Consider the following 72089-nt stretch of genomic DNA (forward strand, 5'->3'; position numbering starts at 1 on the left):
GTGTTTAGTGCTTAATACATACCAAACACTAAACTCAGCCATCATCCTACTTTCTCTGATTTAATCCACACAAAAATCCTTTTGAAGGGAACCCTCCTACACTGTCGATGGGAATGTAAATTTGTGCAGTCATGATGGAAAACAATATGGAGGTTCCTTAAAAAACTAAAAATAGAGTTACCAAATCATCCAGCAATCCTACTTCTTGGAATACATCCAGAAAATACAAAACTATAATTCAAAAAAAAAAAAAAGCATACACCTCAGTGTTTATGGAAGCACTATTTACAGCAGCCAAGACATGGAAGCAACCTAAGTGTCCATCTACAGATGGATGGGTAAAGAAGATGTGGTACATATATACAATGGAATACTACTCAACCATGAAAAAGAGTGAAATAATGCCATCTGCAGCAACTTGGATGGACCTAGAGATTATCATACTAAGTAAAATAAGTCAGACAGAGAAAGACAAATATCATAAGATATCACTTATATGTGGACTCTAGAAAAATGATGCAAATCAACTTATTTACAAAACAGAAATAGACTCATAGACATTGAAAATGAATTTATGATTACCAAAGGAGAAAGAGGAGGAGGGATAAATTAGAAGTTTGAGATGAACAGATACACACTACTATATATAAAATAAACAGGAAGTCCTATTACATAGCACAGGGAACTATATTCAATATCTCATAATAACCCATAAAGGAAAAGAATCTGAGAAAGAATATATATATCTTTTTCAGGTTTAAAGACTATATATATGTATACATATATATATATATATTCTTTCTCAGATTCATATATATATGGGCTTCCCAGATGGTGCTAGTGGTAAAGAATCTGCCTGCCAATACAGGAGATGCAAGAGATGCAGGTTTGATCCCTGGGTCAGGAAGATCCCCTGGAGTAAGAACTGGCACCCCTCTCCAGTATCCTTGCCTGGAAAATTCCATAGGTAGAGGAGCCTGGCAGGCTATAGGCCACGGGGCTACAGAGTTGGACATGACTGAGCAACTGAGCACACAGACACACACATATGTTTATGTGTGTGTGTGTGCACTCAGTAGTGTCCAAGTCTTTGTGACAAAATGGACTGTAGCCAGCCAGGCTCCTCTGTTCATGGAATTTTCCAGGCAAGGATACTGAAGTGGGTTGCCATTTCCTTATCCAGGAGATCTTCCTGATCCAGGGATTGAACCCACATCTGTTGCATCTCCTGTACTGACAGTCAGATTCTTTACCACTAGCACCATCTGGGAAGCCTATATATGTATACATATGTATATGTGTATATGTATATAGGTACGTATGTATAGTTGAATCACTTTGCTGTACACCTGAAACATTGTAAATTAACTATACTTCAATCTTTTTAAATAAACATTTTGAAGAAGATATTTATGTCCCTATTTTATAGATGGGGAAACGGGAGCTGAGAGTGAGAGGTAAAGTAACTCACCCAGCAGGAGAGCTAGCATATAAATCCAGATCTCCTCTTTCCAAAATCCATGCTTTTCACTACTACACCAGGCTTTTAGACAAGTAAATCAGTTAGCATTCTGCAGAGCATATTTAAGAGAACTATTTCTTTAGAACCCGATTTTCAAGTATTTTGGCTGAACTTTGAGCTTTTTGAGATATGATGAATAATAATTATAGACTCAACCTAGAAACAGAGAGAGGTGTAGACCTGGGCTGCATGAGGCTGAATTCTCTTCATTATAAACAAGGTTCTAATGCTCAGAGTTAGAAAGTCCAGGTAAGCAGCACATCTTCCTAAAGCCATCTTAGAAAGGTTTGTTCTCCCTGGGCACCAAACAGTATAGCAAAACACGTTCTCCTGAAATACAATACTCAAGGTTTCAAAAAATAAAAATGAGAAAAAGTCTGACAGTAGGAAAGAAGGCTAAGCAGCTTCTGTTTAGCCATCGCTCTGCCATGCAGAGATCCTACTTTATTCCATGGGCTTCAATTCTCCTTTAGCCCTATGACATTTCTCAAGGCTTTGAAACTTGAGATTTATAACTCTAAATCTTGAGCACTTTTGCCCTGGGAGAATTTTCTCTTCCATTTTATCATCCTTCTTCTTCTAAGCAGTGGTGATGTATTTGTGTAGAAGCCTGGTTCAAGTGATCAGGATATCCATAAACACAGATGCTGTAAGAAACATCAATGTGAGCCATTTTTATAAAAATCAGCCCTTTGTGAAAATAGCTGTGAAATTTTTTGTAATACCTAGTACTTAAAAAGCCAAATTCCCACACAAAATCATGGCAGAGTTTAGTTCTCATCACTTAAAGTATTTACTATTCTTGGTTCCAGCTGACTCTGACTTTCTTCTGGTCCCCAGATTAGAGGTTCCTCTGTCACCTGCTCCAAGGCTGTCATAGGCATCTCCTTCACAAGGGAAAGGTGGGTCTCTAGAGCTTGGCCAGCACTGCAGCAATGATCTTTATAACCATACTATGTATGATGATCAACCGGTAACTACCTATTTCCAGAATATGTCACTGAAAGTTTCTCAACACTTTCAGTTTTCTTCTCTTTAAAGTGAAAACCAAAAATGTTAACCAATGCGCCTAACCTGAAACATAAAGGGACAACTGCTTCTCATATGGGGTCAGCTTTTCTGTGCTGCAGTTCAACTACTGAGTCATAGACATCCATTCATTCAATAATGTCTGTTCATTCAGCTCCTGCCATGTGGGTGCTGTTTCTGGTGCTGAAAATGTAACAGAGAACAAAACCGAGTCTCTATCAGTGAGGAGATTACTTTCTAATAAAGGGACTAAAGAGCACACATATACCTTGTCAGACGATGATGCATACTATGAGGGAAAAATTAAGCAGGGTAAGAAGTCTAGGTAGTAGGGAAGGGGGATTGGTTGCTTTAAATGGGTGATCATAAAGACTTCATTGATGATGTAATATGGAGCAGAGACCTGAAGGAGCAGAGAACCTGAAGCACAGAGGGAGCACGCCTAACGACTAAGAGAAAGAGCACGGAGACCAGAATGGTCAAAGGAGTGAGCAAAAACCAACATGGTGGCAGGAGAGGTCCAGCAGGAAGTAGGGCTCTTGCCAGTCCTATACGATTGCAGAAATATTGAAAGAAAAGCAGTACAAATTTTGCTGACTTTTAAAGTTGAATTTGAATTGTAAGTACAATGATTAAAATTTGGCGACCAATCTATGAGGAAGAAAAGACCTCAAATGTTTAGATAATGTCTGAGAATCAAGAGATAAAGAGCTACATAGTACCTTTAGAGAAAAACTGGTTATGTTATAAATATCTTGATTAACAACCATTTATTAAGCACCTATTATGCGTCAGGTTCTGAGCCAACTGTCAAAAACAAACAAGTAAAAAATCCAATATTCGCCATGCTGCTTTCTTATACGGTCTAGAACTTCCTACCTGGAAAGTATTAAATTCATCAGGACTGATCCTTTACATTCTAAGGAAGATAACATATAATGAGCTAAGTGGTATAACAAAACCAAATGAGATTTTTAAACAACTTTGGTTTTAAACCCAGCTCTGAGATGTGTATAAAGTACTCAGTGAATGACAGACATATAACAGGTTCTCAACCCATAACAGTAATTTTCTTCTTATTATTTTAAGCGAGAGTGAAACATTTCCCATTCCAAATGCTTTTTTAGCTACTGGGTATATCAAATTTGAAATGTGCACACAAAGACTTCTATTAAACACTTCTTTCCAATTTTCACAATTTGAAAATTACCTCAGAAGAAAATCATGTGTGTTTCATATATCTATTGCTGCAAAGGAAACAACCCCAACACTTGGCGTTTTTAAATAATAATTTATTATCTCTCAGCTTCTATGTGCTAAATGGAGTTAACTGGGGCAGTCTCACCTGGAATCTCTTGTGCAGGTGCAGTCAGAGGGCAGCTGAGACTGGAGTCATCTGAAAGCTTGACTGGGGAGGAAACTCAAGGTGCTCACTCACAGGGTTGGCCACTGCTGCTGAATATCAGGTTGGAGCTCAGCTGTAGCTGCCAATTGCAGCTCCTACCTGTGGCCTCAGCATGCACATTCTGAAAGGGAGCTCCCCAAGATTGAGTGTTTTAAGAAATCCAAGAAGAAGCTGAAAGTCTGCTAATGAGTAGCTTCAGAAGTCCTTGTCACTTCTGCTACATTCTATTGGTCTCCAAAGTTACCAAGTCCAGCCCACATCAAGGAGAGGGGATCCATCTCATGATGTGTGAAGCAGAAAGCACATACAGGGAGAGAAGGAAGAGTCATAGCTGACATCTTGGAAGCCACATCCCACAGCACAATATGTGGAAATTGCAGTCTGAGCTGGTGTCCTTTATCATGGAACATTCTTGAATACCTCCTTTACGTAAAACTTTTGTTTAAATGACAGAGACCTTAGAATTTATGTGTAAAATCTTTGTCCAGAGTGTCCATCCAGAAGATAAGATTGTTGAATAGCATCACCAACTCAATGAACATGAGCTTGAGCAAACTCCAGGAGATAGTGAAGGACAAAGAAGCCTGGTGTGCTACAGTCCATGGGGTTGCAAAGAGTCAGACATGCCTTAGTGACTGAACAACAACAACAGAAATAACAAGAGTGTCCTATGGAGAGTTAAGAATTCAGTAAATGTTACTAACTGATTAACCAGGCCTCCAAACCCAACTTCCAACTGTTGTCCACAAGGAAATGTTGGATCTACAAGGAAATGTGAGAAATTTTTAAATTCTCACACTCAGCTAGAATTTTTGTTCAGCCAGGCTGTATCTCTTAACAGAGGCAGCAGAAAAGAATAAAAATAATTATGTCCATTTGTCAATAGCTTTATTCTTTGGAAAGCATTTTCACAGTCATAAATTCACTTGATTTTTGCGACTATCCACATGAAGTAAACAGAAAAAGCAATATTACCAGTGTGTTTGTCAGAGGAATTAAAATCTCAGAGAAGTGCTCACCCAACATATATTGGAGGAACTACACCTTGAAAACTTCAGAAACTAAACTGAACAACCTTGCTACAAAGTCACACTATTTTCCCAGCAGATATCTTGGGAGAGGGTTGATTACCTTCCAAGGCATCAATAATAGCAATAACAAGCATGAATTAGATGCTCATGTGCCAAGCTACTGAGCATTTCGTGTGGATAACTCATCTAATTCTCACAACCACCCCATGAGATGGGAGTAACTTTACCCCTGCTGTGCATCAGAGAAGCTAAATTCATGCCCCTAGAAAGTGGCAAAGCCAGCATTTTAATCCAATCATTCTGGGTTAGTGCCTCTACTCTTAATGATCACATCATGTCAAAATACTGTTACAATACCTCAAAACATGTCTAACATCCCTAAATTTGCTATGAAACTGATATCCGAGAATTATCCAAACCTTTCTTAACTTGTACCTATGTCTTATGGTAAGACATACTAAAAGTTTGACCCTACTTATGAAAACTAGAAATTGGTTTGATTCTCATGTGGGGAGACAATGGGTTTTGTTTCAGGGCCATATGTACCCTTGACCTTGAGTAGCTATCTCATAAATGTAGACTGTTCTTCACAAAGGAAAGTTTAAATGAGAGAATGGAGAGGTCAACTCAGCTCTACCTTTGCCAGTCACTTAGCATCTCTCAGGGAGATTTTATTCATATAAAAATACAAACTTGGATAAGATGCTCTTGGAGGCCTCTTCCAACCTTAGGGTATGATTATGCCCCATAGTGCCCCAAGGCATACAATGGCCAATTGTGAGAGCATCTTTGTATAATCAAATATAAAACTTCCTCTGTCAGTAGGGTAGCCACTCATATACTGGCAGAAAGAGCAATGCTTAAAGTTCTAGAGAATAGTAACATCTTTGCTAGCACCATTTTATATTAGACCTCTAATAGGTTACAAATATGTTTGTGGACAAAGAAAAATAACTAAGAAAATAGCTTTGGTTGGCATGATACATTGGGGAAGTTTTCTCCTCCATGGTTTAAAAGGATGTGTGATATAAAGACAGGATTGAGCTGACAGTCAAAACCTCTCAATCAGGGCTCCATTCACAAAGCCTGTGACCTTGGACCGGTCACTCTCAGGCTTGCTTCTTCATCTGTAAAATAAGAAGCCTAATGTGAGGTGATCTTACAGTCCCATTCAGTTTTAAATTCTACATTTCAACTTGTGCTGATGGTCTGAATTTGAAGATAAGAATATAAATGAGAAAGCACACATTTTCTTTGTAATTTATATGCTATTTTGTGCTGCAGAGTTGTGAATACATTTGACATAAGGTGAAATGAATAGATATTACTGTTAGTACATAAAGTCTTTCCTATTTCCTAGGAGTGGAGAAGGTGGGAAAGAGGACAAATCAAAACATTTTCTAACCTGTTACTTTAAAAGATTCTGACCTTCTTTTTTATAAAAAAAGGAAAAAGATATAGCAATGTATACTCTAAAAATGAACAGGCTGCCTCAATTTTAGTTTAGAAAACACTTTGGTATTATTCAAAGGCAAACTTGGTTGGTAGCTAAGATATTCTTAGGTCTAACGATGTTGTAATTTTAAGTGATTTATTTAAAATATGGCTCCTTGGATGAAGTTTTGCAATCTGTCCACGTAGAGATAAAGAGTCATATCCTAAATAAGTTCATTTCCATTATTATGGAAATGAGTTCATTTCCATGGATAACCATGACAAGTGCACAAAGTGGTTTCCAGTGAAAGGAGGTGGACCAGCAGATGTCTCCTATGACATCAAGGTTGGTTTTCCCTTGAGGTCCCCTCGTATTCTGCTGACATATTTCAATCTTTCAGTCATTCTCCCTTAGGGTCACAAAGTCATTTTGTTGCCAAAAACCTTAACAATCTTCTTCTACTTCTGAAATTTTGGGATTACATTCACGTCATTTTCCTGGTCAGGAATCTTTGTGCTCTTCAGCTTTCTTTTGATTTGTTTCTTTTTTACAACTCTTGAACCTAATTACTTGGGCCTTACATGGAAACCACACAGCCCTAAGTGGTATCTAATATCTCTCTATTATAATTATACAATAAAGGTAAAATAATATAATGGGTGTTATTAAAACAAGTATGTGAAATATATGATTCTTAACTTTATATCTATGTGTTAATCATTACCACACCTAAACTACCATAAAAATTTCAAGTTTGAAAAGTAAGTTAATTAATTCACTAGCTCATGTTTTAGAAGTTAGTAATAAGAACTTTACATACAGTTTAATCATTATCCTCCTAGAAGTCTAAAATAAAACTTAGTGGCTCAAATTTGTGACTAAATGGAAAAAGATGAAAAGAAGTGTTATTTGGCCTTGTGAAAAAAAATTAATCCTGAATACAGGATGCCATATTTTATATTAGGTATTTATGATTTAAATCTTAAATTTCATTTCTGATTTATAATCTACTTTGCCTGTATTTTGTCTCTCCAAACAAAATGTAAACTTCTTGAAGGTAGAAAATACAATTTTTAGTATCCTTCCATATTGAAAGTATCTAGAACAACTTTTTTCTTAGTGTAAACTTACCAAATATTTATTAATTAGAAAATAAGAACTCTGCCTTAAATTTAAGCTAAAAATGGGGCAGATTTCCTTCAAGGCTGTTTTTAATATCAAAGTTTGGCACTATTCCTTCTCTAAGCCCTATTATAGTTTTTCAACTAGTACATGTACAAATCAAGATATCACTCTGCCAAAATACCTTACATTAACAATTTTTAGAATTAAATCTTGCCTTGGGGAAAAATATTAATATTTTGGGGATCCTTAAGAATCTGTCAATAAAAAGAAATACTGTGTTTTTCACATAGTGTTTCAAAATATCAGAACATATTTCTTTAACTGTTGTCCCTGCTCAGAACTTTGAGGCTCATCTCCCTCTATTGTTACAGTGTTGAGTATTCCCCAATAATTTGACAGGGAGGAGGATATGTGGAATTAACAGTGAAAATGAGGCTTGTGTGCGTGTGTGCTAACTCGCTTGGGTCATGACCAACTCTGTGCGACCGGATGGATTGTAGGCCGCCAGGTTTCTCTGTCCATGGGATTCTCCAGGCAAGAATACTGGAGTGGGTTGACTTGCCATCCTCCAGGGGGTCTGCCTGACCCCATGTCATTTGCAGGTGGATTCTTTACCACTAGCGCCACCTGGGAAGCCTGAAAATGGGGTTGAACTCAATACAAAAGTCAAAGCAAGCAGTGAAGATGAATGTAGACAGCAAAATCCAGAAAGTAAATTCTGAAATGAGAGTTTCTGATACAGGAGGAATCAAATCACAGAAGGTGGAAAGCCAGAAGTCAAACCAAGAATGGCCCATCATGGTAGCAACGAATAAAAATGACTAGGTCAAAACCAAGGACTACTGAAATCCATGAGAGTACAAATTCAGGGACAATCCTGGGGCCCTCACAGAATCCTGATGGATGATGCACTGTGAGTGTCAAGCAAATAGGCATGACAATACTTCATAACTGGAAAGTTCAGTTCAGTCGCTCAGTCGTGTTCGACTCTTTGTGACCCCATGGACTGCAGCACGCCAGGCCTCCCTGCCCATCACCAACACCCAGAGTTTACTCAAACTCATGTCCATTGAGTCGGTGATGCCATTCATTCATCTCATCCTCTGTCATACCCTTCTCCTCCCACCTTCAATCTTTACCAGCATCAAGGTGTTTTCAAATGAGTCAATTTTTGCATCAGAAGGCCAAAGAATTGGAGTTTCAGCATCAGTCCTTCCAATGAATATTCAGGACTGATTTCCTTTAGGATGGACTGATTGGACCTCCTTGCAGTCCAAGGGACTCTCAAGAGTCTTCTCCAACACCACAGTTCAAAAGCGTCAATTCTTCAGTGCTCAGCTTTCTTTATAGTCCAACTCTCACATTCATACATGACTACTGGGAAAACCATAGCTTTGACTAGATGGACCTTTGTTGGCAAAGTGATGTCTCTGCTTTTTAATATGCTGTCTAGGTTGGTCATAACTTTTCTTCCAAGGAGCAAGCATCTTTTAATTTCATGGCTGCAGTCACCATATGCACTGATTTTGGAGCTCAAGAAAATAAATTCTCTCACTGTTTCCATTGTTTCGCCATCTATTTGCCATGAAGGGATAGGACCGCATGCCATGATCTTAGCTTTCTGAATGTTGAGTTTTAACCCAACTTTTTCACTCTACTCTTCCATTTTCATCAAGAGGCTCTTTAGTTCTTCTTCGCTTTCTGCCATAAGGGTGGTGTCACCTGCATATCTGAGGTTACTGAGATTTCTCCCAGCAATCTTGATTCCAGCTTGTGCTTCATCCAGTCCAGCATTCTGCATGATGAACACTGCATATAAGTTAAATAAGCAGGGTGACAATATACAGCCTTGACATACTCCTTTTCCTATTTGGAACCAGTCTGTTGTTGCATGTCCAGTTCTAACTGTTGCTTCTTGACCTGCATACAGATTTCACAGGAGGCAGGTCAGGTGGTCTGGTATTCCCATCTCTTGAAGAATTTTCCACAGTTTGTTGTGATCCACACAGTCAAAGGCTTTGGCATAATCAATAAAGCATAAATAGATGTTTTTCTGGAAGTCTCTTGCTTTTTTGATGATCCAGTGGATATTGGCAATTTGCTCTCTTGTTCCTCTGCCTTTTCTAAATTCAGCTTGAACATCTGGAATTTCTCAGCTCACATACTGTTGAAGCTTGGCTTGGAGAATTTTGAGCATTACTTTGCTATCATGTGAGATGAGTGCAACTGTATGATAGCTTGAGCATTCTTTGGCATTGCCTTTCTTTGGGATTAGAATGAAGACAGACCTTTTCCAGCCCTGTGGCCACTGCTGAGTTTTACATATTTGCTGGCATATTGAGTGCAGCACTTTCACAGCATCATCATTTAGGATTTGAAATAACTCAACTGGAATTCCATCACCTCCGCTAGCTTTGTTCGTAGTAATGCTTCCTAAGAGCCACCTGACCTCGCATTGCAGGATGTCCGGCTGTAGGTGAGTGATCACACTATCGTGATTATCTGGGTCGTGAAGATCTTTTTTGTATAGTTCTGTGTATTCTTGCCACCTCTTCTTAATATCTTCTGCTTCTGTTAGGTCCATACCATTTCTGTCCTTTATTGTGCACATCTTTGCATGAAATGTTCCCTTGGTATCTCTAATTTTCTTGAAGAGATCTCTAGTCTTTCCCATTCTATTGTTTTCCTCTATTTCTTTGCACTGATTGCTGAGGAAGGCTTTCTTATCTCTCCTTGCTATTCTTTGGAACTCTGCATTCAAATGGGTATATCTTTCCTTTTCTCCTTTGCTTTTCTCTTCTCTTCTTTTCACAGCTATTTGTAAGGCATCCTCAGACAACCATTTTGCCTTTTTGCATTTCTTTTCCTTGGGGATGGTGTTGATGCCTGCCTCCTGTACAATGTCACAAACCTCCATCCATAGTTCTTCAGGCACTCTGTCTATCAGATTTAATCCCTTGAATCTATTTCTCACTTCCACTGTATAATCATAAGGCATTTGATTTAGGTCATACCAGAATGGTCTAGTGGTTTTCCCTACTGTCTTTAATTTAAGTCTGAATTTGGCAATAAGGAGTTCATGATCTGAGCCACAGTCATCTCCTGGTCTTGTTTTTGTTGACTGTATAACGCTTCTCCATCTTTGGTTGCAAAGAATAAAATCAGTCTGATTTCGATATTGACCATCTGGTTATGTCCATATGTAGAGTCTTCTCTTGTGTTGTTGGAAGACGGTATTTGCTATCACTAGTGCGTTCTTTCGGCAAAATTCTATTAGTCTTTGCCCCGCTTCATTCTGTACTCTAAGGTCAAATTTGCATGTGACTCCAGGTATTTCTTGACTTCTTATTTTTGCATTCCAGTCCACTATAACAAAAAGAACATATTTTTTGTGTGTTAGTTCTAGAATGTCTTGTAGGTCTTCATAGAACCGTTCAACTTCAGCTTCTTTAGCATTACTGGTCGGGACACAGACTTGGATTACTGTGATATTGAATAGTTTGCCTTGGAAACAGAGATCATTCTATCATTTTGAGACTGCATCCAAGTACTGCATTTCATACTCTTCTATTGACTATGATGACTACTCCTTTTCTTCTAAGGGATTCTTGCCCACAGTAGTAGATAAAATGGTCATCTGAGTTAAGTTCCTCATTCCAGTCCATCTTAGTTTGCTGATTACTAAAACGTCGACATTCACTCTTGTCATCTCTTGTTTGACCACTTTCAATTTGCCTTGATTCATGGACCTAACATTCCAGGTTCCTATGCAATATTGCTCTTTATAGCATCGGACTTTACTTCCATCATCAATCATATCCACAAATCTCTCATAGAAATCCTAGTTACCTCTCCTGGTGTCTGTTCACTGAGGAATCTCTAGTGTCTTTGTGTAAGCAATTTTCTGGTTTTGAGATTTGAAAACAAAATAAAGCTTACTTTCAAAGGCCCTTGTCCTTTCAAGTACGGCTTTGGCTCAAAAATCAATTTCAAAAGTCTAGAGTGTACCTGAAGACCTTTTCCCTTCTCCATAAACACATTTATTTAAATACCATATCTATCTTCCATGATAATGCAAAAACTTTCACCAAGTTTTGACACCTAATTTACCAGAAAAATTTTCCATCATTAAGAATATGGCTCTCTATAGGCATCTTTACCCACTAGCAATTAGGGAAACTTAAGATTTATGAATCAAAGCTGAAGAAGATGTGAAATATGAATCAGTGGTTTGAACTTTACTAGTCCAGGAACCCAGATAAATATTCATTGGCTAAACTAGGAAATGTTCACTTTTTATCCATTGAGATAAAAAATACAAAAAAAAAAAAAAGAAAAAATTCACCACTAATAGAACTGCTTTTCACTTAAGCTGCTAAGATCTATAACTTGCCAGGCTGATTAACCAGCATGCTTGAAAATCATTATTTAAAAAAGAAAACTTTTCTGAAACTATCCTTAGTAGTGTCTTATATTTTCAAAATAATTTAACTCAAATAATTAGTATTTTCCACATATATCTTAGCCAATCTTTTGTACTAAACTTTCTAATTTAAACAACTCACTTATTTTGGGAGTCTTTTCAGGAATGTATACCACATATGTGCTGTATACGCTCAGCTGTGTTTGACTCTTTGTGACCCCATGGACTGTAACCCTGCAGGTTCATCTATCCATGGGATTTTCCAGGTGAGACTACTGGTGTGGGTTGCCATTTTCTATTCCAGGGGATCTTCCCAACTCAGCAATCAAGGCTGCATCTCTTGCATCTCCTGCATTGGCAGGCGGGTTCTTTATCACAGATTCTCAAACCTGTACACCAGGTATAAGCAAACATATAAAAATTTACATATATCTGTGATGGGTAATTTTGTTTACAAGACTTTTACTTTTGTAGAAATATCAATTCAAGCATTTGTTGCTATTTCTGATTTGAGAATTTTACATAATCAACCTGAAATTTTAAAAAGTAAGAGGAAGTTTATTATATTCTTCATGCCCCTAAATCAGTGCATCATGCATGGATAGACCTAGTCTAGTGGAAATATACTTAGAATTCTAGCTTAAACAACTAAAGAAGCAGACACAAATCCTTGTACAGTCTACATGATGGTGGAGGTGAAACAGTTGAAACAATGAACACTGAATCTCTGAGATTTGGGTGAGATGGAGCAATTTAATGACTTTACAATGGAAGTATCCTGACATCTATTGCTCTGCCAGTGGGTGATTTGTTTTTATTTCAGATCCCAAATAGAAAGTTACTCTTCCCACCAAAAAATGCAGAATAAAACTCCTCAAGGATCAGAGCCCAGGGCCCATATACATATGAAACACATAAGGTCAGAATTCTAACCCCCAGGTGTGAAAAAGTAGAGTGCATCATCAAGCAAATGTCCAGCAAGCCAACGCCTGTGTAATAAAATCCCATCCACTCTAAGAGGGAAATGAAATACCCTTAGAAATACCAGGAAAAGAGTCAGTTCTGAGCAGAGGCAAGAGCCTATGTGAAAACCCCAAGTCAACAGAGTTAGTATTCAAATTGATCACCATAATGAATTAGGATGTCAATTCTCCTCCTCAGAGCTTAAAGACTGTGATGTCTTCATCTGGACATCCTTTATAATACTTACAGATATCTATAGGAGATATTCAATACAGACATAATTTTTTTCAGTTGGATGCTGTTATCAATTATCTTTTTCCAAGTGAATGCAATTCTTTTAGCTACTAAGTTACAATATAGTCTAGGATTTTCTTGTCAACTTGGTCTTCGTAGAAAAAAAAAGATTCCAGATATGGTCAGTCAGGTGTGTAGGTATCAATGCCCTGGCTAACCTGGATCAACTTTAGTAGAATAAGCTTGTGGGCATTTCCACTCTCAATTTTGTTATTGGTTCATTTAACTAATGACTGCTGCTTTTCTTAAAAATGCTAATATAGCATATACTATTCATTGATAATAAAAAATGATATATTTTAATTGTGTCCATTTGTTTTTCTCCAGGAATAACTAGTAATAAATTTACTGTATATTGATATGCTATTCATAATTAACAAGAAAAATAAGAGGCCTTCACTATTGTAAACACGACCAGTTTATTCTTTTATTTACCTTTCATAGTTCAGAGATTGGGGCACCACCATAAAAGCATGTAAGAAGCTGGCCATGGGTGCATGTGTGTGCACACATAAGCACGTTTTTTTTCTATATAGCTGAAGGTATTGGCCTACATCACCAACTGAAAATTACACAAAAAGAACATTTTTATTTCGAAATAAAGCAGATACATTAGTTGCGATATTTGACATGATGTGGAATCAGTCAATGAGTAGAGGCCTTGTTGGGCCCCTGAGAGTTGTACACAATATGGTAGCTCATAAATAATGCATGAAAAGAAAAATTTGGATATCTGAAAGCAAATAATCTCGGAACTCAGAAAGACCACTCTGAAAATTCAATCTCAGTACATGGAGAATTCAGCCTTTCACTTGCAGCTGGCAAAGAAAGAGTCTGAGCATTCCACTAATAATCTTTTTTGCTCTGTGCTTGCTTCCCTGGTAGCTCAGACGGTAAAGAGTTCAGTTTCCTGATGTGCAGGAAACCCAGGTTTGATCCCTGGGTTGGGAAGATCCCCTGGAGAAGGAAATGGAAACCCACTCCAATAGTCTTGCCTGGAAAATCCCATGGACTGGGGAACCTGGCAGATTACAGTTCATGAGGTCATAAAGAGTCAGACTCAACTGACCGATTTCTCTCACTTTCCCAAAGAGGCTATTAATTGGGATAAGCATAAGTTGTGATATCAAACTGTTTTCTAAGGAAAGTTTTTCCCTTTCCTTGGATGAATGCCAGTGTGTCTGTCAAAGGAAGGATTAATTACTTGGGTTTTTTCATTACTGTAGTCTAATGCTGCTGCTACCTGCTTCGGCTTTGAACTTTTCAAGAAGGAACTGACACAAAGTTATTAGAAGTTTTTCTCAGATGTTAAAAATTTGTCATATAAATGAAGAAATAGGCAAGTGCCTAAATTCAATATTAATCAAAGATGCTAAGCCTTTAGAAGCTGATTTTTATGTGACTTTCATGAATCCATTAATCAAAAGTACATGAAGAAATGGCCGAGTTTTGAGTTTCAAAGATCCACCAGATATTTATTTTTAGAGCAATGAGACCATCTGTAACCTTTGAAACTGTTATAAACCAAACAGAGGGGGCTCTGAAATTTCTATAAAGGAAGGTCTCAGGCACCAGTGTGTTGGAATAGAATTCTTGACATTCTTTTGACGATACATTGCATAGCAAGCACATTCTTTTTCCTTGGATTGCATATTGATTTGGTTTGGTTAAAAGAGGCAGAGACTGATATTATGAGAGACTCAAACTTGCTTTCCCTTTGGCATCTCCACTAAGCATCCGGGTTCATTTTGAGCAGTGCATCACATCTTCTATCTAAGCCTCAGAGGTTCACATTAAGACATAAGCCACATAAACCACATCAGATACAGGACAGTGAGGAGTCAAGAGCAAGGTTGCTAGTGCTGGGCCATCTGATTTTAGTCATGACTCCAGCATTTTATGGGGCTGGGTGACATTGGACTGGTTAATTGACCTCCTTGTCACTCAATTTTCTTATGTATAGTATGAGGGAAAACTTACAATAGTTTCCTTGTTGGATTATTGTGTAGATAGAGTGAATGCTTAATAAAAAGATAAGCACATAGAAAGGTTATTTAGTATTTTCAAACTTGATAGGAAGGAGTCTAAGGCCAAGGCTTCAAGTTCCCAACAGAACAAAGCCCAGAGGGTCCAGGTGGTGCTGTGTGAGAAGCATTTTGTCCTAATGGAATGAGTCTTCATGTTAATCTTTTCAAAGAAAGAAAATAAATAGCCACTAAGGAATCCCTCATAAAACAGAGGCTAAAATCCAATGCCCATTATACATGGTGAGCAGATAAGAGAGACTACATCTTGTCTAATCTTATAAACCTAATATACAATGGAAATTGATCACATATGTTTGACTAAGAGCAACAGAATCAATGAGTTCTGACTTATTTTCTGCCAGTTACATTCACATGTATGTAAGTGACCTATGCATTTGAAATCCCAGAGAAGGTAACAAAGTTTGATAAAAATTGGGTAGATCCATTGAGAGACACCTACTGAGCAAAGATACAGGAAGGGTCACAGACGAAAGTCTGTGAGGATGGCAGTGAGAAGAGACAGAGGTAAAATAAGTGGAAGGGAAGCCAGGAACTCAAGCTACGACCAGATGCCTCAGAGCATAGAGATGGGGTTCCTTTAGGAGAGGATAACAAGATTCATAGATAGAAAAAGCAAAGGAAAGTATAGCTGAGGACAGAGGCCAGGCAATCTTGATTACAGTTTGGAAAGGAGCCTCATCTGGAAAATCTGAGTTTTTAAGATACATATTCAGATTTTGGTGGTTTCCAGAGTCGTACTGATTCCTAGGTAAGAAACAGAGAACAGAAAAGATATGTCCCAGGGTATCTGAGAGTCTTCCCAAAGGGGCAGTTGTGTTCCATTCACATAATGGCACATGCATTCACAAACAATGGGTAAAACAAATCTTGTGGTTTAACATCTAGAAACAGCTTTCAATCTCACTTGTAGCACCTGGAAACAATTCTCAAAAGTCTGTATACTCTCAAACATCATGCTTTTGTTTCTCCTAAATTATACCTCTGACTATGTTCTTTATCTTTTAGCAAATAAGTGAGCCTAAATTTCCCCTTGTTTTGATTTTATTCTTAAATTATTTTACATGCTCCTCAAAGCTAGTAAGGAAAAATGGGTACTTGTTGCTTTTAGAGTTCTAGCAATTTCCCACAGCTAAACTTTCTCAAATATGATTGAATCACAATATATCAGATAAATTGTGACTCAGTCTTTGATTCCCAAATGCTTTCTGTGTAGTAAAATCTATTTTTATCAATTGAGCAGTATTGTCTTTATTATTTATTGAGCACCATCTACACAGAGCTATAAAACTGAATGAAGATGTCAAAGTTCTGCCTTGTGATTTTATAATCTACTCATAAAAGGCGAATGATCCAGCTGAGTAAAAACTTTGATGTACCTACTTAGGGTCATTCATGATTTCCCCTTGGGTCATGCAGATGAGCAAAAATCAGACACCGAACTGTTTTAGGGAATATTTATTCTGTTATTTATAGTGCTCTCATCCAAATATCTCAGTTCTTAGTTCTCATAGCTCCAAGGAAAATAGAAAACATAAGCTACCCAATAAGCCATTTTCTTTATAAGAAAAATAGAAATGCATGAGTCAACAATCACAGGGCAATGGCTACCTATTCATATTCATGAAAATGCATGGGAAGCAGAGTCCTGCATGGAAATCCACACTGTTCATACTAACCCAGGTGCACACTCAACTTGATCTCCAGTTCTGATAATAATACGTGCAGATATCAGCAGCAGTGGGAACAGCAGATATTCCTTACAGTCACTCTGGGATAGAGATGCTTTGGGCAAGGATGATGTCAGAAATAAAAATACAGGTTCAACACAGAACACACGGAACAAGTTTTCAGCCACATGAAGATTTACTTGGCAGGAAATACTTGTAGGAAACAGGAAACCACAAAAGAAAAGAAAGACACAAGCCCAAGAAAAAGGCAAATATAAATCAGCAGAAGAATGAAGCTTATCCACTAACAAAGTGCTTTCACATACATGAACCTCATTTTATCCTATAATATATTATAAGTGGTACATAATCAGGATTTTGAGGAATCACTCTCAAGAGTATTTAAACATAAAAGTTTTAATTTTCCAACTTCCACTTTCAGCCATGTTAGCTGTGCCGACTCATTCAATATTATCTTGGGAAGATCCCACTTTTTTAAAGATTTTATTTTTTTTAGAGCAGCTTTAGGTTTGCAAGAAAATTACACAGAAAGAACAGAGTCCCCCTATTCCCCACACAGTTTCTTTCATTAGTAACATCTTGCATTAATATGGTACATTTGTTTCTATTAGATCCACTGTTACTCAGTTATTTATATGTCCTTCTCTTAACCTTGTCTTTACCTTTTATTTGTCATGGGCTTTCACCCTAGAGGCTTAATGGTTGTTCACAAGATCCCCAAAAACCTACAGCGAAGAAGAAGGGCTCTAGAACTAGGCTGGCTGGGTCTGTGTTCCAGCTCAGCCTCTTTCTACAACATGACCTCAGTCAAGTTGTCTAAACTCTTTTTGTCTTGAGAATAAACTACTACCTACCTTATAGAATGGTTTTGACAAAGGAGTACACGTAAAAGACTCGGAACAGTGCCTGGCACGTAGTAAACTCAATAAGAATTGGATTTATTATTATTATTATTACTGTTTATTACTGTCACACTCTTATTTCTCAAGCTCTCTCCCTGTTGAATTGACCTCAAGCTCAAGCACCATGGTCTTACTGACAAAATGAGAAAAAAGCTCACAAATGTCAAAGGCCCAGAATCCACGTCAGCATGGACCTGAGACTTTGAGTCAAACTTAATCCTACAGGAGCTGGGAGGTTGTTGGGAGGAAGGCCAGGAGGAGCCACAGCATCTGGCCAGGCAGAGCAGCCCTCCTGGGCTCTCCTACACACAGTAGAGCAGGGCAGTCATTAGCCATGTCCCACCCCACGCCCAACCCAAGGCCATTGCCCTGTCCCCATAATTTGCTGGAGGCGCAGGGTTCTCTGAAACCAAAAGCATTGGGGATAACTGGGGTCTTCTGGAGGCCTGGTCTGACTGAGGGTCTCTCATCAGCCCTCTGCAGTTTTCAAAATCCAAGACATGAAGGCAAGAATTTGGTACTGCTAAGGCCCCCAAAGAAGGAGCACTGACAAGACAAGCACTCTCTCTTCACATAGTGCCTGGGATCACCTTTACAATCATCTAGTGCAGATGTGTGGGCAGCAAGGGACGACAAAGCAGGAGATCAAGGTAAACAGGAAACAAGATTAGCCATTTGCTAATCCATTTTGAACTTGGGTAATATGTGCATTGAAATTTGTTTCACTCTTTTCTCCACGTTTTTTGCATGCCTAAAAATATTATAATAAAAAGCAAAGAAATAAAATAAAGCCAAAGATTTTTTTTTCTAATAGTTCATTAAGAATTGAAGGGGATATTTCTTCTCCTATTTTATCTGAATTCCTGGTGGACAGCAGAGCCTCCCACAGAGAGTGGTACCCTGTCTATAGGCATTGATTGAATGAATATTGGAGAGTTAAATGTCAGATACAGGATCAATAAGCAGAGAGATAGAGCGAGAGAAATGAAGACAAATGTGCACAAATGCACTAGTGAGCACACACACACACACACACACACAGGGACCAGGGATAAACAGTGACAAAAAACACAGATCCTGCCCTCATGCTGCTGCTGCATGTCTTTGTCTCTTTTTTCCCATATTTGATGTATTATTTTTATTATTATTGGAGGATATTGCTTTGGACTTCCCTGGTGGCTCAGATGGCAAAGAACCCACCTGCAATGCAGGAGACCCAGGTTCGATCCCTGGGTAGGGAAGATTTCCACCACCATCCCCTTTGCCCCAGAGAAGGGAATGGCTACCCAATCCAGTATTCTTGCCTAGAGAATCCATGCACAGAAGAGCCTGGTGGGCTACAGTCCACAAGGTCATAAAGAGTAGGACACAACTGAGCAACTAAGCACACACACACACACACACCACACACCAACTGCTTTACATTGTTGTGTTGGTTGCCACCAGACAACAATGCAAATCAGCCATAACTCTATCTATATGGCCCCCTCTTCTTGAGCCTCCCTCCCAACCACCCCCATCCCACTCCTTTAGGCTTTTGTCTCTTGATCCTGTCAACCATTTGCCTATGGGAGTAGGAGGTTGTAGCAGTAGAATCTGTGGGGAGAAGAAAGCAGTTTTATAAACAAGCTCCAGGAGTGAAATCATCTAGTAAGTTTCCTGCTTACAAGGTTAAAAAAAGATTAGAATTCAGATCTGGCCCGGTTCCCAGTCCTATATGTTGTTTATTAGACTTTCCTTCCCCTACTGAACACTGATCAAGCCCTTCCATCCATTGCCTCCAGCATCTCTTCAGGCCTTCTTTGGAGAGGAGAGGCATAACTCTGGGACAGGATCACAGGACAGCCAGTGAGTCTCTGGACAGACTTGGGTTCAAATATCATGAGTGAAACTATGTTTAAGTAAAGGCTTGTCTGAAAGAGCTGCTATGAGAGTTTACTCATTTAACATTTCTGAAGGTTTTGAAACACAAGAGGAATTTAAGTACAGAGCCTGGTCTTTACCAACCCAAGCAAGTTATAGATTTACGATTTGCTTGTTTGTTTTGGTGTGCATTGGGAACAAGGTTGCTCTTGAGGTCTAATTTATGTCTCTGCTCTTTTACACTGGAGAAGACAATCATAAAACACCTTTCTGCATAAAAGTTAGTGTCAAATCAAAAGAACAGCTCCACAGCAAAGGCATTTATTTCCAGGTGAAAATATACATGAGAGGCCTCAGATGTGAGCAGTAACAAAAACAAACAAACAAACAAAAGGATAAGGATTACTCAGAGGAAGATGGGAAGTTGCCTTTACCTTGCAAATAAATATCAAGTATCTCTGATTGGGGACCTAGTAGAAGGATAATGAAGGTGTATTTAAAGATAAACAACAAATAAGAGGACTGAACAATACATTTGACAAAATATGTAGAAAAGAGGCAACATATGAGAGTAGCAGCTATTATTTTAAGTATCTGGCACCACGCCAGGATCTGCCTGCTAAGCGTTTGCATGCATCTCATTTAATCTTCAGGAGCACTCTATGAGGCATTGTGTTGTTCAGTTCAGTTCTTAGGTCTATGTTACCATTGAAAAGATCTCTTTGGCAGTGTTAAGCATTTGTCTTAAGATAGCACATAGCAGGTGACAGAGCAGGAATTCAAGCCCAGATCATAGAACTCCAAAGTCCATGGTTTTAGGCATTATATAACCCTGGCTCTTGTGCCCTAGGGTACATTAATCAGGAAAATAAAGGGTGAAAAATCATCTTAAAAGGAAAGGCCTAATACCATCAAAGGAGAGGAGAAAGAAGGAACAGAATTCCCAGGAAAGATTGGGAAGTATGGGGCAAGACTTCCGGGCTGGCTAGAAGAGGCAGGCTGCTGCCAGCACTACAAGCTCAACGAGGATCCAGGGGAGAATGCTCCATGAAGGAAGAGCTGAAACTAAAGACTGAGCCAGGGCTGTGGTGAGGAAGTAGGGTGGGCCCAGAAGTCTTTCCCTGAAGACTTTTGGAAAATTGTGCCAGATGTTCATAAAGACCAGATAGTGTTTTAAATGCTGAAAATCCACTCAGTCTTCCATACTTTCCAATAAATAACTGCCGCATAAATTAATGGTGTCCCTGGGATGCTTCTGTGTAAACTCCTTCCCCAAGGATCACATAAGGTTTGTCCCCTAGATTTTTTTCTCTCCTCACCTTCACTGCCACTTAAATACCCCAGAGAGGAAAAGAAAGAGAAGGGTTCATATGAAGAGAGAAATCTGGGGATCATCTCCCAGATGGGATGCTGGAGCATTGGGTGAAGCTGGAGTTAAATTATGGCCAAAGTCTCTGATTTAAATAGTGGAGAATTAGCCCATCACTTGAGAGGACCTTGGGTGTTAGAGTCTTTACCTCAAAACCAGGCAACTTTCTGAAGGGCAATAATTGTAACAGAAAGAACTTTCTTAACAGGTGGGTTACTCAGAAGTCTCTAGAACCTCCTCATTCTGGTCCAGTAACCAATGGATATCTGCAGCCTGAAAATTTACCATGTCATCATTCCACCTGTATTAGTCTCCTAAAGCTGATGTCACAAATTACCACATAGTTGCTGGCTTAAAACAATAGGAATCTACTCCCCCATAGTTCTGAAAAACAGATGTCAAAAATCAACATTTCAGTGGGCCATAATTCCTCTGAAGGCTCTGGGGAAGAGTCCCTCCTTTTCTCTTCCGGCCTCTGGTGGCTCCTGGCATCCTTTACTTGTAACAATGTCTTTACCTCCATCTTCACATGGCCACCTTCTCATGTGGGTCTCTGAGTCCTCTTCTCAAGTCATTGGATTTAGGCTCTACCCTACATCCAGAATAATTTCACCTCAAGGTCCTTAACCAATGACATCTTCAATAGTCCTATTTTCAAATAAGGTAAATTTCTGAGGCTTTGAATAGATATACATTCAATGTTCTACATCACATAATTGTACCCCTCATTGCAACTGTGGATAAAATTTGAATTTGTCCACCAACCAGTTTCCTTGGAGATCAATCTACATTTTTTTCTGGCTGAGTGAATGACTGGTATCTTATCAGTTCAAGCTTATAACAGAATATTATAGACGGGGAAGCTAGAAGTCTGAGATAAGGGTCCAGCATGGTCAGGTGCTGGTAAGGAAGCTCCATGGCATCTCTTTTGTAAGGATACTAATCCTATTCATGAGGGCTCCATCCTCATGACCTAACCACCTTTCCAAATCCCTACCTCCTAATATCATCATCCTGAGGGTTAAGATTTCAACATATGAATTTGTGGCTTATACAAACATTCAATCCATAACAATTGATACAAAAAATTCTAGTAAGTATAAACCACTGTGGGAACGTTCACAGTGCAGTCTTTTTCTGATTATCTCTCTTTAATAAGACTGGATGCAAAAAATGAAGTCACTCAGGGGAGGCTGTATGAGGACACAGCGGCATTTAAAACTTTCAGTCCCTGTGCAGGCCCAAGCTTCTTTGCCAGGCAACCCTGAGTCAGCTATCTGGAGCTTATGGGAAATAAGAGTATTTCTTCAAAAGACCTTCTCCACTTAGGTGAGAAAGCTCTTTAACACATGCCGCAAGCACTTATTCTCCACTTGGGTCTATAGAAATCTTCAGTCACTCATAGTAATGGAGAAGACTAATGCCATTAGAAGAGATTCATGTTCAACTCTGCAGTTTGTTGTTTGACATAAAACTATCAAAAACATTTTCTCTGATCCTTTTATTATTGTCATAAAATATTTTAATAAAGCTTTTTATCGCAGAGGTATAAAGTATAAGGCCAAAATAATAAATTTGATTTTATAAAAATTAAAGATTTTTGTTCAACAAAAAATGTCACAGACCAAGTTAACAGAGATATGACAAATTTGGAAAAAAATATATTAGCAATGTCTGACACTGACATGAGATTCTTGTAATCAACAAGGAGAATACCGTAATTCCAACAGAGAATAGGCAAAAAGAAAAAGAAATGTTCAATTTATAGAAAATGAAATATAAAAAGCCCACATATAAAGAGAAACCATTTGTGGAAAATACGTTAATTTTAAAATGTAGGGACTCTCCTGGTGGTCCAGTGGTTAGGACTTGGTGTTTTTACTGCCAAGGGCCTGGGGTTTAATCCCTGGTCTGGGAGCTAAGATCCCTCAAGCTGCTTAGCACAGCTAAAAAAAAAGAAGAGTTGTTAAAAAGTGTAAGTTAAAGCTATAATGGGATATCACTTTAGAGCCATTGGACTAGCAAAAAGGAGAGAGGTAGATAATGCCAAGCTGGCAGAAACACCAGGGCAGAATGTAGGAGCCCTTATCACTGCTGGTGGGGAGAAAGACTGCAGAGCAATCCTGGGGAGGAAGGGACTGCCGATAGTTAAGTTCAATATAAAATTTTGCACATATGTGTTATTAATCCCACATGGCCATAAGGGGACAAGCACCAGGATGCTCACCACACCACCATTTCTGGAGTGGGATGTCAATGGCAATCTGGTGTCCAACACTGAGGAGGGAGTTAATGCAATGTAGTCCCCAAGGAGGACTGTGCAGCAATTTAAGCTAGGTATTAGATGTTCACTCAGTCATACAGTAGAGCATAGTATGCAGAGGAAAAAAATTAAAATAATAATAATAGCCAGATGATTTGTAGCACAATACAATGCCAATTATAAATCTATGCACACAAAATAACTCATATTTTACAAAATATAGAAACAAAAGGATCACAGAAAACATGAATATAGCTGTATATAGAAGACTGGGCAGGGTCTTAGGAATAGGAAATAAAGATACAAGTGAATAAACAACATCAGAGAGTTCCTTGTCCTCATAAAAGGATCTAATATAGAGAGCTCTAGAAGCCAGAAATTTTTCACAATGGAGTAGTTTGAAAATCTGATCAGAAAGGGCAGTGAGATGGAAGGAAAAAGAGCAATCACTTCCTTTTAAACCCATCACTTTCAGATTATTGACTGTAACACCAATCAAGTCAAGACCAGTAAGCACTGACAGCCTCAATGTTTCTGAAAATTAAAGTTAAAGAACCATTTCTTCCCATTTGCTCATTGATTCAACCATTACGAAGTATCTATTACGTGCCATGAGGACACTCCTGTTCAGGCCCCCACTTTTCAGAGAAAGAAATTCTTTCTCCTTTGCTACCTGACAAAAAGCTGCCTGACCTCCTCTTCTACTGCAGCACCCTGAAACTTGTGCCCAAAGCAGAAATCCGGGGAGGAAACTATGTGGATAGCTTTCCTTCTCCCTGCTTCTCCTCAGCACAGCTCAGTATATCATGTCTCCTAAGAGGATTTCCCTGGTGGCTCAGATGGTAAAGAATTTGCCTGTGATGTGGGAGACCAGGTTCGATTCCTGGATAAGGAAGATTCCTCTGGAGAAGGGAATGGCTACTCATTCCAGTATTCTTGCCCAGAGAATTCCACAGACAGAGGAATCTGGCAGGCTATAGTCCATGGAGTCATAGTGTTGGACACGATCGAGTGAAAAATGCTTTTTTTCACTTTTCAAGAGGCTTTCAAAAACACTCTGTGAATCTCCTGACTTTTTAAACATAGCAGAATCTTCTCTCCCATGGTGCTGGGAGAACATGTGTTAAGATACAAGATAAGGCAGTCACCTCATATGCCCTTCTCTTTCCCCTTTTCCAAACAATTTATGAAAAGGATAGTTTAGAAAACAGGTGCACACCAGGATCGAGCAGGAGGGAAGAACCTTTCCCTCCTTTCTAGTTCACAGCTGTGTGTCTCCCACCTCAAAGGCTCCTAGATCTGTGGATAAACTTTTGCCTATTTAAGAGTTTATGAAACTTCTAACTCAGGAAAGAAAATTCGATTAAGACTTAAATCTTCTTAGACAGACCTACTCAGTCAGCCCTACTTAATGGAGTTCATTATCTGTTGTTCAGTTCTGTGCAGGATTCCTTTTCCCTTAGAGAAACAGAAATTGAGTGTCGTAATTAGAATTGAGAGCAGAGTTAAGAAATGTAGATGTATGCTTAAAGTGAAATATTGCATTGTGCTGGTCAGTGGTACATGAATTATTCAAGATGTAGAAATGAATATCATATAAGCTAGCCCAAAAAAGCACATGTAAGATTAATTTTAGGAATGGGTATTTTAGGCCAAATTCAAAACTCTTCCTAATTCCCTCAGTAGAAATTGAGTTCTCTATAAGAATCCCATTCTTGAAAAGTTATGTTTTGTGTGCCTCTTTAGATTTCCAATGGCAGCCAACTCCAGTGCTCTTGCCTGGAAAATCCCATAGGCAGAGGAGCATGGTGGGCTTCCGTCTATGGGGTCACACAGAGTCGGACACGACTGAAGCGACTTAGCAGCAGCAGTAACAGCTAGATTTCCAATGATATATTTTTATAATCGTTGGTGGGAAACTGAAGGACAAAGATGAGCTTCCTTCTCTTCTAGTTTTAAGTCATGACTTGGGAAGAAAAAGGTAGCAACTGACATGAAGAACTAATCTGGTATATGAGAATGAGGGTCTCGAGATCAGATTCTTGGGTCACCTCTACACTGATGAGGCAGAAGAGCCACAGAGAAAGAGCCCCAGGAGATGTGCAAGAATTAGAAGAGTATATCATCTCATGTGTCAAGCAATTGCATGGGGCAGAAAGTCAAAGGCTCAGAGAGCTATCAGGGAATGAAAAATAAGAAAATTACACTAAATTCAACAGCTTGGAAGTCACTTTAAGAAAGTGGCTTCTGTAGAGTAAGTGGTGAGGGCTACAGAGACAAAGAATAAAGTGTAGAGTAGGCAGCTGATCATTCACGACTGTTAGTACTATAACGTCATCTCTCAGAAGTAGAGGGCTAATGGTGATCATAACAATGGGTTGGCAAAAAAAGTGTTTTTGGGTTTTTCCATAAGATGTTACAGAAAAACCCAGACTAACCTTTTGGCCAGCCCAGTAGTAACCATGATTTACTGGGTACTTGCTACATGCCAATAACTGTGCTATTTAATACTTACTGTATCCATAACTTTTCTTTTTTTTAAACTGAGATATAGTTGATGTACAATATTGTTTCAAGTATACAACACAGTAATTCACAATTTTTAAAGGTTATACTGAATTTGTAGTTTTTACAAAATGTTGGTTATATTCCCTGTGTTATACAATGTATCCTTGTAGCTTACTTTATACCTAAGAGTTTGTACCTCTTAATTTTCAACCCTATATTGTCCCAACCCCCTTCCCTCTCCCAACTAGTAGCCACTAGTTTGTTTTCTGTAAGACTTTCTTTTTTGTTATATTCTGTAGTTTGTTGTCATTTTGTGTGTGTGTGTGTGATTTTATTTTATTTATTTTTAGCTGTGCTGGGTCTCCACTGCCACGCACGGGCTTTCTCTAGTTCTGGCGAGCGGGGGCTCCTCTCTAGGCATGGCACACAGGCTTCTCATTGTGGTGGCTTCTCTTGTTGCAGAGCACAGGCTCTAGAGCATGTGGGCTTCAACTGTTGTGGCGCGTGGGCTCAATAGTTGCAGCTTGCAGGCTCTAGAGCTTGGGCTCAATAGTTGTGGTACACAGGCTTAGTTGCCCCACTGCATGTAGGATCATCCTGGATCAGGGATCGAATTCATGTCTCCTACGTTGGCAGGAGGATTCTTTACCACTGAGCCACCAGGGAAGCCCTGCTGTAGCTTTCAGATTCTACACGTAAGTGATATCATGAAATACGTGTCTTTATTTCACTTAGGATAACACTCTCCAAGTCTATCCACGTTGTTGTAAATGGCGAATTTTCATTCTTTTTATGGCTGAGTAATATTTCATTGTAAATATGTACCACATCTTCTTTATCCATTCATGTGTCACTGGACATTTGGTTTGCTCCCATATCCTGGCAATTATAAATAATGCTGCTATGAACATTAGAGTGCGTGTATCTTTTCAAATTAGTGTTTCTTTTTTTTTTTTTTTCTTTTTTGGATATATACCCAGGAGTGGAATTGCTGGGTCATACAGTAGTTCTATTTTTAGTTGTTTGAGAAACCTCCACACTGTTCTCCACAGTGGCTGCACAGTGTACATTCCCACCAATAGTGTATGAGGTTTCCCTTTTCTGCACATCCTTGCCATCATTTATTTTCTGTGTTCTTTTTGATGATAGCTATTCTTACAGGTGTGGGGTGATTCCTCAGTGTGGTTTTGACTTTCATTTCCCTGTAATTAGCAATATTGAACATCTTTCCATGTACCTGTTGACCATCTGCGTGTTTTCTTTGGAGAAATGTCTGTCCAGGTCTTCCACCCGTTTTTAATTGGGTTGCTTGGATTTCAATGTTCAGTTGTATGAGCTGTTTACATATTTTGAATATTAATCTCTTATCAGTCACATCATTTACAAATATTTTCTCCCATTCAATAGATTGTCTTTTTGTTTTGTTGTTAGTTTCCTTTCCTGTGCAAAGGCTTTTAAGTTTAATTAGGTCTCATTTATTCATCTCTTCTTTAATTTCCTTTGCTTTAGGAGATAGATTTTTTAAAATATTGCTGTGGTTTATGTCAATGAGTGTCTGCCTATGTTTTCCAGTAGGAGTTTAATGGTTTTCAGTCTTACATTTAGATCTTTAATCCACTTTTCTATTTTTGTATATGGTATTAGAGAATTATATACATATTAATTTAAAAAATATCTATTAAAAAATCCTACCTCCAAAATGTACTCGAATTTCATCTACTTTCATCATCTCCAGTATGGTCACACCAGTGTAAATTCCTGCTTCCCTTGCCCCAACTACTCCAAGAGCCTCCTCTGCCTCCACCCAGTCTCTACAGTACATTATCTACAACAGCAGACAAAAATGGTTAAATGCAATCAAATCAAATAAAAACCCTGCAATGACTTTCAATTTCATTTACATACGGTCCAAATTACTCCAAAGACCTGTGTGCTCTGGCTCCCACTTTTCTCCTAACACCATATCCTAAGCATCTCCCCTTCATTCCTGTTGCTCTAGACACATTGGCTTCTATCAGTCCTTGAACAGAAAACCTTCATTCCTGAAGGTAAAAAAGTTAAAAGTCAAGGTAAATTAGCAGAGGTGAACTGCATGAGTGATGCTAGGAAGGCCACAATTCAGAAGACCTAGTTTAAAAGAAAAAAAAAAAGCACTCAATTACCTAAGGTAGTATTCAAGCACAGTGGGTAAGAAGTCAGCTCCTGATATTGAGTGTTCTGGATTCAAACCCTGCCTCTACCACACGTTGGCCACTGATGTTGGCAACCTACTTAACCTCTCTAAACCTGTTTCCTCATCATAAAATGGATCGTATAGTAGAACTCCTACAGAAAAATAATAGAAAGTGTCTTATATAACTGAGAATATTCAGTGAGAGAATGCAAGTAAAGCACTTTGTGTATATGCTGTGCAATAAATATTAGCCATTAAAATGCATTCAATAAATATTTATTTAGCACAGTGCTAAGCTCTGTGCCAAGCTCTGGGAAAATAATCATTGTCCTCATGAAGTTTTTTCCTCACTTTTTAAGTGGGGAAGGAATTTTTTTAATATGTGCAACAGAAAAAGTAATAATTTCATTATCAATTCCCTGATGCAGGAAGGTGTCACAATGTTCATAAATGTTGACAAAATGCTGAACTCAGTTTTATTTATCAAGAAGCCTATTTGATCTTTCAAAGGGTAGAAAATTGATTGAGATGATTTGATATTCAAGACTCATTCATCTCTTGAAAACTACTAGGTGACAGGCACACATTGCAAAGGGGGCCTAGGAAAAGGAGCTCCTCTAAAGGAGCTCACAATCAAGGAGGAAAAGAGAAAAATAAACAGCTACAATGCAACGTGTTCAGTACTGTAATAGAGGAAACAAAGGGTGTTATTGGAGCCCTGAAGAGCAAACGTAAGCGGAGGCTTGAAAGGCACAAGAAGGGCTCCTCTCCAAGCAAGCACAGTGAGTGGGTACGCGTTCTCAGCAGAGGGACATATGACAAGAATGTAATGAATTGGTATGTATGAGAGATGATCTGAATATTTAACAACTGGTATGGTGGGCACCAACCAACTGATACTAGCATTAAACAGCCAACACAGCTGCCCCAGTGCTACTGAACCTTGTGTCAGAGTTGATGAGGTGGGTGGGAAGGGATAATATTAGAAAGGAGGAAACAGTCCAATCCACCAAAAATCTAATCTCTGGAAATTAATTTGCTAAAAGTTAAGGCACTGAAAATCAATTCACCAAAACTCAACTTTCCAAGTACTCAACTCACCAAAGTATCAGGACACTATTCAAGTATTCAGGGTTTTAGTTTTGCCAAGACTTTGCCAGCTGGGACACATATCATTTTTGCATGTGTTTTATATTTCAGATGTTCAGTATTCAATGTGACTGGAATGATTTTCAACTTTTGTCCTCTCTATTTCTGTTACTGAGTCTAAGCTCGCTCTGCTCACCACACGACAGACCAATAAGTGGCAGAAGAGGTGTGGAGGCAAGGAAAACAACTTTATTTAGAAAGCTGGCAGAATGAGAAAATGGCAGACTAATGTCTCAAAATAAATGTCTTCTCAGGGTCTGGATGCCAGTTTCTTTTATAGAACACAGAAGGGGAGGAGGTGAGGAAGTAAAGTTAAAAAGCCATTAATCTTGCAAATATCTCCTGGATTGGCCTGTCTCAGGGGGGGGATGTGTCAGTATTCAGACAGAGGGGCAGGGTTCTCTGAGGCAGTATCCTTTTAGTGAATAAAAGAAATGGGAAGCAAAATTAAACTAAAAGAAACAGATTCTCCCCTATAACATTTTTTTAGATTTTTACAGATTTTTGTCTTACCTCCTCCTCTGCCCTTGCCTTTGTCTTTGCAGAGGACTGTCCTAGACCCAGCTTACTGTATTTCTTTGACAGTTTTGACTTGATTATTCAGTAAATTGCCTTTGGCAAATAGTCCTAGAGTCACAAAGTTAATAAAACAGAAATCAGATCATAACAGGCTTTTAGAGACAACATACATAATGGTTACGAATCCATTTTTCTGGAGCTCCCATTGAGAGTTCAAGTTTGGCCATCTACCAGCAGTGTGACTTTGGGCATTTAAACCTCACTTGCCTCCTCTTCATCCATAAAATAGAGATAATAATAGAATTTACCTCAGCGGTTTATTATAATGAATTAATGTGAATGAAATGCTTAGAACAGTGTCTGGCACATAGTGAACAATCAATCAATGACAGTCATTAATAGCACACTGTGCTAAGGAGGGTTAATCTATGCTAAAGATGAGAGGGAGGCAGTGAAAGACTTTACAGTTGAGAGAACAGATTAGAAATAGTGGAGGATGGAAGCTGTTGCACTAGACCAGTAAAGAGTGATGAGGATATGAGCTAAGTTTTGTCAGTGAGGAAGAAGTGAGATAACATTAGGAGAACACTAGGTTGCCTTGAATGAGGTCAGATTTCTAGGTTCACAAAAAGGATGAGAATTTAGTTGATGGGTTTGTACTGTCAAACTGATGCTAGTCATCTTAAAAAAAAAACATGTAAAATGATAGAAGTGCCAGAAGAAGAAAGGCAAGCAAATAGCATCCAATTTTCAAAAAAGAAATTCTATTACTACAGCACAGAGACCCAAATGGATTGTTAATGCAACAGGTTGTATTAGGACAAGTCAGGCCAAATGAATTTCATTTCCTTTCTTTGGTGATGATTAAAAAAGAAATGGTTTTGGGAAAATGTCAGCCTTATTGTCTGTATTTTGACTGTATTGAACAAGATGGAACACTTTACTCTGTGGACAAATGAAAACGTGGGCTTGATTCATCACTTGTTAAATCTGCCTAAACAGTTTGTTAGTAGTGTCACCTCCAAACTGCCCCTGTCATACAATTTCTTCATTAAATGTCTTTCAGGATGCCGTCTGCATCTATTTGTTACTAATACAAACTACAAAAATATAAAGTTTTAAAGCATTAAAGGCAAAATCATATTTTTCATATAATTTCCATAATTTCACATAATTTCATAATTTAGTGAAAAAACCTGCTTGCTCTTATTTGAAATAGGAAAGGTCTGCTGGCAACAAATTCTCTTAGTTTCTCTTTGTTTTGATTTCCCCTTCATTCCCAAAAGATATGTTCACTGGATATAGAGTTCCGGGTTGTCAGCTATTTTATTCTCAGCCTCTGAAATATGTTATGCCGCTTCCTTTAACCTCCGTGGTTTCTGAGAGATTCTATGTCATTCAAATTGCTTTTCCTCTGTAGGTAAGATGTCACCTCTCTCATTTGTTTTTAGTGTTTAGAAGTTTGACTAGGATGTGTTTTGGTGTGAAATTTTCAGAGGATCATCTTGTTTTAGAGTTTACTCAGCTTCTTAAATCTATAGGTTTATGTCTTTTGTCATACTTGCGACATTTCCATTCGTTATTTCTTTCAGTACTTTCTCAGCTTGTTCTCTTTCCATGACTCTGATGATATGAATGTTAAATCTTTTGTTACAGTTCCACAGATTTTCAAGGCTATGTTTGTTTTTTTTAAGTCTATTTCCCTCTGTTGTTGAGATTGTGAGTTCAGTTCACTCTATGGTTATTTATCTCACTTTACCTTAAAGTTCACTGACTCTTTTCTTTGCTCCATTTTGCTTTGATTCATCATAGTCTTTTACTCAAATTAGTTTATTTTTGGCTCCAGAAGTTTTATTTGGTTCTTCTTTATGTTTTCTATTTCTTTGCTGAAACTTTCTATTTTTTTAAATATGTTTCAAGAGTGTTCATAACTGCTGACTGAAGCATTTTTAGAATGGCTACTTTAAAATCTTTGTCAAATAAATCTAGTATCTCTGTCACATTGGTGTTAGCATCTATTTCTTCTCCTTCTTTATTCAGCTGGAGGTCTTCTTTGTTCTTGGTGATCATAATGATTGGTTTTAGATTGAAACCTGGGCCTTTCACGTATTGTTATAAGTCTTTGAATCTTAGTTAGCCTCCTGTTTTTCTGACTTTCTCTGATACCTTCCCCCTAGGGAAAGGGGATAGAATGAGCTGCCTCATTACTGCCAGGTGAGGACGGAAGTCCAAGTTCCCCATTTGGCTTTCATTGACACCTGAGGAGGAGGAGTGGTTCTTGTTGCTGCTGGTGAAGGTTGAGAGTTCTGGCTCCTTACTGGGTGCTCAGTGATACCTCATTGGTGATCATAAGCAGGGTGCTTCCTTACTGCTTTCCTTCTGACCTCCACTGACACCAGGAGAAAGGGAGTAAGTGGTCTCATTATTGATGGGCACTGGTCATCCTCTTATGTCAGTCACACCAGTGGACAGGCCCAGTGGACATCCTCTTATGTCACACCAGTGGGGAGTAGAAATAACACTCATTACTCCTAGGCAGGTCAGAAGTCCCAGATCCCTACTCAGCCTCCTCTGATACTACCTGACAGGGGAATTTGGTGCCTTGCTCCTGCATGAAAGTGGAAGTTCATGGTCCCCACTCAGTCTTTGTTGGCATGGGTGGAGGCAGGCTCACAGTTTTTTTGGTGGAGTACAACAGTTATTCTCTAAAGGTTTTTTTGTCTTGCTAGGCTGTTCCTTTCCTGGTCTTTTGACTTGAGAGTGCAGGTTTTTGTTGGGAGCATTTTTTTGTCTACACTCACTGACCATTCCAGGTTACCACTTTTCCAGCTCCAAGTCTGGAATACATGAGGCAAAAAGGAAACCCAAGGAACTGTGTCCTTCCTTGAATCCCAAGGCCTCTAACCTGTCTGCCTTCTTTTCTAAACTTTTCTTTATTTTATATATAGTATTTAGGGGTTTTCATTGTACTTAAGAGTAAGAATAGGGAAAAGTACATCTACTTCATCTTCTCAGAAGTGGATGTCTCCCTAAACAAGACTGTTTAGGACTTCCCTGATGGTCTAGTGGTTGAGAACCCACCTGCCAATGCAAGAAACACAGGTTTGATCCCTGGTCTGGGAAGATCCCATGTGCCACGGAGCAACTAAGCCCATGTGCCACAACTTCTGAAGCCCATGTGCCCTAGAGCCCATGCTCTGCAACAAGAGAGGGCACTGCAATGAGAAGCATGTGCACAACAAGAAGTAGCTCCTACTTGTTGCAACTAGAGAAAGTCCACACACAGCAACAAAGACCCAGTGTAGCCAATAGCTGAAAAAAAATTTTTAAAAATTGTTTAATGAGAGTAATGTGGATGTGAGAATTAATCAATTCATGATATTTTACTTCCCAATATGACAGTCACACAGTTCATGTAAGGAGTATTGCTGTGCCGTGACCTTGGTCTATGCACAAAATAGTAATAATACTACTTTCAATCCACCATCACTTTGCAGAAATATTTTAGGTCACTTAGTATTTTCTTCCCACATTTTATGAACTGCGCTTTTGAATCTAGTAAGTAGGTAGAAGAATACTATAGAGTGATATCATACTTGAAAATGGTCTATATTGAAATACAGAAAGCCATGAAAATTGAAGAGATAGTGAATATGCTTGATGATGTAATAAGAATATCTTAAAGTGTCTAAAAGCTACAATGATGAACAGAACCTATCAAGAAGAAATGTAACAAGCAAAGATATGAAAATCTCAATATAAGATTAAAAATTTATTCCACAAGGGAAATACAGGATGAAGGTAACTTGACCAACAGGGAAGACAGCCTTATCTCCATTCTCTCCTTCCTTCACATAGAAAGTACCTAGCGATATGACAATGACAGGCTCAATTCAAAGCAACCACAAGCAAGCTGCTTAAAGGATGGCAGAGTGGCTTGTACAAAACAGACACAAAACAAACGTTTGAATGAGTTATACTGAAGGAGACAGTGCAACATTAGTCTGCAACAAAAGTATTACAGCACACAGGTACAAGGAAAGTAATCATTCCACAAGGGTCTGCATTAGTCAATTATATCTGAAATATCATACGCAGTCTTGTACAAGATGTTAGAAATTAAAAGCATGTTCTTGTTTTACTTCTCGGGTTATAAAAGCAGTACATTCCCATTGTAAGAAATTTGAAAGATATAGGAAGAATAAAGAAATCAGCCATCAATAACCACTGTAAATTATTTCCAGGTGCTGCACTTTCTAATCTCATTAATTCTGTATATTTTCTGAATGCTTACAATATGACTGATTCAACAGGAATCATGTTAGACACCTGTGATGCAGGGGTAACCAAGAAGCATATTCCTTGACCTTAGGAAGGAGGGGCATGAGAAGACTATCATGTGAGCCAGCACTCTGTAAAGGAAGGCCCATGACAATCACAGGTACAGTAATCATGTTATTTGAGAAATAAGGCAGTTGAAGGAAATAAGTCTGTTTAGTTGACATAATACTAGGAAGAAATTTTGTAAATGGTTTGTAGTATTTAAAGGAACTAAATTAGTAAGAGAGACTAGGTTTGATTATATTTTCTTAGAGGACAAAGCTAAGATCTATATATGGAATTTGCAAAGGGGAAAATTTTGCCTCAGCTTATATAAGAAAGAATTTTCTAGTAGCTGGATTGGGCCAAAACTGTTAGAGGCCTCTTTAGAAGTGGTAAATTCTCCATCTTGAAAGTGGCAAGGCTGGATGGCAATCACTAAGAATTCCAGAGAGACAGTTCATGCAAAGCAGAGATCAGGCCTTTGTCTTCTGCCAAAGGAAAACTCAGAGGCCAAGCATCGATCACTTACAAAGGAATCAGTTGCAGACACTTTGGAAAAACACCACAATATAGACTGACCCTGATTTTGCTTGTTTGTGTGTTTCATCTCAGGGTATGAATTGTTTTCTTTTTCTTAGCCCGAGACATGAAGTACAAAGTAAGATTACATTCTAATTTCAAATTCTGAGATTCCAAAATATTATGATGGAATTGGGACTACCAAATTATAGTGCTTCATGCAAGTGAACCAGAGGTAAACAAGAAGATGGCCTAAGATTAAGACTGACAACATGTAGACTGTTGGAACGTAGGCAAGATATCTGGAGCAACAGGAACCATCTTATGGTCATAAGACAATAATCATGAAGAAAAAGCCAAAAGAATTTCACAACCTGCTGAGTCAACACTGAGATCTATCTACCTCCAGTTTTGTTTTTTTTTTTTAATTTCTAAAACAAATGGGTAAGTGTTTAAAGCACTATAGATGAGTTACTTGCAGCTGAAATTATTCCTTCTTGTTACATATGAAAATCAAATGCTCTAGCATAAGTGGGAGAAAACTCCACTTGTGTAAGAGGATGTATTTTTGAGTTGATAATGTATATTTTGTTCTCTCTTATCTTCCTTCCATCCCCTGCTATTTTTCTAGCAGGTAGCAGGCTTTGCACTTCACTACCATAGGATATTTACAGAACAGAAAGCTAATGTTCCTCGAAGTCAGCTATTCTCTTTTAGAAGAGCCCACCATCATTGATTCCCTGGTAGCTCAGATGGTAAAGCGTCTGCCCGCAATGCAGGAGACCCAGGTTTGATCCCCGGATCTGGAAGATCCCCTGGAGAAGAAAATGGCAACCCAGTACTCTTGCCTAGAAAATTCCATGGATGGAGGAGCCTGGTAGGCTACAGTCCATGGGGTCTCTAAGAGTCAGACACGAGTGAGCGACTTCACTTTCACTTTCACTTTCACTTTCATGCACTGGAGAAGGAAATGGCAACCCACTCCAGTGTTCTTGCCTGGAGAATCCCAGGGACGGCGGAGCCCGGTGGGCTGCCGTCTATGGGGTCGCACAGAGTCGGACACGACTGAAACGACTTAGCAGCAGCAGCATGCAGTCTATTAAGTAAGTCGGCCTTTCTCCTTAAGTAGGGTTTTAACTGATTTCCATTTCCAGTGCAACGGATTGGAGATCCCACTTACAATCAGAATAGTTAATCAATGGCTGGATTGTGTGGTAGCCATAGAGGTGCCCCAACACAAATCTCCCTTGAAGAGAACTTTCTGTGAAGGACATAGCTCCCTAAAAACCTCCAACTCTCACACTTTTGTGTCCACCCAGGGGCAACATTTGCACCAAGACCACATTTTCCTAGGCCTGTTCTCAGAAAACAACCGAACTCGGTGGGGCAATTCCTATCCAACATGCTGCTGCTGCTGCTGCTAAGTCGCTTCAGTCGTGTCCGACTCTGTGCGACCCCATAGACGGCAGCCCACCAGGCTCCGCCATCCCTGGGATTCTCCAGGCAAGAACACTGGAGTGGGTTGCCATTTCCTTCTCTAGTGCATGACTGGAGGGTGATATGTAAATGAAAGGGTGTGACCATATTCCAATAAAGTTTTCTTTACAAAACCAGGCAGCAGGCTAGATCTGTCCCATGGGCCATAGTTTACCAACTCCTGCTCTAAAGGATTTAGAGTCAGGGATTCCCCACTGACTAGCTGCAAGTTTCTCAGAACTATGCTGTGGTCTGAAGCTCTTCCTACCCAATCTTTCCAAGGCCACAGGCATCAGATGTTTATTCCTGCTTTCCTTGCCTACACCTCCTCCCTCCTCCTTTATTCTTCACAAAAGGAAAAAGTGTGATGTGATGGAAATTATAATCTGACCTTGGAAGATCCGAGATGAGCTCTTGCTTTGCTATTTTCTGGCCCTATGGACTTCAACTCCTACAGCTCATCTCAGAAATATATTAATCCTGCTTTGTGTACCTGAAAGGATTGTTGAGAGAACATGTGAAAAAACAAATCGCTATCATTCAAGACACTACCCATGTTCGACACCACGTTTGAAATCACTACACTTCTTTTTATCCTTAGTCATGTCCATAGCATTTCGTTGAGAAGTTAAGGTGTTGTTTTAGAGGAAATAAAAGATTATTCCATGTAAAGGGATAACAAAGCTAATGCATAGTTCAAATAAGCTGTTCTGACTAAAGCAAGAGGGTGATACAGCCAACATTGCAAACCTGATCCCCTCACTGACCAATTAATTTTGAACTGACACCAAATGAGACATCTCTCACCTACATCAACAGCCCTGCCTCCAAAGGGAACAGACACACCATCACCATTACAGCATTAAATAGTCAAAATTCATATCCTGTTTACTAATCCTGCCCCAGTCTGGCTAAAGCCATGGATTTCTCATTGGCCCCTCTTGACTGAAATGGATTGGTATTCATTCTTCAGACACCAAAGGAGGCAAGAGAAATAACTGAAAATCTCCTCCAGGTTGTATTTTATTAGAGCAGGGAGGCACAGAAGGCAACAGCCAGAGCAGTTCTGAACCTGTGTGAGTTTCAAAAGTCAACCTTGGTATATTGGAGCAGGTTACATAAAACAACTCTTTTGTCAAGATAATGTACTGAGCATAACCAGCTCAAGAACTCAATGTGCAAAAAGATCATGTGAAAGGAGGAAGGCAAGAGGCTGGGGAAAGGCTTTTAAGGATGCTTACTGAAACTTATGATTACTAAAGAAAACAGGGAGGGTGAAGGGATAGATTACGAGTTTGGGATTAATATATACACATATTTTTATGTATTAATATAAAATAAACAAAAAGGAGCTACTGTATAGCACAGAGAAGTATACTCAATATTTTATAATAACCTATAAGGGAAAATAATCTGGAAAACAATAGATATATATTTATAACTGAATCACTTTGCTGTACACCTGAAACTAACACATTTTAAAGCAATTATACTTCCATATTTAAAAAAAATTTTTAAAGAGTACTTGTTGAACTGCAAGAAGTTAGTATAAGCTCAAAGAGTCACAAAGTGCACCTATTCATTCATCCAAAAATATTTATTGAGAACCTACTATGTGCCAAGCACTGCTCTAGATGCAAGGATTTGGCAATGTCAAGACAGGTGGTATAGGCTTCCCAGGTATTGCTAGGTAAAAGACTCTGCCTGCCAATTCAGGAGATATAAGAAATGCAGGTTTGATCCCTGAGTTGGGAAGATCTCCTGGAGGTGGGCATAGCAAACAACTCTAGTATCCTTGCATGGAGAATCCCATGGACAGAGGAGCCTGGCAATCTGCAGTCTATGGATTGCAAAGAGTCAGACATGACTAGAGCAACTTGACATGCATGCAAGACATGTGGCTCAGTGGTAAGGAATCTGCCTGCCAACACAGGAGATGCAGAGATGTGGTAACACCCCTGGGTCAGGAAGATCCCCTGGAGGAGGAAATGGCAATCCACTGCAGTATTCTTGCCTGCAGAATTCTATGGACAGAAGAGCCTTGTGGGCTACAGTCTATGGGGTCACAAGGAGTCAGACATGACTGAATGACTGAGCATGCACAAGACAGATAAGAGTCTGCTTACATTTTATCATGAAAACATACCCCGAAAGAGCAATACATACTTCAAAATTACTTTCAGAGATGATAAAGGCTATGCAGCAAATAAACCAAGGTAAAACATACAGAGGTAAAACATAATGAGGTGAGGGAAAGCCTCTTGGAAGAGGTCACATTTGAGCCTAGACACAAATGATGCAAAGGGGCCAGCCACAGGATGACAGGGGAAGGAGTTTAAATGTAGAGGAAGAAGTAAGTGCAAAGGCCCTGAGGCAAGGACAAGCTCAGATCATGCCAGGAACAGAGAAAAAGGCCAGTGTATCTGAAGTTTAGTGAACTGGGGGAAGAGGAGGGTGAAATCAGGTCACAGAGGTAAGCAGGGGCAAATAAAGACTTCAAGTCCATGACAAGGAGCTCAGAATTTATTCCAGTGAAATGAGAAGACATTGGAGGCTTTTAATCATCTGATTAATAGGTGGAGACAAGCAGATCAACCAGTATGACTCCTTCTTAAAGACAGAGACCTTGTCTTATTCACCCCTTTATCTCCTTGGGACCTGGTCAGTGCTGAACACGTGATGTGATCTCACTGATGCACTGAATTGAGAAAAACAATTTATGTCTATCTTGCGCTAATCCTTGTATACTCTGAGCACTTCAAGGGGTACACTTGTTTCTTGTTTTTTATTCTTTTTTTGCAATTTCCAGGACTGGAAAAATATCTGGTGTTGCACTTTTCAGAAATATCTGTGAATGAATGGATGAAGCAGATATGGAAATTACGCAGAAAAGTACAGTTGCTGGACAGATAGACTGCATCCTGGAAAGAACTGTGACTTCCAGGATCTACTCTAACTAGGGAAATACTTTTGAGAATGAAAGGGAGCTACTGTTAATAATTGTATTGGAATGAAATGTGAAGGGGGACTATCTTTGGGCATGTCGGAACACTTGGTCACACTAAATATAGGTTTTAATAAATCTGTCCAAATCATCAGTTTTGTCCACTATTCATTGGTTCCATAATCAACAAGAAAACTTCTGATGGCCAATTTTTCTTTACTTGCCTTATTTTTAAACCAAGCTACAAAGAATATTAGAATATCTAAATCAGTTCTCTAGTTAGAGATTAACATTGGATTAAAAATGTAGCTTGGTCTAACTTCTTTCTTGAGAAATCAATATGCTTTTTTCCCCCCAAACTATACTTTATTGGTATATTGACCCAATCACAAAGTCCATATTCAAAACCATGGTATACTATTCTTTATAAAGCTTTTCTATTCTCCACCTTTGGAATCAAGCTGTCACTCATTTCTGGGATTTTCTTCTTTTTAAATAAACATCTGACCTAGTATTTTCAGTGACACATTGTTGCCTGTAGTTTGTTTATCTTTCCTTTGACAAAACCAGTGGTACACTATAGCACTTTATTATACTTTGCTTTCAAACATGAGTGATTTTCCTTCAGTTTTGTCAGTTACAGGAATAAGAAAATAGGTTTTGTCTAAACAAGTTATCTAATAGAGTAATCCTGGTAGGCTGGCTTCCTATAATCATATTCATTTATTTTAAGTTTACTTTTCAGCCGATTTGCCAAAAAGCTTTGGCTTGTCAGAACAGAGCCTGGACAGAAGGAAAAGCTATAAAATGGAAAAAATAAAATGATAGAGTCGAAGTTTCCTATTTGAGTTTGCAGTTTCCTCTATATTATCCTGAAAATTGGCACAGATCAAAGCACAGCCCGAGGAATGGGGCAAGCGAGAGAGTGTATCTACTTCAAGCGGCATCTCTGAGGCTTGTTAAATTGCATTCTAATGTCATAAGTTCAGCTTCACACAGTAATGTAACTGCTCAGAAGTCCAGCGCTCCCCAGAGGAGCTTGAGAAAAGCCATGGTTGTCCTCTAGTTATACACAGCAGGAGAGGTTTGCTAATCTCTAAGTCAGTTCTACAGAAATGGAAATCAGCCACTTCCTGAAAGTCACTGCAGGCTTTCTGTCCCAAACATGCCAAGATGAGCCCTGTTTATGGAATTTGGGAGAGATGATCCCTCCATCTGAAACATTCATTCCCCAAGTCTTCCATGACTGACTCTCTCTCTTCATTCAGCTGAGATTTCACCTCCATAGAGAAGCCTTTCCCAACAGTGGTCCCACTCGTTACCCTGGCTTTCTCTTTTGGCAGTGTGGGTTCACTTATGTGTCCATGCATTTACTATCTGCCCCACATGTTCACACACTCTCAACTAAGTCTTCTGAGGATAGGAACTTTGTCTATCTTGTTCATTGTTATAACCCCAATATCTGGGACAGTGCCTGGCACAATGTAGTACACAGTAAAATTAGGTAAGTGATGAATGAATGCCCTCCAGTGCCCTGAGACCCTCTGCAATAAGCATCCCAGATTACCCCCTCCAGAGCACCTACTCAGGCAACCATTACTCCAGCTCTGAATCCTTTTCCTGTCTCTAAACCGCTAACCTGTGAGCAACTCAAGGCCACAGGCCACATCTGATCTTCTAATGTCACATTATGCTTGGGTGTTTTTTCGTAACTCCTTCCCTTTCAATATTGTCAGTTTCATGCAATTCCAAACCACTTCTAATTCATGTGTGTACTCCCTGCATTCAGCAGCAAAGCCAGTCAAAGAAGTTCTGTGCGTGCATGCTCAGTTACTTGTCCTGTCCAACTCTTGGTGACCCTATCGTCTGTAGCCCACCAGGCTCCTCTGTCCATGGGATTCACCAGGCAAGAATACTGGAGTAGGTTGCCATGTCCTCTCCCAGGGGATCTCCCCAACCCAGGGATCAAACTTGGGTCTTCTGCATCTATTTGTGGAACCATAACTGTATTCCTTTTAACCTCTTTTTCAGTGTGATAGATACTAATAATTTCAAAAGAAAGATTCTTTTCTCATTCCATAACAGTCCAATATCTTCTTTTTGTCCAGATTTATTGAGATATCATTGACATATAACATTGTGTAAGTTTAAGGTGTATAACGTATTGATTTGATTATCATATATTGCAATTTATCATATATTGAAATATTAATATTGCAATAATATTATAGTGATACTGTAGTATTATTTATAGCTAACACTTGCACCATTATCTTCCAATAGGGAAAATCAAGAATAGGCATTATAGAATAAGAAATTTTTAAAAACTGTATATTTCTTGAGAATCTTTTAAATTAATCATAATAATTGTTTCTTTTTTTAAATTTTAAATGTTTATTTATCTATTTTTTAACTTTACAATATTGTGTTTGTTTTTCCATATATTGACATGAATCCACCATGGGTATACATGTTTTCCCCTTCCAGAACCCCCCTCCCACCTCCCTCCCCATCCCATCCCTCCGGGTCATCCCAGCGCACCAGCCCCAAGCGCCCTGTATCATGCGTCGAAACTGGACTGGCAATTCGTTTCACATATGATAATTTACATGCTTCAGTGCCATTCTCCCATATCATCCCACCCTCACCCTCTCCTATAGAGTCCATAATACTGTTCTATTTATCTGTGTCTCTTTTGATGTCTTGCATACAGGGTTATCTTTACCAATTAACTAAATACCATATATATGTGTTAGTATACTGTATTGGTGTTTTTCTTTCTGGCTTACTATTAATGGACTAACTTGTCAGTTGACAAGAAGAGAGGTTGTAAGATCATGTGTGTATATATATATATACATACATGTATATGTGTGTGTGTATATGTGTTTTGTAAGAGTTACTCTTAGTGCATAAGAATATAACAAGTTTGAAAGTAAAAGGAAAGTATATATCAGACAAATGCATAGCTATATTAACACCAGACACAACAAACTTTAGGACAAAAAATTTTAAGTGATAAAAATATTGATTTGTAATGATAAAAATTCAATTCATAAGAAAGATAGGAATATTCTAAATTTAATACATCTAAAAATAGCTTGAAATATATAAATAAAAATTGAAAAAATTATAGGAATACATTTTACAAATTCATCATTATAAAGACTTTAAACATATCCTTCAATTATTAATAAGTCAAAGAGACAAAAATTCAAAAATATAAAATATTTAAACACAGTTAATAAGCTTGACCAAATGACATATTTCAAGTTCTGATCTCAAGATTCAAGAAAAAGACATTATTCTCAAGCACACATGAATATTTACAACAATTAGTACTAGGCCAAGAATCAATGAATTTCAAAATATCAGTATTATATACAGTATATTTTCTGACCACACAATTAAGTTAAAAATTAATAACAGAATGTACTAACACAGTGGAGCTTTTAAAATATACTATAAATAATTTCATGGATTCAAGAAGAAGACATAATGGGAATTTTAAAACTTAGAATTGAATAATAATGAAAATGCTACATAGTAAACCTTGTAGGTGGAGAAGGGCATGGCAACCCACTCCAGTATTCTTGCCTGACAAATCACATGGACAGAGGAGCCTGTCAGGCTACAATCCATAGGCTCGCAAAGACTTGGACACAACTGAAGTGACCTAGCACATACACAAACCTTGCCGGATACAGTAAAAGTAGTAGTTTGTTCACATATTATAAAAGATTGGTTTGTAATCTAGATGTCCAGTTAGGAAGTTACTAAATGAACAGTAAAACCAATCCAAAGAAAGAGAAGGAAAGGTGATAACAGCAGAAATTCATGAAATAAAAATATTTATAACAGAAGGAATTGATAACAACAAAAGATTGCTCTTTGAAAAGACTAATAAGATAGGGAACCTCAGCAAAAGTGATCAAGAGAAAAGAGAAGTATAAGCAATAGTACTAGAATGGAATAAATGAAATAAAAGTATAGATGCAGAAGACATTTTAAAAGAAAATGAAGAATTCTGTAAACAATTGAATGCCTGTAAACTTGAAATCTTGCAAAAATGGAAAAATTCCCAGCAAAACATACTGTACTCATAATGGCTTAATAAAATGGAATTTTCCTATAATTGTTAAGAAAACTGAAGCAGTAGTTTGAAATCCTTCCACAAGGAAAACACTAAACCTAAATGATTTGTAAAAATACCACCAATCTCCAAGAAACTGAACATATCAGTCTTAAACGAAGTCTCCCAGAAAACAGAAAAAGAAGGAATACTTCCCAAGTCATTCCATTGGTTGAATATAACATTGATATCAAAACCTGACAATGCTATATTTAAAATGAATAACCAACAAGGATCTACTGTATAGCGCAGGAAACTGTTCAATGTTATGTGGCAGCCTGGATGGGAGGGAATTTGGGGGAGAATGGGTACAAGTATATGTATGACTGAGTCCTTTTACTGTCCACATGAAAATATCACAACATTGTTAATCAGCAATATCCCAATACAAAATTAAAAGTTCAATTTTAAAAAATCAGAGAACAAAAAAGAAAAACTACAAGCCAATATAACTTATGAAAATAAATACAAATATCCTAAATAAAACAACAAAAAACAATCTAAGGATGCAAAAATAGCTTCATTTGCTATTATTTTCTCCCATTCTGAAGGCTGTCTTTTCACCTTGCTTATAGTTTCCTTCATTGTGCAAAAGCTTTGAAGTTTAATTAGGTCACATTTGTTCATTTTTGCTTTTATGTCCATTACTCTGGGAAGTGGGTCATAGAAGAGCCTGCTGTGATTTATGTCAGAGTGTTTTGCCTATGTTTTCCTCTAGGAGTTTTATAATTTCTGGTCTTACGTTTAGATCTTTAATCCATTTTTAGTTTATTTTTGTGTATGGTGTTAGAAAGAGTTCTAGTTTCATTCTTTTGCAAGTGATTGACCAGTTTTCCCAGCACCACTTGTTAAAGAGACTGTCTTTTCTCCACTGTATATTCTTGCCTCCTTTGTCAAAGACAAGGTGTCCATAGGTGCGTGGATTTATCTCTGGGCTTTCTATTTTGTTCCATTGATCTATGTTTCTGTCTTTGTGCCAGTACCATACTGTCTTGATGACTGTAGCTTTGTAGTAGAGCCTGAAGTCAGGCAGGTTGATTCCTCTAGTTCCATTCTTCTTTCTCAAGATTGCTTTGGCTCTTCGAGGCTTTTTGTATTTCCATACAAATTGTGAAATGATTTGTTCTAGTTCTGTGAAAAATACCATTGGTAGCTTGATAGGGATTGCACTGAATCTATAGATTGCTTTGGGTAGTATCTTCATTTTCACTATATTGATTCTTCCAATCCATGAACATGGTATATTTCTCCATCTATTTGTGTCATCCTTGATTTCTTTCATCAGTGTTTTATAGTTTTATATATATAGGTCTTTTGTTTCTTTAGGTAGATTTATTCCTAAGTATTTTATTCTTTTCGTTGCAATTGTGAATGGAATTCTTTCCTTAATTTCTATTTCTGTTCTCCCATTGTTAGTGTATAGGAATGCAAGGGATTTCTGTGTGTTAATTTTATATCCTGCAAATTTACTATATTCATTGATTAGCTCTACCAATTTTCTGGTGGAGTCTTTAAGGTTTTCTATGTAGAGGATCATGTCATCTGCAAACAGTGAGAGTTTTACTTCTTCTTTTCCAATCTGGATTCCTTTTATTTCTTTTTCTTCTCTGATTGCTGTGGCTAAGACTTCCAAGACTATGTTGAATAGTAATAGTGAGAGTGGCCACCCTTGTCTTGCTCCTGACTTTAGGGGAAATGCTTTCAATTTTTCACCATTGAAGATAATGTTTGCTGTGGGTTTATCATATATGGCTTTTATTATGTTGAGGTATGTTCCTTCTATGCCTGTTTTCTGGAGGGTTTTTAGCATAAATGGATGTTGAATTTTGCCAAAGGCTTTCTCTGCATCTATTGAGATAATCATACAGTTTTTATCTTTCAATTTGTTAATGTGGTGTATAACATTGACTGATTTGCAAATGTTGAAGAATCCTTGCATCCCTGGGATAAAGCCCACTTGGTCATGATGTATGATCTTTTTAATATGTTGTTGGATTCTGTTTGCTAGAATTTTGTTAAGGATTTTTGCATCTATGTTCATCAGTGATATTGGCCTGTAGTTTTCTTTTTTTGTGGCATCTTTGTCTGGTTTTGGTATTAGGGTTATGGTGGCCTCATAGAGTGAGTTTGGAAGTTTTCTACAATTTTCTGAAAGAGTTTGAGTAGGATAGGTGTACGCTCTTCTCTAAATTTTTGGTAGAATTCAGCTGTGAAGCCGCCTGGCCCTGGGCTTTTGTTTGCTGGAAGATTTCTGATTACAGTTTCAATTTCTGTGCTTGTGATGGGTCTGTTAAGATTTTCTATTTCTTCCTGGTTCAGTTTTGGAAAGTTATACTTTTCTAGGAATTTGTCCATTTCTTCCAAGATGTCCATTTTATTCACATATAGTTGCTGATAGTAGTCTCTTATGATCCTTTGTATTTCTGTGTTGACTGTTGTGATCTCTCCATTTTAATTTCTAATTTTGTTGATTTGATTCTTCTCCATTTGCTTCTTGATGAGTCTGGCTAATGGTGTGTCTATTTTATTTATCTTCTCAAAAAATCAGCTTTTAGCTTTGTTGATTTTTGCTATGGTCTCCTTTGGTTCTTTTTCATTTATTTCTGCCCTAATTTTTATGATTTCTTTCCTTCAGCTAACCCTGGGGCTCTTCATTTCTTCTTTTTCTAGTTGCTTTAGGTGTCAGTTCAGTTCAGTTCAGTCGCTCAGTCGTATCCAACTCTTTGTGACCCCATGAACCGCAGCACGCCAGGCCTCCCTGTCTATCACCAACTGCCAGAGTCAACCCAAACCCATGTCCATCGAGGCAGTGATGCCATCTAACCATCTCATTCTCTGTCGTCCCCTTCTTCTCCTGTCCTCAATCTTTCCCAGCATCAGGGTCTTTTCAAATGAGTCAGATCTTCACATCAGGTGGCCAAAGTATTGGAGTTTCAGCTTCAACATCAGTCCTTCCAGTGAACGTCCAGGACTGATCTCCTTTAGGATGGACTGGTTGGATCTCCTTGCAGTCCAAGGGACTCTCAGGAGTCTTCTCCAACACCACAGTTCAAAAGCATCAATTCTTCGGCATTCAGCTTTCTTTACAGCCCAACTCTCACATCCATTCATGAACACTGGAAAAACCATAGCCTTGACTAGACGGACCTTTGTTGACAAAGTAATGTCTCTGCTTTTCAATATGCTGTCTAGGTTGGTCATAACCGTCCTTCAAAGGAGTAAGCGTCTTTTAATTTCACGGCTGCAGTCACCATCTGCAGTGATTCTGGAGCCCAGAAAAATAAAGTCAGCCACTGTTTCCACTGTTTCCCCATCTATTTCCCATGAAGTGATGGGACCAGATGCCGTGATCTTAGTTTTCTGAACATTGAGTTTTAAGCCAACTTTTTCACTCTCCTCTTTCACTTTCAAGAGGCTTTTTAGTTCTTCTTCACATTCTGCCATAAGGGCGGTGTCATCTGCATATCTGAGGTTATTGATATTTCTCCCGGCAATCTTGATTACAGCTTGTGCTCCCTCCAGCCTAGCATTTCTCATGATGTACTGTGCATATAAGTTAAATAAGCAGGGTGACAATATACAGCCTTGATGTACTCCTTTTCCTATTCAGAACCAGTCTGTTGTTCCATGTCCAGTTCAAACTATTGCTTCCTGACCTGCATACAGATTTCTCAAGAGGTAGATCAGGGGGTCTGGTATTCCCATCTCCTTCAGAATTTTCCCCAGTTTATTTTGATCCACACAGTGAAAGGCTTTGGCATAGTCAATAAAGCAGAAATAGATGTTTTTCTGGAACTCTTGCTTTTTCGATGATCCAGCAGATGTTGGCAATTTGATCTCTGGTTCCTCTGCCTTTTCTAAATCCAGCTTGAACATCTGGAAGTTCACGGTTCACATATTGTTGAAGCCTTGCTTGGAGAATTTTGAACATTACTTTACTAGTGTGTGAGATGAGTGCAATTGTGCGGTAGTTTGAGCATTCTTTGGCATTGCCTTTCTTTGGGATTGGAATGAAAACTGACCTTTTCCAGACCTGTGGCCACTGCTGAGTTTTCCAAATTTGCTGACATATTGAGTGCAGCACTTTCACAACATCATCTTTCAGGATTAGAAATAGCTCAACTGGAATTCCATCACCTCCACTAGCTTTGTTCGTAGAGATGCTTCCTAAGGCCCACTAGATTTCACATTCCAGGATGTCTGGCTTAGGTGAGTGTGAGTGATCACACCATCATGATTATCTGCGTTGTGAAGGTCTTTTTTGTATAGTTCTTCTGTGTATTCTTGCCACTTCTTCTTAATATCTTCTGCTTCTGCTAGGTCCATATGATTTCTGTCCTTTATTGAGCCCATCTTTGCATGAAATGTTCCCTTGGTATCTCTAATTTTCTTGACGAGATCTCTAGTCTTTCCCATTCTACTGTTTTCCTCCACTTCTTTGCATTGATCACTGAGGAAGGCTTTCTTATCTCTCCTTGCTGTTCTTTGGAACTCTGCATTCAAATGGGTGTATCTTTCCTTTTCTCCTTTGCTTTTTGCTTCCTGTCTTTTCACAGCTATTTGTAAGGCCTCCTCAGGCAGCCATTTTGCTCTTTTGCATTTCTTTTTCTTGGGGATGTTCTTGATCCCTGTCTCCTGTACAATGTCACGAACCTCCATCCATAGTTCATCAGGCACCCTGTCTATCAGATCTAGTCCCTTAAATCTACTTCTGACTTCCACTGTATAGTCATAAGGGATTTGATTTAGGTCATACATGAATGGTCTAGTGGTTTTCCCCCTTTCTTCAATTTCATTCTGAATTTGGCAATGAAGAGTTCATGATCTGAGCCACAGTCAGGTCCTGGTCTTGTTTTTGCTGACTGTGTAGAGCTTCTCCACCTTTGGCTACAAAGAATATAATCATTCTGATTTCGATGTTGACCCCTGGTGATGTCCATGTGTAGTCTTCTCTTTGTTTGTTGGAAGAGGGTGTTTGCTATGGCCAGTGCGTTCTCTTTGCAGAACTCTATTTGCCTTTGCCCTGCTTCATTTTGTACTCCAAGGCCAAATTTGCCTGTTATTCCAGGTATTTCTTGACTTCCTACTTTTGCATTCCAGTCCCCTGTAATGAAAAGAACATCTTTTGGGGGTGTTAGTTCTAGAAGGTCTTGTTAGACTCTCAAAAATACAATATTAAAAAAATTAAGTCACAAAAATTATAAAAAATATATATATGAAATTTGCTTAAAAAAATAGGGTCTTTTTTTGCAATGTAATAGTAGGTTCTAGAAATCAAAATTAAAGGAGTAATAAAGAACTTAAAAATAAAAAAAATTTAAATTAAAAAATGATAATAGTAAAGTATATCTAGTAATTTCTCTGGAGCTGTTGAGGGCAGTGTGGTGTCAGTTCAGTTTCAGATAGTTCCTTGTTCCAGCTTATACTTCTTCTCAAGGTCTATAGGCCCCTTCCAATGTAGTCAGCGCTAACTACAGGTTTTTAATCTGTTGCACCTGTCACTTCCAGAGCAGTTCCCTTTTCTTTGTTTATTTTGGCTTCCTCTGTTTAAAAGCCTCTTCTGCGTCTAATTTCTGCCCTGACATAAGGTGGTGAAGGGAGTGCTCACAGTGTTTGGGCCACACTGGGTTTGCCCCCTCTCATGGCATGTGTGGTTTCCTGGTCCACACTGCTCAGGCTCCAGGTTGCTCCACAGGGGCTCTGTCTAAAGTGGGCCCTGGGTTACATGCACTTCCCAGGTCTAAGCCACTCAGGTTCAGGTTCTCGGGTACACCACAAAGGCACAGACATGGTTGGGCCTAGTTTTGTGCCCTTCCCAGGTCCGAGTATCTCAGGCAACCAAGTGTTTGGCGAGCTCACTCTCCCAGCTGGGCAGTGTGTCTTATCACCTCCCAGGTCCCAGACCCTCGGTTTCCTGGGTGCGCCGGCAAGAGCGCAATCTCAGGCGTGCCGTGTGCCTCCTCTGGGGAGCTGATCTCTGACTGCGACCCTCCTGGTGGATGTCAACCGTCCAGGATCCCAGGAAGGCTTGGTTAGTAACTGGGAGCCTGCTCACAGTTTGGTAGAGGATGCCATCTCTGGGGTCGAGATTGCTCCTCGCCTTTCGGCTCTGGCCGTCATCCGCCTGCCTCTCCCTCTGGTGGCGGGAGGGGCTGGTCCGCAGCCAGCTGCCCTCCTCGGGTGTTCGCTCAATCCTTCGTTTTGTGAGTGGGCCATGCTGTCGCAGAAAAGTTCTCTCTCTCTCTTTTATATTTTTCTCTCTGGCTATCCCACAGTTTGGGTTGCTATCTCACGTTAGCTCCCTCAGATTGTCCTCAGGGCATTCAGGCCCTGTCCTTACCCTAAGCACAAATCCCGTACCTCCCTGTTCAGCCCCTGCTCACTGCTGGCCAACTGGAACATCCGGGCTACTTCTCCACTGGAAGTCGCAGCTAGGCACATAATCTGTGGGTTCTTTTTTTTTTTCCCTCCCGGTTATGTTGCCCTCCAAAATTCCAAAACTCCCCACAGACCCGCTGGTGAGAGAGTTTCCTGGGGTTTGGAAACTTCTCCTCCTTCACGACTCCCTCCCCAAGACAGGTCTCCATCCCTAACTCTTTTGTCTCTCTTTTTATCTTTTATATTTCGTCCTACCTCCTTTTGAAGCAAATGGGCTGTTTTTCTGGGTGCCTGTTGTCCTCTGCCTGCATTCAGAAGTTGTTTTGTGGAATTTGCTCAGTGTTCAAATGATCTTTTGATGAATTTGTGGGAGAGAAAGTGGTCTCCCCATCCTATTCCTCCTCCATCTTCTGCACTCCAAGCTAATTCAAAATTTATAAGGAAAAGCAAAGGTCAAGAATAGTCAAAATACTGCTTAAGAAGAAAAAGAAGTTGGAGGGCACCCCCTCTACACCAATGTAAATTCTTATTACAAAGCTATAATATTTAAGACTGCAATATTGGAGCAAATACAGATAAACTGACTAGTGGAAAGAAAAGAAAGCCCAGAAACAGATCAATGAATATATGCAACTATCATCACTAAGGCAATCATGTACAAACTCCATTCTCAATGCAGAACTCAAGATATTTCTCACTCATTTTACAGAGACGAAAACTGAGGATCAAGAGGGTGATTAACATGTCCTGTGTCACAAGGCTAGTAAATTACAGAGCCTCAGTTTGAAGACAGGTCTGCCTGAATCCAAAAGTCACACCCTGTTGGGGTAGAGAACTTGTTTTATTTGCCTTTGTATCCCCACAGACCTGCTCAATGATTGGCACATAGAGGCCTATCAGCACCCACCTTATTCTGATTTGTCACCTAATTCACATAGGGTATACTGACCGTTAACATATTTTATCATGTCACAGTAACTTTTACTTTAGAGATAAGAAGAAACCATTTTCTTTCATATAAAACTGGCCTAATCCCTTTGATATTTTGAGTAACATGAAAATAAACATAAAGGAATGGAAATTATTCTTTAAAAAACAGCTAATGTGCATCAGACATTCTTCTACATGTTCATAAAACTATCTTATCTTTATTATATTGTACAGCATTGGAGACATGGATTTGAATCTTGGTTGTCTCTTATCAGTGGTGTGAACTCTAGAAAGTCACAATCTCTCTGAGCCTTTGAGTACTTAACTGTAAATAGATAGTATTAGTAACAGTCTAGTTACTATATCTAGGAGATACTGAAAGATCCAAATTTGAGTTTATATGTGTAAAAGAGTATTGCAAGCTGTAATGCAATACACAAATCAAAGAATGGTGATGAGTTTACTGTTGATAACTTTTACATAGTAATTCTCCTATTTCACTATACAAAAGTATGGCATAAAATGTGAAACTTTTAACTCAAAAATACAGCACTTCTTCCTCCACTGTTTTAAGCTTATCACCGTGTACTGGGAGTCCTGAATGATCCAAAGTGGAACTGCTGCTCACTGAACTGTGCTCTTGTAAGACTTAGGCTATCATTTCTCTGAGCTGACATCCGGGAAGGAACTTGAGACCAAATAGCTCAAAGAATATTTTCAAATCGTTTCTCTTTAGAGAGTTCTAGATGAAGTGACATTTTCTAGCAAGTAGAATGACAGATGATTACCAGGGTTAAAACATTCAGATTCTTGCTTGCCTTTAGTGCAATTTTGCTCCTCGCTTTCCTCAAATGCAATGGAAATTGAGTTGAATTAGTCTTTAACACAAACTGGGAAATATAGTCCTGATTTAAATGCATAAAATGCATTAATATTAAATTGTATTAAAGAGTAAACTGTAAGTAGGTTTCCCTTCAAGGTTTTCCAATTTTTACACTTATTAAGTGAGCTGGTAAGGTAATTTTTAGTTCATAAGAAATAACATTATTATGATAGGAAAAGATGTCTGGGAAATTGATTAATCTTGAGCTATACAAGATCAGAATAATTCTGAACTCTGAAACTCTCCAGTCACCAAATGCATTTTCCCCCAAACAAGTAAAATTTCAAAATATCCTCAAATTCATGACCAAAATTCAAGAAATGCCAATGATTAAAATACTGGTATAGAGATATTTGTACTCACACACATCTCTGGTTAAGCTACAAAAACAAAATAGGTGGTAGATTCTTCGAAGCATGCAATTTGAAACATGATAAAAAGAAAGTCAAGCTATATAATCCTTACTAAATAAAGAGAACTACAACTCACCTTGCTTGTGGCTATCTTCAGACTACAAAGATCTTGCTAGGAGGAAAGAAAAGCATGCTTAACTCCACTTTTATTACATGGCTATAGAGCTAGTCCATTATTCAGTATAATGAAATTGGACCTTCTGTCAATAGATGGAAATAACTGGATTTTAAAAATAAAGGATTTAACTCCCTACATTCATCCTGTTAATCTGATGAAGCTAGTGGTTTAAAAATCCAGAATCATAAGGTAAAATTCTCCCTCCTCTACTAAGGATATCTCTGAACTCCAGGAGATAGCCTTGAACAGGTGACATGTGAATAAAATATTTAGTCAGAAATAATTTTTCTGAGTTGAGGCAGAGTTTCTGTTAGGAAAATTTGCTTATACTACAGTGAGGGGAAAATATGAAAATAAAACTTGCACTTGTTGGCATATGAAGTAATAGATTCCTTTGTTAATATGCTCTTTAGGTTCATTATCAAAACTTGATTTGAACTTTTATGGTACATTAGCTGAGCTATTTCTAACATTCTTTTCAAAATGAGAAGATTCATGTCAAAAACTGGCTATCTGTGACCTATTTCTAATAAATAAATGAATAGGTGAATATTAGCTATTTCTGTGATTCCCACTGACTAGAAAAACTGCTTACTTTGGACCATTTTGGAATAGTTCTAGAAAGTCATAATCATTTTTCTGGGCCCATACAAATGATGAAACTCTGAAAAAGTGATTGCATTACCACAGTTTTACCATGACATTCAGTATAATGAAACTGAACCTTTTGTCAACAGTTAAAAATATTTCAGATTTGCTGAAGCCATCAGTGTAGTGCTAATGTGTTTGAGTTGACTTCATAATTGAGACAATAAGAGCCCTCCTGGATGCAGTTTTTATGACAGAAAGTTAATCTAAAGAAAGTAGGAACAGGAGGCACTACACACATCCTCACCCATTTTCAGCTAGTCTGTCAGTTTTAACAGGGAATGTATCAACTGCTGAATATTTTATTGTTGTACAACCACTGAAGATATTGTGTAGACAGGTAAGATATTTTAATTTTCCCCCCTCTGGTGAATACAGGACCTATCAGTGTCAGGAGTGGCACAGTGAAGTTGTAAAGTGAAACTTTCTTTTGTGTTTCAACAGCAGAAAAACATCTCTGGCTGCCAATCGTATCTGTATTTAAATTCTTCAACATCACAGTTGCTTGCGCTTGCAAAGGACAAACACTAGGGCCTGAAAGGCCTTGAAAGTCATCTGTTTGAATTTGAGTGAGGGCTAAATTATATATCTTGTCCATAGAGGAAGAAAGAAAATGGATTAAAAAAAGAAAGAGAACTGTTTGAAATGCAGGAGGTCTCTCCTTGGAACAGGAGGAATTGCATTCAGAGGAAGCTGAATTTCAGACTAGTAAACAAGCTGGTAATCCTTTCTTTGTTTACTGAAAATGAATCACTCTTCCATTCTGAAAGGAAACAAAGAAATATACTTTGTGTTTGCAAAGGCTATAAATCCTCAAGTTGAGGCCACTTGGAGCTCATTGAGGCTGCTGGTTGATTGAGTCATGCTCTCATGAATGCCATGGCACAGATTCAGGAAGAAAATCAGCAACGTTGTTGAGCGAACTGATAGTAATGCTCCAGGAGAATCAGCCCTCAGCCCCGTGCCCACAGTCAGGTCACTGATGTATTCCTCTGTGTCAAATGGCAAATGTGTTCAAGCTGGTAAAGGTCGGTCTCCATGGCAACAGGTCCAACTCTTACCCCTGGAGAGAAAGCTGGAAACAATTTTGGACACTACTTACTGGTTCAGGAATGTCAGCTGAACTTGGAAACCTGCCCAGACCATGTTTGGCCATGACTGGCAGAGATAGAGGCAGGGTTCTGCATGACTTGTCAGCACCACAGTGACAAAGATGAACACTTCTGCACTGGAAACACCAACTTGCAAAAAAAGTTAGTGATGCTGGTTCTTAGGCAAAGCCTATTTTACATAATATTCTTTTCTTTTTTTGATACGCCTGTTTATCACTTAAAAGAATAATACTTGCTACATCTTTCAGGAGGTTATATTCTTTTAAAAGATAAACTGAAGTGTATCAAAAACATTGAGTTAATTTGAGCAAAAATCTATTCAAATTGGACGGCACCAAACCAGAAGTGGTTAAAAGCCATCAGTGAACCAGAGCCAGGGGAAAGACTTACACGGAGAAAGTGCAGAAACAGAGAAAAATTATTTGATTAGCTACAGGTCAAATCCTTAGTTGGCTGTTGGGAACTGGCTGTCCTTTGCGTTTTGATTTTGTAACCTTGTGGCAATAAAAGGCTTAGATTTTGGCTTGCTTACATAGACCTCCACAGCATTACAACCACCATAGTCTAACAGTCTCCTCATTTCCATGGAATTCTCCAGGCCAGAATACTGGAGTGGGTAGCCTTTCCCTTCTCCAAGGGATCGTCCCAACCCAAGGATCAAACCCAGGTCTTCCGCATTGCAGGCAGATTCTTTACCAGTTGAGCCATAAGGGAATCCCTTAACTAATTTAAGAGTTCTTAAAATACTGAATTGCAAGAAAATGACACAGCCAGTGAAAAATAGTACAGCTATCGTTAAAAGGCTGTAAAGAGCTTCTCTCTCAACATATTTGAAAATTAAAACATAACAGGGAAAACAAAAATCACATCTTAGGTGTTGGGTGGATTTTCTAAGAGGTCTGCTTTTAGCCATAAGGTTCATAAAAGTCATTAAAAAGCAAGTAAACCCTTTTTTGCCAAAATAGCAACAGTACCAAAATTTTGTTTTTAATGTGAAGAAAACAATCTAAAGACACTTTCCAGATTATCTAACATTTCAAATATATCAGACATTATTCTTACATAAATCTGTGCTCCTTAGTAAATTACCTCGCTGGGATATTTTGAGCATCTGGAAACCCTTTTTAAAATACCAATTCTTAAGCATCACCCCCGTCCCACAGAATCAGAATCTCCAGAGCCCTTGAATCTTTATTTGTCTTAGTGCTTCACAGGTCATTCTGATAACTGGGACTCATTAGTCACAGAAGGAGTTTAAGTTCCCTGACAGCTCAGTGGTAAAGAATCCATCTGCCCAAGCAGGAGACACAAAAGATGCAGGGTTCTAACCCTGAGTCAGGAAGATCCCCTGGAGAAGGAAATGGCAACCCATTCCAGTATTCTTGACTGGGAAATCCCATGGACCGAGGATCCTGGCAGGCTATAGTCCATGGAGTCGCAAAAGAGTCAGACACGACTTAGTGACTAAACAACAAAAAGAAAAGACATGATAAAAATGTAAACCACGTGAAACTTTTAAGATTTAAATTATGTTTGTATCCTTGATTACATCTTGAATAACGAATCCTGAAATGTATGTTATCAAAATTTAAAATCTAAAAAAAACTTTTCATATATGTTGTTCTATTTATGATGGAAAGAATGCATAGGTTTCTAAAATTATCATGTGATGTGATTAATAATACAATTTGAAAGCTTATACAATGTCAGTGGTTTCATCACAACTCAAAAATTCTAGAAATTAGTGCTTTTGAACACTGTTTAGCCTAAGAGTGCTAATTTAGCTCTGTGTCTTGCTGAGCTTCATTAATTAACTTGTCACCATATATTTAATAAGTTCACAATTTAACTAATGTGGTAGGAAAATAAATGAGCAGTAGCGAACAAACTTACTGATGCCAGTTGTATTGCTTTATTTACTGTTTGCTTTCTTCTTTGTTTAAAAAAAACTAATTTTAAGTCATGCCACCATTAGCATGGAATCTCAGGCATGGATTGTACAACAGCTCATGAAGATAAAGCACAGTGAATGAATATCTCCTTTAAGTGGAGTATTAATGACCCTTACAACCTGTGACAAAGCCTGCTAATTGTGCTGCCTGCCAGCCTTGGCCTCCAGCCAGCCCCCAACATTACATGGGAGTGGATTAAATTCCTGTTTTATTCAAACACCGTTATTTTATCTGTTTGAGTAAAACCAACTTCTAATACACAGCCGATGCTGGTTGTTCTGTCTACTTTAAGGCTTCTCTAAATCCAAGCCTATAATTTTGATCAGCTATTTATTGCTAGTGCTTGAAATGATCTCAAGTGTGCACGTGTGCATGCTTGTGCATGCACACACATACACACACCATATCCAGTGACTGTCTTTCCTTAACCAAACCTTACTCAGGCTCCCCTGAACTTTTTTCAACTAAGCCCTGACTTCTGGGCTTCTGTGTGTCACTGCATTTTCTAATTCTAGCAAGAATCTTGCTAAGTCAGTTTAGCCATAATCCCTCATCCTTAATAGCTGATCACCCTCAATATCTGATTGTGTTTCTCATCTCCTGTTATCCTCCAAGTGAGTCTGATCACCTTGGCCTGCCTTCAGCAAGAATCCTTAACAGAAACTTAACAGTCAGATTTTTGGGCTTCCCTGGTGGTTCAGATGGTAAAGAATCTGACTGCAATGTGAGAGACATGGGTTCAATACCTGGGTTGGGAAGATCCCCTGGAGAAGGAAATGGCAACCCACTCCAATACTCTTGCCTGAGAAATCCCATGGACAGAGGAGCCTGGCCAGGATACAGTCCGTGGAATTGCAAAGGGTCAGACAGGACTGAGCGACCAATGCTTTCACATCATGGTCAGTTTAGCTAAAATCTCCCCCTACTTCTGATGTTTCTGCTTAGTAATTTTCCATCCACTGACCTCCACTCTTCCCTTAGGTTATAAATTTCTCACTTTTCCTTATATTTGGAGTTATATATTCTTCCCCCACTGAAAAAGCCCCACTGTAATGTCCCTACGCCTATCGTAATGGTCTTTAATAAAGTCTGTCTTACCATCTTTAATGTGTTAAGACTGAATCACTTTTTTTTTTTAACATGAATCAGCAAATCAGTAGCATCTACACTGATACAATATTTCTGTTAACTGAAGTACCTAATAGTAGAAATGAGGCCAAATGGCCAGCTCATAGTACAACAGGGTTGCAGTACTTCCCTGGGTTTACTGTATCTGCAATAACCTGTTCTGAATAACATACTAGGCAGGAGGAAAGGAAATACTTATGTTAGGTGGTTAGAGTAAAGAGTCCAAAATGGCAGTTAAAAAGCAGCGGCTAAAACGCAAAGAAAGAAAAAAGCCCGCGCAAAACAACAGGCCCCATTTCCTGATTAGTCTTGTATACAAGCCCTGTTTGACATGGGACAAAAACAAATCAGGCTCAGGGGACTGCCTGGGGGAGGGAATAAGGATTTAAAAAGAAAAATCTTAAACAGGGCAGGACCACTCACACAGGAGTCGGTCTGCTCTCACATCTCCAAAGTGTATTTTCATGTTGCTTGTTAATAAACGCTGCCTGCCTGAGCTTTCGTGGGCTGTCGTCTTAATTATTTTACTAGGACAAGACAAAGACCAAGGAAAAAAAATCTACACACAACATTTCAATAATTAGAAATCAAAAATCTTAATGTCAGTTATAAGCACATTTATGGATACTTAGTCTAAACTCTCAGTTAAAGAAGTCATAATCTCTTTGCTACAATTGTGCCAATATGAAGTCAACCTATCACTGGACTGCTTGTTCTTGATAAAAATTGTAAATCATTGAGAGCTTTGGTGAAAATCAGCAACTGAGTGTTTTCTGCAGAAAAGGAGACAACTAGGCCAGAATATTGCCCTGAAGGATGTTTAGATGGCAAGTGTGAATCTATGTTAGAGAGAACTTAGCTCCTCATGATAGATTGCCTTTTACTCTCAAAATCATTCACTAACACCAATGAATATTCCTTATTTTTTCAGATAGATTCTCACATGTGAGGTTGTCTTGGAAAAGAGGATGCTCCTTTTTTTCTTTATTTCATGCTCCATTTTTAAAGGTAAATCTTTCAGAATTTTGATTTCCTGTATGATTTGTTTCTTTTTGCCATTGGTTTGTTTACGGCCACTAATTTCTTTCATGTGCTTTCTAAGGCAATACATGCTTTCCTAATGAATGCTTTTAAAACACCTCTTCTGTTTTCCACTAGAATTACCCAGAATACCTCATTATTTGTCTAGCAAGCATATTTTATCATGGATTGTTTTTTGTTTCATTTTGAATGAATTTTGTTTCATTTATAGAATCAGACTTGCAAAACACCCAATTTTATAAAAGGTGAGGGATAAAACACTGACCACTGGAAAGGCTCACTTCCTGGTCTGATGCTCTGTTCACCAGCCTATCTTCCCTGTTTTTCCCTACATACACTGGTGAGATTCACTGCAAGTATTCCAGCATTTGGTCAATAAGTCAATGAATATGTACTCCCTTAAAGCATGTTCAGATTATTTAGACAACATAGAATTTCATCATATAAGAGCACCATTTTCTGCTTAAAGGATCATCCTCCAACAAGTATAAGAAAGTATCTCTCTTTCTTATACCTACTGAAATCTAGACAAATGGAATCTCCCATACGAGTCTAGTACCTGGCACTGAGTTTGTGTTCAGGAAAGATTTGTGAAATTTTGCCTATCACAAATGAATGACAAGGAAAAAAAAAGCTGGTGTAGATTTCTCGTCTAAAAGAAGTAAAAGCTTAAATAGTATTCTCCTAATTCATTTCAGTGCTTAAAAGATGGTCTTTCTCATGCTTAACTCTAATCACTCTGCTTTATTTTAGTTGTATTTCCCCTTGTCAGCTCCCTAACTCTACCTATACACCTGGTAGTCTTTCCTTTCTGCGCATTATATCATTTTTAACGTCTTTGTGACATTAGAAGCTTTTATGTTTGTGAGGCTGAAAATAACTATCCAATCCTCAAGTGAATCCATAGCTTATCACTGGCTACCTCTTCAGTTAGATTCTCTCTTCAAAGCAGAGTATCAGTAACTTACTTTTTAATTCTGGAAAAAGCATCTTCCTTTAAGTAGACCTTTTCATCCTCGTTTTCTGATTGTGGAAGCACATTTTAAGAATTTAAAATATAACTACAGTCATCATAATACATAAGAAAATTTTACACTGCAGAAAAATTGACCACAAATTCTTTTGGTTGCCACAGTTATTTTAATATGCAACATTTATAATTTCCCCCATAAAGCTATGTCTAACAAGATATATTAAATATAAAATAAATAGGCCTTCACATATGTCACTTCTCTGTGCAAATACCTTTAATGATTCCCCCACTGAAAAAAATATAAATGCCTTAGTTTAGCATCCAAAGCTTTCTGTTATGTGACCCTAAACTCCCTGTCCAATCAAATCCAAGTATCATATGTTACAAGAAAATGGACTAATCCTTATCCCTCAAACATATCTTTTACTTTCCCATATTCATGACTAAACCCATATTCATTCTTTCCACTCTGCCTGGTGGAATCCTACCTCTCTATTCTTCCTCCACCTTCTGTCCAACCTCTACCTGCCATTATTTTTACATTTTAGCCTCATTTTAATGACCACCTCTTCCACACAGGCTTTCTTGATTATACCAACCTGCTTAAGAATCTTCTTGAGCACAGAACTAGCATAGTGCATCATTTTTTTTCTCTCATAGTTCTGACATTTTCACTTTTATTGGCAATTCTTGCTTAACTATCCTCCAACATAAGGATAACTATTAAGAGGGGAAAAATTGTTTGTTTCTACCCATTATTATAGCCCTGGCAGACCAACACAGTCCTGACTACCACAAGTCTTCAACAAGTATTTAATGAATGTATTAGTTGCCTATGGCTGCTGTAACAAATTAGCACAGACTTGGTGGCCTAAAACAACACAGAGTTATTCTCTTACAATTCTGGAGGCCAGAATCCAGGATCTGTTTCACTAGGCTAAGGTGGAGGTGTTAGCAGGGTTATGCTCCCTCTGGAGGCTGGAGGATAGAATCCATCTCCTTGCCTTTTCTGGCTTCTAACACTGCCTCTTTGCATTTCTTGGCTCATGGTCCCTTCCTCCATCCTCAGTGTCAGCAAGTAGCCATCTTCAAATCTCTATCAGGTACTGCCACATCACCTTCTTCTCTAAAGCAAATCTCCCTCTACCTCCTTTTATAAAGATATGTGATTACAACATTCAGTATCCACCTGGATAATCCAGGATAATCTCTTCATTGAAATCATTTTTTTTCAGTTCTCTTCCTCATCTTTTCTACCTCATGAAGTAATATTCACCATTTTGCCATAATTCACAGGTTCCAAGGATTCGGACATGATTGTCTTTGGAGGCCATTGTTCAACCTACCACAGCAAGTTTAATTTAGCAATCTTTCACTAGTACTGCTAATTTTTCTTTTTTTGCCACTAGTTGGGAGAGTGCTAGTGAGATTTCTGACCTACCCAAGGTCATGTGACTTTTTTAAAAGACAATTTTATTATGCGACCCTTTTGATAAAAAGAGGATACTGAATAGTTTACAAAGTGCTTTCTTATTTAATCATCAGAACAGCTCAGTGAGGTCAATATTGTTGATACATAGTTTAAACCACTGAGTGGACCCTCCCAAGGCTGCTCTGCCAGCAAGCCAGGTCAATCTGACTTCTTCCTCTTGACACCCTAGAACCACCAGCTCTTGCTCTTTTTCTTTTTCTAGGCACTTTTCCCACTTCCAAAGTACCCCCTTCTGTTAAAACTTTGTAAGCCACACACATTTATAGGCTTTCAAAATGTCACCATTCAATGCAAAATTCAAAATATCCATACCTGCTGAGTCTCCACCTATGGAAAAGTTTCCCCACTGACAGCCGATATCCTCAGAGGTATGAATCCAACCCTCACAGCCTCAGCTTCTGTCTGTGAGACCCTTCTGAGTCCTCTGCCCCTGAGAACTGACTTGGTCTGCCCACTTTCTCTCCTAGCCTTGTTAGTTCTCTTTCAGGAGCCTCACTTTAAAAGCTATTTCTTGGAAGGTAGTGACTACTTTTAGTAGGAACTGTCTACTCTTTATTGAATAGGAAAATGGCTGTCTCTCCTCCCTTTCTTCCTTATTACAGCTAAGACTTTCTGATAGAGTCAGACTCCTTAGGCATATGTACTCTACCACCTGGCTCTCTACACACAACTGTCTTTGCTCATAGCATGGCTTCTAATTGAAATATCTGCTCTCATCTCCTTCGACTGCTTGAAAATGCCAACTCTTCCTTCAGGGCTTAGCTCCACTCCTCATCTCTGTGAAATATTTCTTGTGTGACTTCATCCAAGCAGACCTGACCCTGAACATGTTTGTCCCACTGGGTATCTAGGATTTTGCTTAAATAGTACTTACCACACTGAATGGCATTGGTGTTTATCTCCCCAGAGCAGCCTGAAAATTCCCAAGGGCCAAAGCTGTATATAATTCATATTTGTATTTCACGTCTCTGACTCTCAATTTCCTCATCATAGAAAAGTGATAATAATAATTCTTATCTTGTAGAGTTGTTGTGAGGATTAAATGAATTAATATACACAGAATAGTTGGCATAGTGCCTGGCACATTTGTTGTTGCTGTTCAGTCACTAAGTCGTGTCCTACACTTCGTGATCCCATGAACTGCAGCACACCAGGCTTCCCTGTCCTTCACTATCTCCCTGAGTTTGCTCAAACTCATGTCCATTGAGTCAGTAATGCCATCCAACTGTCTCATCCTCTGTCGCCCCCTTCTCCTCTTGCCTTCAATCTTTCCCATAGAAGTGATCAATAAATGCTAGCTATTATTATTCATGAAATTTATCATATTCTGACATTGTTTTTATGTTTGTTGTCTCTCAAGGTGCTTAGAATGTAAGCTCTGTAATGACAGGGATTTTTGTCTATTTTGTTCGCCAGTATATCCTCAGAGCCCGGGGAAAATATGCCTGGTACACAGCATATACTCGAAATTTCAGTGAACAGCTACGTGAATGAATGAAAACCAAGCACCTAACATTATATTTATTATGCACTAAGCACATATTATATGTTTACTTCAGTTTGATTAAATTTTTTCTTTATGTTTTTACATATCTGACTCTAAAACTGACAAACTGCATCTTCAACGAAGTGTTTTCCTGAATTTTAATGAAAGAACATTACATTGTCATAACCAAAACCCTGAAAGTTTCTTCAACTCAATTCTTCAACTTCAAGTATATTCTGTCCAGAATTATTTTTTTTTTTTAGTGGCTAAGCCATGACTCAATGGACATGAGTTTGAGCAAACTCTGAGAGATAGTAAAGGACAGGGAAGCCTGGCATACTATAGTCCATGGGGTCACAAAGTGTCGGACATGACTTAGCAACTGAACAACAGCATGTCTGACTCTTGCGACCCCATGAACTGTAGTCCACCAGCCTCCTCTGTCCATGGGATTTCCCAGGCAAGAATACTGGAATGGGTTTCCATTTCCTTCTCCAGAAGATCTTCTTGACCCAGGGATCAAACCAGCATCTCCTTCATTGCAGGTGGATCCTTTGCCACTGAGGCATCAGGGAAGCCCCTATAAGGTTTTCACCAGGTTTTCTCCTGCAGTTAAAGAAACTTTTTTAAAGTTTCAGTCAGCATGCCCAATTAAATTTAAGCTAATTATAACTGAATAAAATTTGAATTTCAGTTTCTCATTTACTTCGGCCACATTTCAAGTACTCAGTAGCCACATGTGGTCAATGGACACCGTAATGGTTAGTGTAGATATACAACATTTCCAACACTGCAGAAAGTTTCAGAGGTGTCTGGTCGAGGTTGTGCTGTAGTAACAAACCACACCAAAATCTCAGAGGTTTAACACAGCAAAAGTTTATTTTCATGCCCTGAATGTCCACTGCAAGTTGACATGACTCTTGGGCACTCACCTCCATGTGCTAGTTCAGCACTGTGGGCCATTTTGGTTTTGTGGCCCATCCATCTCCACATATACTCCCATGACCATTGTAACAGAGGACGAAAGCATGGAGACTCATGTACCAGTTCCTAAGTGCTTCCATGTGGAAATGATAGCCATGCCTAATTGCAACGGTCTTGGATGCCTAATCCTCTGTGTACACAAAAATAGAAGGATATGAGTAACTGTTGGTGCTATCTGCCACATTAGATATGGCCATCCCTGTTCAAACAGAATCATTGTATGTACCCTTTTATAACTAAGACTACTCATGTGAAAATACTCAATTTAGATTTGAGAATACAATAGGTTATAAGTAAATGCTATTTCTCAACCTTCTTCTCTTTGCAAAAGGTTTTTATATAATGTCCCAGGTTCCAATCTCAGTCTTATTTAATTCATTTTCTATAATATCATCAGAATGACCAGATTACTTTCCTGCTCAAATTCTTGCATATTTCTTCAATGAATACAGATCAAAATGCAGTCTAACATGATATCCAAGGTCTCCCAGAGTCTGGTCCACCTGGCCTCTGAATTTCTTTCTCATTGTCCCTCACGCTATAGCAATATAGCACACATGGCTGCTCTACCCCTCGTCTCAGGAGTACACCCCATCCTTATGTTCCAAGTTTCTTTCTGAAATTACCTTCCTCTTCTTCCCTACCCTTGATTTCCTCAGCTAAAATTCCATCCCATAGCCTCTCATAGCTCACATCTTACTCTGGTTATGAATCTCTTATGAGCAGCCTGAGAAAAAGGATGGGGTCTTAATCATCTTAGACTCTGTTACTCAAAGGCAGGAACATAGTCTGTGCTTAGTAAATGTTTGATGAATGTAATAAAACCTCCCTCTCAAGAGCTTCTCTTCAGAAATTTTCCACCAAAACTATTAATGTCTTATAAGAAAAACAATATATCTACAGATTAGAAATATAACTTTTTTTAACATATACATTAATATAGTACCCCTAATATTAAAGAACGAGACACTGCAACCAAACAGAGTTCAGTTGAAAATATAAGAAATGGATGGATAGCTTAAAAAGAAATTACTCAATGTTGTACTCCTTACAGAAGTAAACATTTTATTTAAGTAGTATTAAGTCAGCATTTTCTGAGACTTTAGAGAAATGGAAGATTATATTTTAAATACCTTTTAACTAGAAATCAGGAAAGTTAGAGCATATTTTAAAATAGTCCACAAGAACTTCCTGTGCCCTTGAAATATCTGTGTATGCTTCAAGGCTATAAGAGGAAGTAATGCAAATTACCTCAATAATTTCAATATCATTATGAAAGCATTGAAAAGAGAGATTGAAAAGAGATAGGAATGACTTAAATTTGAAAATGGAAGTATAAGAAAAGATGGGATATAATTTGTTAAATTACACAAGGATAAGAAGAAATATTTTTTTCAAAGAATAGAAAATGGGAAAAGGAAAGACATTATCTCAAAACATCTGGAGAGGAATGATAATCACTCTCAAATAGGATAAAAACCTAGAAGAAATATTATCTCAATGATAGTCTACATGGAAGGAAAAAAGCTGGGATGTTTTTCTAAGTCACCTACAGATATCATCTGTAAAACAGAAGATAGATGACAAGCAGATAAAGATATAACAGGCTATTTCCAAGGAGAGTCTTTGTAGGAGAAAGGAACTTACAGCTGATTTTTTGATTTGAGTGTTTTAAAAGTAAGCTCTATTTAAAAATATACCCTCCCTCATTTTCAAAGGATCACAGGAAATGTATAATCTCACTTTCATACACCCCTTTTGTAGCAAAGCAGCTGGTTTTCTCAAAGCTGGTCCATATCCTCAAAACATCGTGGTGGATGGGTGCCTACCCAAGAAAGTCAAAGGAAAACAACACCCTTGGATTGGATGAGCCAATCACAAAAATAAGGAGTAGAGTTATGGCTGCATGAAGGGCAACATTCTTTAACTCTTCCCTTGGATTCTGCTGTGGTGCCCACACTATTAATAAATAGATTAGCTCTACTAGAACTGAATCCTGGGATCAAAGATATAGATGTAATCCTCATCCAGGCTCAGACTCAGAAATTAATGTCATTGGTCACAAAAATTTGAGTCAAGATATAGGATCAGGGTAGGGGAGATAGTATCAAGATTTAGCCTTGGAAAACTTTCATTTAAAAAGGTTTCTAAGGACTATGAGCAGTGAATCTCTACCCAAACCAACCAGCTTGTCACAGTTTGCCTTAAGACTAAATGCATTGTAGGACAGACAAAACAAGTCTCTGAGAAAATGTAAAGAATGCAGAACTCATTCTAGGAGAGCAGCACAGACTCTCATAGATTCACCCCTCTGCTGATGGTGATTGCAGCCATGAAATTAAAAGATGCTTACTCCTTGGAAGGAAGGTTATGAGCAACCTAGATAGCATATTTAAAAGCAGAGACTACTTTGCCAACAAAGGTCCGTCTAGTGAAGGCTATGGTTTTTCCAGTAGTCATGTATGGATGTGAGAATTGGACCATAAAGAAAGTTGAGCGCCGAAGAATTGATGCTTTTGAACTGTGGTGTTGGAGAAGACTCTTGAGAGTCCCTTGGACTGCAAGGAGATCTAACCAGTCCATCCTAAAGGAGATCAGTCCTGAGTGTTCTTTGGAAGGACTGATGTTGAAGCTGAAACTCCAATACTTTGGCCACCTCATGCGAAGAGCTGACTCATTGGAAAAGACCCTGATGCTGGGAAAGATTGAGAGCAGGAGGAGAAGGGGACAACAGAGGATGAGATGGTTGGATGGCATCACCAACTCGATGGACATGGGCTTGGGTAAACTCTGGGAGCTGGTGATGGACAGGGAGGCCTGGCGTGCTGTGATTCATGGGGTTGCAAAGAGTCGGACACGACTGAGCGACTGAACTGAACTGAACTGAACTGAAGGTCTAAGATGAATGGGGCTAGAGGGAAAGACTTGTGTTGTCCATGATTCTAGATGGCAAGAGTCTTTTAGTTCTGGTGGGACACTGACCTGGATTCTGCCTTCTCTGACTTTGCCTGAACTCAGTCTGATTACCAAGTCTCAGCTGGTCCGAACACACATCTTTTCTTGGCATCTGATGCCTCACCCTGTTGCTATGACCAGTCCTCCTGACTTGTTCTTGCTTGGCCTTCCTTAACCTTTAGGGCTGATCTTTGCCTATTGCCAGTGCCATGTTCCCATCCACTCATGCCTGATGGGATCTCCTGTAGAAGTTGCAGAAGCTATAGGAACAAAATGGCCCTTTGGTCTAACTGACCCAGCAGGAACACACCTGAGAGGCAACCTGGGCAATACAGACACCCATCACATCACTCTCAACACACCTGTCACCTTCAATGCCCTGGTATCTTTCTTCATGATATCTTCCCCACAAAGGAATCCTCTTTCCATCTACCTCCCCCTCAGTGCCACCTGTACCTCCATCCGTCCTCTATAATCCACATAGGATGTCACCTCCTCCAGGAAGCCTTTTCAAGGTATAAGGTTCTCATATGCACACATATATATCCACTATAGCCATTTTAGTATTTAATCATAATTATTTTCAACCTCTGTCTCCTCTGTACTGTGACCTGGTTAAAAGCTAAGAGTGTTCCTTTTCTTTCCTCTATGGAACCTTAGCACCTACAGTACTTGACTCATTGTAGATGTTTAACAAGTGTTTCTTAATTATATAAATACTGTTTTCAAAATCACAACTTACAGAAAGTTAGGAAATGCTGCAATGTTGACCCTGGTACTATTTCCTTTTCACTAAGGAGGTACAACTTAAGTTCAGAGGAGCCTGAAGTTAGTAGCTAGTTTCTACACTGAATATCTGGTACGAAGAAGTTGTGGCCGTCCAGTCACCAACAACTTCCCTTCCAGTTGATCAGCCTGCCCTTTTAGAGATGGTGACCTTCCATCCACTATGTCAGTCAGTCACAGTCACAAGGCGTGTTCAACTCTCCACTACCCTATGAACTGCAACACACCAGGTTTCCCTGTCCCTCACCATCTCCCGAAGTTTGCCCAAGTTCATGTCTATTGCATTGGTGATGTCATCCAACCATCTCATCCTCTGTCACCCTCTTCTCCTTCTGCCCTCAATCTTTCCTAGCATCAGGGTCTTTTCCAATGGGTCAGCTGTTCACATCAAGTGGCCAAAATATTGAAGCTTCAGCTTCAGCATCAGTCCTTCCAATAAGTATTCAAGATTGATTTCCTTTAAGGTTCCTTTAAGATTTCCTTAAGACTGTTCCATCCACTGTAGGACACTATGGGACAGACACAAATGGATCACTCCCACTCCCCACCAGGCAACAGAGAAGTTTCATTCCTGAGTACAATAAGTCTTTTGGTTGTTGTTAGCAGTAAGAGAGGGGGCCATGTCAACCACCAGATCCTGCAGCTTCAGCAAACATATATAAGGCCCCTATACTCCAACAGTGTGTTCAAGTTGAGTAGAGTCCTATACTCTTAAGGGAGGTGATCCTGAAGAATTGGTCCCAGAAAGTTATCAGAGAGACCCATCCTCAAATTAACACTTTAGGGGGAAAAGTCTACTTATGCCTTAAAATTAAGAGATACCTAGACTTTGAGAAAACTCTCTGCAAGGGGCAATGCCACCTCAGCCCATATCCAGACATATTTTGAGGAAAAGTCTAAACTGTAGGTCCACTTTGGTCCCCTGGCTGAGTTAGTCAGCTTAAGGGGGCAACCCAATATGGCAATTAAAAGCATCAATTTTGACCTCAGGCAGATCTAGGTTTGAATCAGCTCCATCAATTAGCCTCAGCGTGATTTTGGGCAAATAATTTGACCTGTATAAGCCTGGCTTCCTTTCTCTAAAATGGGGATGAAACCTCTTCATAATATTAAGAGTTAAATGAGATTACTGCTACATATACAATAAACAATGAAGAAATATTGTTAATGTTACTGCTATTATATACCCTTCCTTTACCGTATTCTAAGATGCTCTGTCGGGAATGATGATCACTTATGAAATCTTAAAAATTCTAAGACTCAGACGCACATTCTTATCTAAAGCCAATCCATGGATTTGATCAGGTCTGAAGATCTGTGATGTGGTTTGGGAATCATCTATGGCATCATCTGTGAAATGATGCTTCGTACATTTTTTATCTCTTAGGATACATATAATCGCTTCTTGGCCTTTTGGCTAAGATGAAGTGTAGGAAACCTATAATATGATATCTCATCCTCCAATTCTGAGTACTAAAGAAGCAATGAACTCCCTAAGGGCAGAAATCAGATCCCCTACTGATGGAGTGACCTACCACACATCTGGAAAATAATAGGCATTCAACACATATTTGGTGTAATGGAAACCTGAAACTTCCTACCCCCAGCCTATGAGTCTGGAGTTAACTCACCTAATTCAACACGAATTGAGTAACTCCCATTACCATATCATTGTATTAGGTGCTGAGAGGCCAGAAATAAGATACAGCCCTTAACATGAGAGAGCTTACACTTTTGATGGTGTTATTTTCCCCAACTCTAACACCATTGACCTTCTATGATGATCTCTTAGACCATTGCTAAAATTGAGTACCAAACTGTTTCCACCCTGGAAATGATATAATTTCAAACACATGCTTGGCCTTGAAACACCAGTCCTGAGCTTCTCTATTTCTATCACACATTAACCCAGTACCAGGGTATATGGAGGGCTTCCCTGGTGGCTCAGTGGTAAAGAATTTGCCTGCAGTGCAGGAGGCTTGGATTTGATCCCAGGGTTGGAAAGATCCCCTGGAGAAGGAAATGGCAACCCACTTCACATTCTTGCCTAGAAAATCCAATGGACAGAGGAGCATAGTGGGCTACAGTCCATGGGGTCATAAGAGTCAGACATGACTTAGCAACTAAACTGCCACCACCACCACCAGGGCATAGGGAGTTCATATGCTTGTGTGCTTAGTTGCTCAGTCACGTCCGGCTCTTTGCGAGACTTTGTACTCTACCCCACCTGGCTCCTTTGTCCATGGGATTTTTCAAGCAAGAATACTGGAAGGGGTTGCCATTTCCTTCTCCAGGGGATCTTCTTAATCCAGGGATCAAACCTACGTCTCCTGTGTTTCCTGCACTGCAGGTGGGTTCTTTACCCACTGAGCCATTCGGGAAGCCCTCATGGAGTTCACGTACTCCCTAACAAAACAGACCCACTGGGGACTTCCAAGTTAGTTAGGTAGTATTTATCCCACCAATTTGTCATGAAGATTAAGCAAGATGGTGGGTATAATGCACCTAAGACCGTACCTCAGCCTTTGCAGGCACTTAATACAGCAAAATGTTGTCCTGAATCTATGCAGTAAGACAGAGGCAATGCCTGTTGTGTTCATCATCATACCCTCAACTCTTAACACAGTCCTTGGGGCTTCCCTCGTGGTCCAGTGATTAAGAATCCACCTTGCAATGCAGGAGACACCAGTTCGATCCCTGGTCTGGGAAGATCCCATATGCCACAGAGCAACAAATCCCATGTGCCACCACTACTGAGCTCAAGCACCTGAGAGTCTCCACTCACTGCAACTAGAGAAAGCCTGCACACAGCAGCAAAGACCAAAAGCAGGTGACAAGTAAATAAATAATAAAATATTGAGAAAAAAAAACCCAGAGTGCCTGGGACCATAGTAAGCACTGAATTACTATTTAAATAATTAATTAATTAATTAACAACGGTATGGGTTTATTCAGTTTCCCTCTTCTCCCATCTGGTCCCTTATAACAAGAAAAAGAGTAAGGCCAGGTAAGATCTGTAGGACACAATATCACTATGTAATAGGCCTGAATGGTTAGCCATAATTCAAGCAAAACTAGTCCTCAGAGGGACATAGATCCAGGTTTATGTCAGATTAAGAGACAATGTCTGGGGCTCATCTTGGCATATGGATGACTATGACAGTCAGCCTGTGTACCGTTCTCTCTCTGTTCCCATACTTTCCCCAAAGGCATTCAAGGTCAGCAGGCCTCTTCAGAGTCCTGTCCTGGAGGAATGCTCTGGGACTTCTATGCCCATGAAGTATCCTCTGCCAGATGTCACCATCATCCCTGAAGGCATCCATGTCAGTTAAGAATCAGGTTTGTCTGCAAGTCAAGAGATCTGTCTACAGTGGTTTACACACACAGGGGTTGATTATCTTCAATAGCAAGTATGAGAGTAGCAACTGCTGTCTGTAGTTCAGCAGCTCAAACCTTCCAGAACCAAGGTCTCTATGATTCTCCTGGCCTTTTCCTCATTCTCTCTGGTGTCCAAATATCAAGTCTGTATTCCAGGCATCAAGGAGAGAATGGAAAAGCCAGAAATCATAGCATCTATAGTAGGAAAGCAACAGTGTTTTCCAGAAATCTCATACTTCAGTTTGTGCATCACGGGCCAGTATTCATCCCATGGCCCCCACCGGTGCAAGAGAGGTTTGGAAATGTGCAGCTGGCCATTCACTTTGCAGAAAGATGCTTTTAATCTAACAGTAGGGTCAATCTTATGCCCAGTCAAGAAAAGTTACTTCTCCTCCTCATAAAAGACATCTCCAAACCAATTGAGTAAACTGAATCAATAGTTTTTCATTACCTTAAATATCAAGTTGACAACTGAGCTTTGCCCTCTGCACAGCAGAATCCATATAAGATCACCACACCCACACTGCTTCCCAGCAAGTGAAGAGTCTCCTAATGACTTCCCCCTCCCCCCAAGACACATATCCCCAAGGCTACGAAAAAAAAGTTTATCTTACAGAGCACCAATGTACCCAGGTCAGTCCGAAAATATACCTAGAGCCTCTATGATCTCACATGCATGAAACAGCCAAAAGATGGGCCTTAAGAAATCACTTGCTCTGGGAAACCATAACACAACCTCTACCAATCCTCTTAGTTCTCTGAAAAGTTATGCCAGGAACCCGCCCTTAAAGAAAATTTCCAAACTCAGAACCTGAGAACTCATAACTCCTCAAAAGCATAAATAATTATTCTGATCAGTATATTGAACCAGGCACAAAACAACACCCTTAATTCATATACTCCCATAACCCTCTCAATCCAAATTTCAAGCTGATTGAAAATGGCTCCTTTATTTAGATTATAGGAAATACAGTCTAGGGACCTTCATTCTCAAGCTGTGTCAGAGGAGCAAGGTGGAGTGGCATCATGAGAAAGACATCACAGAACAGAAAACAACTACTGAATGCCCACCTCCCTGAGTTGAGGTCTAGAAGGTGTCGATGAAAAAATTAAGCCCTTCAGGATCTGGTCCCATTTCCCTCTCCAGCTTCACCTCCTCTGGCCCCACTCTTAGGAGTCTGTTTCTCCATCAAGCTGTGCTCTCTCTGACCTCTTTATTTCATCCATGTAGCTCCCCTGCCTCGAACACTCCTACCTCATTCCTGCACTCTGCTTGGCTAACACCTACTTGCTCTTTAGGACACAGCTGGGATATCACTTTGGGGTTAGATGTCTCACATCTCTGTGTCTATTTCCCTCAACAAGCCCCTGTCATACATTTGATACAACACAACTGTCACTTGCCTCTTGCTACCATCCTCCCTCCTCCCCCATCCCACAGCAAATTCCAAGAGGGCAGCAGCTTTGCCTGCCTTCCCACAGAGGTGTCTCTCACGCCTATAACTGCCTGCCACATGGTAAGCACTCGGTAGACGTTTACTGAATGAATAAGCATCTAAAACCAGGTACAGACTGGTGGCCTCATACTTCTTCTTAGAACTTGCTGGCCAGATTTTTTGCCAGCTCACATATCTGTACTGAGCCTACTGCTAAGAATATGCAGAGGAAGGAAAGAAAATGAAGATGGCTCCCAGTATAGCATCACAACCAGGGAAACCACTCACTCATAGCTTAGCTGGTGAAGGGTCAGAAGCATTGTATTTTATGCTGTTAGCCAATGAGTCTGTGTGAGTTTGGGGGAAGGATTGTTTTGTCTTATTTTCTGTAAGCATTCTTACATTATCTTCTACTTCTGATCAGTCACAGCTGGTTTTGTCCAAGGCAATTTTAAACATCTCGTGTAAATTCAACAACCACCATGACTTTAAAGAGGTCCAAATGATTGTGCTCCCCAACAAATTATCTCAGTCTTTTGTCCTTAAAGTTGAAGTAGATACTGTAATGTTGGGAGAACTTTAAGCCACAGGGAGAAGAAGTAGGAAAAGGCATGAAATGAGTTGTCTTGCCTTAGATTTGAGGCTGTCTCTCCATAGGCAGAATAAGTCAAAATCAATGTCCCAGTGTGTTAGGTTTGTCCCAGTCAGTCTGTAGGTAATCTGGGACAGGGGTCATACCTTCCACTCTGATCTCTCCTCCAAATACTGCAACTAATGGTACCAGTGAATGTTAACCTCTCTGCTCACAAGGCTGCCAGGCACAAGGGCTAAAACTCAAAACAGTTTCCATGCTGTACTTGATACTAAAAATATAAGTACATGTACCCGTCACT

General features: G+C 39.1%; 1 long non-coding RNA gene across 1 annotated transcript; it reads left to right on the forward strand.

Moving 5' to 3' along the window:
- Positions 1-2980: 2980 nt before the first annotated feature.
- On the forward strand, positions 2981-39125 carry LOC145544868 (uncharacterized). The gene is made up of 5 exons (XR_014081680.1): positions 2981-3170; positions 18339-18515; positions 34023-34150; positions 34671-34995; positions 38837-39125. It is a non-coding gene; the product is annotated as an uncharacterized LOC145544868 (long non-coding RNA).
- Positions 39126-72089: the final 32964 nt, after the last annotated feature.

This window comes from Giraffa tippelskirchi, chromosome 4 (genome assembly GCF_054371585.1).
Source record: "Giraffa tippelskirchi isolate mGirTip1 chromosome 4, T2T-mGirTip1v1.2.pri, whole genome shotgun sequence".
NCBI lineage: Eukaryota > Metazoa > Chordata > Mammalia > Artiodactyla > Giraffidae > Giraffa > Giraffa tippelskirchi.